Consider the following 68265-nt stretch of genomic DNA (forward strand, 5'->3'; position numbering starts at 1 on the left):
TTGAAAGGGACTCAGTTGTGGCACATCTGTTTAGGAAGTCTATGGTTTGTCTTGAATTACTTGTCAACGAGGGCTTATTTAGAAAGTTAATTGTTTTTGGGTCACACAATACTTCCTGGAACAAGGGATGACTAACAGTGGCGGAACTAGAAAGTCGGAGCCCCCTTCCCATTACCCCTGTTTTTAATTTCCTGTTTTCTGTCGTTTTTTTTTAAATACATTGAAGCATGTCACAGTGGTTACAAAAAAAGCAATGATGCATTAATTCAGTTTTTCTGCAGTGTTTTTAGTGCAGATTTTGAATTTATTCTAAAAAAACGTAGGAGAGAAACTTCATCCTCAGTCATGCGTATAAATTAACAATTTGATCCATCAAGCTTATTTCTAATTTTGCCCTCAGGTTATAACAAAGAGATAGCTTCATGGAGAGCGACGACATTGTCATTAGTAACACCTGTGCTTTCCGGGTAAAGACTGATGTGAATAATAAATATAAGCAGTTGCTCCAACATCTAAAGAGGACATATTCTGCTAATTTTCAGGTTTCATCTTTTCGCCCTCTGTCTGAAACCAGAGCCCAGTCTGCACTGATGGTTAGCTGGCCGGCATGGTTGTGATTGGTCAACCAGTTAGAGATAGCAAAGGGGCGGGCCTTTGCCTATCACGTACAATGTGTTGGAGTGCTAGCCAATAAAAGCGTGAGTGTTTCATAGTGATGTCACCATGTCAGGGAAGAATACAAAGGAGTCCAATGGAGGCGTTTCAGGCAGGTGGAGTGTGTTAGAGAAACTCCCTCTGGAGGGAAACATAATACAGAAAAGGGAAACCCCGGAAAGCATAATAGGGACTCTTTAAACGTATTTAAAATTAATGCCTTGTAAGAAAAAAAAATTCAAAACATTTTAGGAGCTTTCACTTACACTTTGTGACCTTTATCAGTTAATTGGGTAAACTTGGAATATCAATCGTGAACATCTCATATCTTTGGTTATACATCTGCTGATGACGGCCATAAAATGTAACAAACAGCTCAACGGGAATTTTTCATGAGCTTTCAGTTCAATCTCATCAACTCCTTCATCAGCACATTTCCAGTGAGAGAACATCGCACTAACATTTTCTTTGTCAAATCTCAAGGTCAATATTGAACCTTCACCTCATTTGAAGCCCTATTTACTCCATTTGAACAATGTCAATGCAAAGTGAACTCTGAGTGTAATGATGAGGTTGTTTTTTTATAATAGGCCTCTGTGATTAATCTAAATCCTAAAAGTCCGACTCAGTTAGTTCCCCTTTTTTCTGTGTCCGTCTGATATTAAATAAATGAAGTCAGCACATCTCAATGTCAAAGGAAACAACCTGTATTTCTGTTAGCTTTATTTATGTGTGACACAAAATGGCAGATGGTAATAAGATGGAGTTAGTGGTTGATTACAATTAAATGTCAGATATAATGAAATAGGGGGGCAGACTATAGATAGTAGTCAGGGACCATCCTTCTTTTAATCTAATTTAATTTTCCTGAAGTGGACAGTAATGTAATGATGTGGCCGGAGAGCGTTTTAACTCTGCACATCACACACATGAAACATCCAGTGACACTGACCATATGGAGCCTATTAAAGCTTAAAATGAAAAACTAAAGCATAACTAAAAACTAAATATAGTACTACATGTTTACATATGCTATAGTATGATTTCACTTCACGTTGTATTTATTTGACTCGGGAACTGGAGCTACGCACAGAAAGGTAAAAACATTTCATAAAATAAAATATGCTATTTGAACCAAGTAAGTAGATCTCACTGTCACATAGATATTTGTTACACTTGCTTGACTTTCCATCACATAAAACTGCAAGTTGCACCATCATGTTTCTGTCCAAACATTGCCATTAATTTATAATGAATTTGATTGTCAAAGAAATGGGCAGAGCAAATATCGATTTCCAATAGTACCAAAAATTATTTAAAATTCAAGAGATGAAAATCCACGTAAGGGAGGTATAAAGTCAAATGGGTGAGAAAAGTAATAGCCAAAATAACTACTTGACACCATCTATTGGACATTTTATTCAACTTATTCTACCTTCTTTTTATTTTATTTTAATTTTTCTAATTAAAACACCTCTTGTAATAATTTTAACAAATCACTTTTAATGGATTTATTACACTCATTCTGGATTTAAAATAATTCCCTTATTGGATTATAACCCCCTGGTGTTTTAAGCTCTACCTGCAGTCATGTACTGTATACATTTTGCTACTTTTTATTCCCGCTTTTGCACTAATTCACACCTGAAAGATAGTAACTGCTCTCTATGGTTCCTCACTTCCTGTCTACTTGAGCTATGACCATTTTGGGAACTCTTGATGTCGTGGATCTAAGTTATAAATCAAGGCTTGTTTTATTTCTGCCTAAATCATAATGAATATGTTTATCTTGTCTATGAGTAATATATTATTAAAGTGACATATTTATGATGTTTGACACATTAAATATGCTTCTCAGTCCTGCTTCACATTAAACAGTGACTTGGTATTTGTTAAATTCATAGCGGTGCAGTACAGCCTGTCTCAGTGGACTGTGCCCACACCACCTGTCATTAGCAAACAGAGGCTGGCGTGGGTTGTTTTCCAGTCAATAGACTGACACACTGGTGCCTTTCTAAGCTTCTGAGTAAGTCGATTAGTCTAGACTTTGAAGTCTTTGAGGAGTACAGAAGTGCACACCTGCGAGCAGAGGTGCACTTCTCACTCTCGGACTTACACAAAGATGCTGAACAGCACTCGAGGTCGTGGTGAGGCCAGATAAAGTGAAACTGAGGATCTTATATCTATCTGCCATAATACAATACTACAATAGCTACTATACGCATTATGTGATAAGGGGATTATCCGGTGCATTAATTAGGAAAAATCTGACTGAAGGATATGCTGAGAATTAACTTGTGTCCTACAGAAGATTTCCACAATACCTACTGAACTGACTGAGCATGGCTTTGACATCATCAGTGTCAGGGGAGTGAATCCCCCTGTGGCCTTTATTGATGAAAATGTATGCACCCATCACACTCTAGTGCTTTATGGATGACAGTATCCTCGTTATGCTAACCTGCAGTACAGACAGTGTAAACCTCCCTTTGGCAAGTGTTGGGTAAACATAGAGTACTGCATGCTTAAATATGCTGTAGTGTGTGTTTATGTAACATGAAATCAATTGTTAAAGTCAATATTTCTAAAACAAATACCCACATTTATATGGCTTTAGTTATTTTATGAAATCACATTTACAACAAAGCCTTATATAATCCTTGGAGATTTAAAACAGCTCTTTTTGTGGTTGCCAGTTAGTTACTTCTGGGTAACTGGACGCAGAAACCCTTTAGGGCATTAAAGGAACCTACATTCATCCAGCGCTCACATGCCAACAAATTCTCCCATGCAGTATCTGCCGGTGAGTGGAGTCTACACAAGTCAGGGTTTGAAACAGAATATGCTTTAAGGGATTAGTATAGTCAAGGAAAAATATCATGTTATGTGTTATAAGCAAGTCTGTGGCATTTGGGAAACATTTCTTCTTGGGGGGAATTTAGCGAGAGAGGTTTGTTTATCAAATGGTATCACTTTCGTTTAATAAATACTTAAATAAAACTGTGCAATTTGGTACTAATGAACTGGAAATAGAGACTATCCTGTGAGACTTCAGATAGTTAAATTGAGTTTACACAGATAAATTAATAAGCAGGTTTTTTTAACAGTGGATTTCCCTTTGCCACTTGGGGGAAGCAGTAAAAAGTTAAAAACACAACGTTGATATATCAATATATTTCTGGTTATACTAATCTGGCCAATAACATTCTGGTGCACTGTGTTCACCAGTGTTAATTCTCTGCAGCGATTAAAGCCACTTAATTTACAGAAAATATACGTAAACAGCAAACTCAATATGCAAGAAAAGTCCACACAGAATGACCTCAGTTTTCTGGCAATAATAGTTAATAACAACAAGTAGAATTTAAGCCACAATCAATATCACTTTTGGATCACAGTAAAACCTGCATTTATTTAGATGTTGTACTTGGAGTGTGAGTAATGACATACAAGTTGTTTCTAGGAGGAAGTAGTTTAGATTGTATAATGGTGCCACCCTGAATATATGGATGGATTGATAATTCAGTTTTAACACACAGGAAACGTCACCATCGAGTCTTTGCTGCACGCTGGCACGCTTCCTGTTCGTAGCCTCTTAAATCAGTCAACACTCAACTAATAACACCACTAATGGAATCATCAGAGCAGCAGCAAACCTACCAGCAGTGCACTCTGTCACCTCCCATTGACTAGGACGCCATTCAGAAATCTCTGCTGATAAATCAGACTCCACGCATCGTCATTATCAGGCATGTAAGACACAGCAGTCATTAGTGGATGGAGAAACTGCAATGGACACACACTCTCACGATTACAGAAACACACCAAGCCTACTCTCTATCTTTCACACACACATTACAGGAGAATGGGAGAGTGGGAACCAGTAGTAGTGTGTCAGTGGGGAAGCGTTGAGACAGCAGTGGGTCAGTGTTTGTGCTGCAGTCTGAAGCCCGCTGCACACCATGCACACTCCACTGCAGCACTTTGATTTCACATTGGCATCCCCCCCTCTGCATCTCCAGCATAATGGCTCGGAGCAGCCTGCCCCATCATTACCCTTCTCACATGAGAAACCACTGCTGACATCTTCTATTGCACACCGCACACTCGCACACACCGACTCACACAAGCACGTCCACACCGAGCATCCATGGGGGCTAATAACACACCAAAGTCCTTTTTTTGCAGCGAGTAAATAGGACAGACAGGGCTGCCCTTCTTTCCTGTGTCCTTACACTCTCTTGTCCACTTTATTCTGCACAGCAAAATCAAAGCTGGTTTGTAGGACTCCAAGCTTGGTTGCTCCCAGAGGAGACAAACCTGGACGAAAGCCCTAAGTACCACTACCGCTGTAACACGGTGATTTATTACTTTTGCACCAAACAAAGAGAAGTTCACAGAGAAAGTCCTCTTCACATGAATGCACTGCACCAAGAAGAACAAGAGGAATGAAACGTGCACGCACGCACACACACAGTCACACCTCGGTGCTGTCGCAGTGCTTTCTCTCTATGTGCTGTGAGGTGAGTCATCAGCACAGAGAAGCATAACCTCACAGCTCCAGCTAATCTCTTCTCTCCTCCTCCTCCTCCTCCTCCTCAACCTGCCAGCATCTCATTTTCTCCACTTATGGATGAAGGCACGGTGACTTACATCATAGCTGTAGCCTCACATATACATATAAGGCCACAGATCCGAACACATGGCCAACACATCCTGGAGAATCACACTCACACGCTCTCTGCAGGGATATACCCTGCAGCTAAGACATTGCCAGCAATCCAATCAATATTCCTGCGTTATCATGCATTTTATGCACTGAAATCAGCATTTTAATTCCAGAGGTCAGACTGAGACCGCGTTTGATGTTTTATATGCTGATTTTTTAAAGTTCCATGGTAACATTATTGCAGTCTTTGTCCCTTAAAACTGATTCTTGCAGCTTCACATCAGTTCCGGCGCTGCTCCTTTACAGCTATACACAGGTCCTTTGTGCCCTTTAAAACAGAAGCCCTGTGAGATGTGATTAAATGCTGCATGTTTGCTCTCAGTCAGCAGGATACTGACCAGAGGCGGACAAGAAAAGCCAAACTAATAAACACAGTGTCTCTTTGAACCCACAGAGCTGACAATCAATCGGCTCTTCTGCTGTGGATCAGAGAAAGTGTGCGGATCAGAAAGGTAAAAAAACAAAAACACACGGCTTCAAGGGGGGATACAGTTAATCAGGGGGAAGATATTCCCAGGTTCTCATTTATAACAAACACGGCTGCAGACATGCTTCACTCTGTCACAGGGGGACACATGCTGGCACACAAATTGGAAGCTAAGCGTCCACGACTTGAGGCAGTTTCTGTCCTACTTCTTCTAAGAGTGAATAAACAAAAGATTATGCCGTTTTTTGTCTAAATATGCATGCTGCCAACCTTGCCAGAAACTGCATCTGACTGTAAGAAGATGACACATACAGGCTGCATTAATACATACAAAACAAACAAAACATTATCCGTAAGTTTGACCTTTCCTAACACCAACAGATGTTAGCATACAGCGGTATATTTAAAAGTCTTAACATACGTTTAGATAAAATAACTCTGACATTCAATTTTAAGAGGACTTACATTGCCATGTTAGCGTTCTGCATCTCGTGTTGAGGCACTGTGACTATTCTGGCTGTGTGTGCTGCTATGCTGTGTTGTGTGTGTTGGTCTGTTTCTGTCAGCCTGTTTCTGTGTGTGTTAGTGCCCAGGGCCAGACCACTGGGATAGCTGTCTCTATGCTGACTTCGCTGTCATATATTAAAGAGGCCTTCTTAACGGTCTAGGGAGCATATCAGCTTCTCTGTCCCGTCACTTCAGGCATCACATCCAAGCAAGCACTTTACCTCTCACACACACACACACATGCACACACACACAAACACACACACACACACACACACACACACACACACACACACACACACACACACACACACACACACACACACACACACACACACACACACACACACACACACACACACACACACACACACACACACACACACACACACCCCTCCCCCTGCTGTTTGCTCGGCCAAGGGTACTCTCCAGGGGTCCACACAAACACATCAGAACGACACCAACACTCAGTCAAGATACAATCTCAGGAGCTGACACACAGTGACAAAAGCAGCCTCGCAGGACTCTGCACCACAGTACCAGTCACTCTCATATACAAAGGAATAGCTCAGCAGATGTCATTTGATGATCCTCTTTTCTGTCTGTTCATTTATATATGCAGTTAAGTATCACCATTTTTAGACAAGAATAAAATGCTGCAATTGAGTCGAGTTCTGCCAAATTTGTCAAATTGCAGATGGCCTGAAACATTTAAGGATAAACCACATAAGGTGTTAGGACACCTCAAGCGGTTTGAATCCTCTCAGTGCTTATTGGCATGAATAGTTCATACCGTTTCTTCCAACACATCTTTTCATCTCTTAATTTCTTTATGCATTAATAATGACAACACACAAGATCAGCATTTCTGTAAATGTGTGAGCAGCTAACTGGCAAACTTGCAAAACCAATGACGTAAGGTTAAGAAAAGTAAGAAAAGCAAGAAACAGTTTGACAGCAATATCAACAACATTAGCATGCACAAGACGTGCAGAAATCATGCAGCAAAGCATTGATGCATTGATACGACAAACCATCCATCATTCAGGACATGCAGCTTGTGACAACATCATAAAGCAACAGAACACAAATGATTGACCACACTGCACACATTAGCCATTCAAAGCATTAAGATATACATTCAGTCAAAATCGTCCATAGGAGCTCAGATGTGCTGAGAAGGGGGACTGCAAAGGCCAAAGCAATCATACTCCTTAATTAAAGCATTCAGTGACCCTCAAGCCACGCATGGTTTCATGCAGCCTTTCTTATCGTTTATTAAAGTCATTCCTTTAATTGGAGGACTGCAGGGGAAACATAGATAGCTCAATTCATAAGAAAAACAACACTTAGTATCACAGGGCTGATTTCAACAACTCGTAAAAAACATTAGGTGATCAAGAACACATTAAAGCATGTGAGGCTTTTATTCAGGGAAATGTAAAATGTCTCTCACCTGGGTTTGAACACAGCGTTGATGTACATGGGAGGGGAGAATAGAGGTGGCTCCGCTGAACCGTTAGGGGGCACAGGGAGGCCCCCATTCCTACCCTGTCCTGGGTCCCCCTCTGTACAGACAGATTCATATATTAATCACTTTAAATTGCCATTCTAATTTACACTTCTTCCCCTGAGACTGCTTGAGTAAGTAGAAGGATTCACAGGTTTGTAAGTAGAATATTAGCCACAGATAACACTGAGAGGGATTTTCTGTAGAGCACTCAGTTTTTATGTAAATGTAAGTGAAGCATATTGATTTTGAATAGTGCAGCACAGACAGGTCTGCGCACTACAGCCACGTTGAGGCCATGTTGTCAGCGGCTGGTTAGGAACGCTGGCGGCTCAGTAATCCCCTCAGCCATAGATTTAAGAAGCTATTTTTGCTGGCTCTTAGTCTGTGGCGCGGATTTACAGCAAAGTCGTTGTGTTACCTTAATATTGTTTATATTTAATCAATTTCTCACATAATATTAAATGCAGCAAAAGATAAGTGAAAATACTGGTAAAAATAAGAGGAAGGCTGGCTAGAAATTGATAAGCTGTAAATGTGTGTTGTTCTGATGCATGCTGAAAGATTTTTCCAGAGAAAACAACAGCACAACAACACACACAGCCCTCCCTCTATGAGCCTTATTTTGTTTGTGTTGGCCATTAGTTGATTATCAATGCATGTACCTTTTTCATCCAGCAGGAAGGAGGTTAGCAGGTGGGGACACACTTCCTCCAGAACAGAGCAGAATGAGCAGAATGCAGAAGGCCCCTTTGAAGACAGATGGTCCAAAAATATCTCCGTCCTTTTCCTCCTGGACTCGTGTCCCAGTATTTCCTTGTATTCCCCAAGTGAGAACACCTTGTCATACACCAGGTGGGGAAGTACTGTTCTGACATCTAGCTCGCTCAGGATCTTTTGTCGATGCTTCTTGAGAATCTTAGCCGCCCATCTCTTCTTCTTCTTCCTGGTGCATGGCCTCCTGCCAGGCCTCTGGTACTGCCTCTTCTGCTTCTTCACAAACCATCTTTTGGTGCCGCTGCCAAACATCTTCGACTTCAGGAGATCCAACAAAACTTCATCCACGGCTCCGTCAACACACTTCCCAAAGGAGGGGAGGTGCATATTTTATGCTAGTGAAGCGACCATGCCACATATTTCCTGGAGCCCGCCTTTGTTGTTGTCCGAGACTCCGAGTCGTTTATCGGAGGCAGGAAGAGACAATCTGGACAGTGGCTGATTTCTAGCTGGGTACTTAGTGACGCTAAGAAGATTACCAGACTCCTAAGTACACCAATGCAAACGGCTCACCACTGCAGACAACATATTTTACATCATTTTTGAGCTACTTAAGTTGCCATTTAATCACCATATGCCACCTTTAATTACAATATTTCCTGTTAAATCCTTGGAGATAATGTAGAGAAAAAACATGTGACAGGCCTTACAGTTATTTTTGGGTAATGCTGACTTCCCTTAAAATCATCCGGTAGTCACACAATAAGGTTTTTGAGGTTCAAACCCACTCCCTATCCTGAAACTAAGTGTGAATGTAACAGAGTTATAGAAATACTAAACCCCCAAAACGACCATTGTATATCAAATACTCACCCCATGTTACCTTTGAATCTTTAAGCATATCTTCACTTTGAATAAAGAAGAAATTGTTAACATTTTGATAAATTGCACTAAATAGGGGCTGCAATTACCAACAGCAAAACTAAATTAGGTCAGTTTACACACTCAGTGAAATCATGCTGTATGGTCCAATTGTCATGCATCTATAACCTTACTATTCTTTTTGCATGATCAGTAGACGGAAAAATTGTGCCTGCAGGCTATACCCGACTCGATTCATCTAGACTTTTCTTTGTTTTTTAATTCTTCACTCATTGTGGATGCATGCCCGAAAAACTGCCTTCATCACAAATTCAAGGTAACACAGGGCCAGTAATTGAATTGAAGGGTCAAGTATTTCTTTAACCTCCAGCGGCTCCACTGGCCAGCTCTCCAACAACTCACAGTTCTGGGTATTGCTGTGAGTGTGACACCTGATTAAAGCAAGATTAAAGTATTTTGTCATGAGCATTGACCCGTTAAATTGAGATGTCAGGCTTGCATTGAGGAGAAGCATTAACATATCATAAAATGGAGCAAGGGCATTTAAAGGGGAGCTTAATGCAATGAACTGAAAAAATTAAGTAATGCGGCAAAACCCAGCATGACCTTGAATCACATTTTATCCAGCTTCTGTATAAAATGATGGAGGATGGTCTACTCTCTTTACCAGGAGAGGGTGCCATTTGATCGGTGAGCATCATATGCAGTAAATCATAGGGTGACAGTTTTTATGTGCATTAACTGACCAGTACAAACATTTGGCTTCAGAGCCGCAGACCCGTGTTATCATATTATACACTGTAACAAATGCCATAACATGTCATGCCAATAAAGCTAATTTAAAATCAGACTTTTAAGAGCAGCTCAGTAACTGCTTTAGGATTTATGGCTTTGGATTGTACAATGTGCCTTATGTCATGTAGGTCTTTTATTAAAACAATCTAAACAATAAAAAATAAAGACATTTGGCTATAATAACATGGTCAGGCAGTAGCCTACATCACAAGATAAACTAGTCCCACTATAAGCTGACAAGTCTAGTTCAACAGAGTAGCAATAAATGCTGTCTATGCGGCCCCTGGATTTTCTGGATTCAGGTAATTGCATGCTTCTTAAATGTAGGTAAATTAAGGATTCATTTTTTAAACAACCTAGTTTGTTTAAAAGGTTGAGAGGGCTGAAGAAGAAACCACATACAGTATATGCATGTATCACTGCAGCTTTTAAATTGTTCAAAGATAGAGTACAGTAAATAGTTAGTTAGTTGCATATAACGTTTGTGACAATCAAGCTTGTAGCGTAGGTGGTTACGTTTGTCTCCTTTACGTTTGTGTAGAGAGCTTCAGTAATGTCGATGCATTTTTACGCTAGGTTACGTATAAGGCTTGGGCATTTTAACTTTTCAGCACAGGAAATATAGAGTGGTGCAGGAACGAGTCCTAAAACCTTCAGAGAATTTCAGGAACAGTAAGTGCTTCCAAGGTGTGGTGTTCCTCTTCTGGCTCGGGGGAGAGAAGCCAATACAGTCCTGAGAACCTGCGCCTGAGTCTGTCCCTCAGCCAGTCACGATCTTCGGAGGTGGGCCCTCTTGTCAGCGGGTTAAATTACTTATTGGTTGGAGGAAACGACTCCTCCACTGAATGCGTACTGTCAGCTGCCTATGGCTTCTTCCACTGACAGGTGGTGTCACCGTGTCAGTGCAGCTGAAATTGTGGATGGCAAAGATGGCTAATGCAGCCGCATGACTGCATTTCCATTCTCCACGTGGGCATTGACATTTTGTGGAGAGAATGACCTCTTCTCCTGTAGAGGCAGATACCTGTGTGGTGGTGAGTTTGTTTTATTATTTAAAATATATTTACATTTTATTGCCTTCCCAATTATCCCTTTAATTGTTTATCCTGTATGTTTATTTCATGTATATTTCTTTTCGGCCTAAGTGTTTTCTGGTGTGTAATATTTGTAATAAAGATTTCATGTGACTAATAGGCCTATGAATAAATGAACTCTAGGTTAATGGTACTCTTCCCTCTCTTGCTATCACTACTCACCGACACTTGATAAACCTTGTCTCTCATGCCAGCCCTGACAACACCGGTAAGCACACCTTTATCGAGGCTGCACTGCTGTACGTGTCCTGACTTGTAGTGGTTCTCTCCTCTATCTACACTCTTTTTGTCCTCTTTGTAAAACAATATCAGACCGGTAATTGAAACTGCCAAGACTTCTAGTTCAATTCAGTGTGGCTAAAAGGAAAAGCGTTGTTAAAATATGCAAGCGCGCAAAATTCAAATACAAGTTGAAACGATCTTAAAGGTCCCATGTCATGCTTTTCCGGTTATTATCCGTCCCCTTGTGTGTTATGAAGGTTTTTATGCATGTAAACAGTCTGCAAAGTCACAAACCCTCTAAGTACACCCTGTAGCGAGTAACACTAACACAGAAAATACCTGTCTATGTTGCCCCAGAACACCTCGTTGGAGATTTCTCTTTTTCCATTGTTTTCTTCCTGGGTACAGTGACGTGGCCATACCCAAATGGTTAATAATGTTACCCATTGGTCCAAATGGACCAATCCGTGGAGCCGTTACGTTCGCGGAGCCGTTAGGTTAAAACCGTGGATTGGTCCACACACACACACACACACACTCTCTTTTCTCAGCTGCAGCTCCGCCGATTTCTCTTCCCTGAGACGGCGGGACGCGGCGAGGCTGTGAGTCGGTGTGTGAGCACACATACAAACTCCCATCCAGGCTGCGGGTGTGTGTGTGTGTGTGTGTGTGTGTGCGCGCACGTGCTCGGACTGGGTTTCGCTGTGTCTCGCTGTCTCGCAGACCCCACGCAGCAACCAGGAAACCACACCAGTAAGCCAGCTCACACTGTCCGCTCCAGCAGCGAGCCTCGCAACGTCCCGCTAACACGGCACCCAGACCCCACGCAGCATTCTCATCTGTTTGTCATTACTGGTGTCATTTTCTGGTTGCTAACGCCATTGTAACACATACACACTGATGTTCAGCTGTAACGGTGGTGAACTCATCAGAACTGAGTGGGCGAGCTGACCAATCAGAGCACAGTGGGCTCACAGGGAGGGGTGGCAGGAGCTCCAACAAGTTTAGGACAGAGTGAATACACATACAGAAATGTCAGACTTGATCTGACCAATAAAGTATTATCGTATCGTCGTATATGCTGTATGAGAAACGAATGTGATTTTGGAAAATTGCACAATATAAATCTATTTTAGTAGACGTCAACAATGAAAAATGATGGACAAAAGCTTCAAATGATGAATAATAGTTATTCATAACTTAATGTGTCACCGAAGGGAAAATCCTTCCCCCTTAACTTCTACAAAATATATTTCTTTACTTTATTCTGGTGGACAAGTTGTCTGGGTTATCACCATTATTATCACTCAACCAAAACAATCGAATTTAGGAGTTCGAGTTTATTCAAGCATACATTTAGTCCAAAAGTTAAAAAGCACCAGAAGGAGCCAGAAACAGGATTTAGGGGGCTTCTACTGCACACAACCCTGCAGGTCCTTACATAATCTAATGTCCTAGATTTGACATTAAAAGCTGCTGTTATATTCATGAGCTGAGTGGGGCAGTCACAATGTTTTTGGGTTGTACATTGTTCATTTATTTATTCAAGATATTTCAAACAAAAGCACAAGTAATCAACAAAATCAATGGTACATTATGATGAAAAACAGATTACTAAAGACCAGCTAACTCTAATTTTTAAAACAAATAGTGAATAAAATCACACATGAGAGATGCATGATGATTTAACATGTGATTACAATTCTGTATGCTATGTTGAATGATAGAAATGATTGTAACCATAATATTCAGGATAGAAAAATAAAGATGTAAATGTATCAGCCGGGAACAAGTATCTTTACCTTTGTGACATTACATACAATCAAAGACTTCCTACATTAGCTCTGTGATTCATTATCTGCTACAGTAATTCGTATAATCCAGCATAAAGCGGATCGTTTTTCTTTCCATAACAGTCTTTTCCTGTGCTGAGAAAAGTTAGAAGTTCTCATAGTGATGAATAAAATGCGCCTGATCCCTCTTGTTCATCTGCTGGCAAGCTTTCTCCACATTCTTGGTCAGTCCTGGTGGTCCGCAGCTGAACACACCAATTTTGCCCACCTACGGAAAAATTATACAAATTGAAACAGGCTTGTGTTTCAGACAAACATTAGGGAGTTGAATATGCATGAAGCACAGACCTCTGGATGAACTTCCTGCAGTGAGCTGAGAAAGGAGACCAGGGGAGGCCGTCCGAAGTGTGTGACGGAGCGCAGGCCGGTGAAGAGGCTGCGGTTCCACACCTTCTGAAAGTGGCGCTCACACACATACTGTCCACACATTACAAAATAAGTGATCCTTAGTGGATTTCATTCATATTTAACTTTAAACAAACTGTTTAGGGAAATATCCTTAGAGCTTTCTTTCCGAGAGTTAAATGAGAAAATCAATGCCACTCTGTTTGCTAAATATGAAACAGCAAGCAGCCAGTTAGTTTAGCTACTTACACAGCTTTGTTGAATACTCAATCCTGATTAGTCTATTAGGACATTCGACCATCTGTTATATCTGAATTGCTGACCACTGCTATGGAAGCAGTTCTGAGCTTTAAAATAGGTTATAATAACTTTAAGATCATTAAAATCATGGATTACATTTGGGTTAAAAAGTGGTAATTGTTGGATTTTGGATCCAGCTGTTGCTCCTGGTTCCAGTCAGTATGCTAAACTTAGCTAAATGCCTGTTGTCTGTGTCTATATATACATTTTCGTTTAAATATAAGAGGAGTACTTTCTCATCCAGCTCACAGCAAGAAAACACGGGAGCACATTTCCCAACACTTTTGAATATTATTATATAATATAAAACATATACTGTATTTCAACATTGAAGTTATTATTTGTTAAATATTTTGCTGTATTTTAGTAATTTTTCTATTTTCTACACAAGTGGACTGCAGATCTTACCAGCATGGTGGTGCGGAGGTCAAACTTTTCGGCCACCTGAGTGATGTAAGTGTGGACAGAGACCAGCTCCTGCGTGTCCATCTCCTCCACCTCCCTGATGATGTCTGACACCCACTCAAACTGACGCTGTGTGCGTGTCACCCAGATGAAGTACACCTTCAAAGAATCAACGCATGTTAGTGACAGAAAAGAGAGGAAGAGATCGTTTAGGGAGTGAGCTTCATGCACAAATAAAAAAGCTGCAGGGAGGGATAAAAAAACTAAAACGTAATGGTAGGTTTTTTTTCATTATAACTAGCACCTTTTTACACAGAATCTTGGACTTCATGGAGGACTTGAACACGAGGTCTTTAAGGATGGAGGTGAATGGTGTGATTCCAATTCCTCCTCCCACCAGAACAGACACCTCAAAGTCAATCCACTCCTGATGGCCCTCGCCAAACGGGCCATCCAGGTACAGCTGAGCATGAAATAAAATAGGAATATCAGTGTCATGAAAAGACAAAGAATGATGAATTAGATTGTTTACACAAATAAAACAATACTTGAACCTGCCTTTGGATAGGCGCCAAGCTCGACCAGGCTCTCCTCCGTGTAGAGGTCTCGGAGCTGGCTGGTCCACGGCCCTACCGCTCGGATGTGCAGACTCAGGGTCTCTTCATGCGGGGCTGACGTGAGTGTGAATGGATGGTACTCATCTGTGCCTAACTTCAGGCACGCAATACGAACCCACTGGCCTGAACGGTACACAAAGCCCTGTGGTCGCTTAAACTCCAGATGTGTCACACCTGCAGGTAGGACAGCCGAGGGACAGGTACATTTAAACGCAAACAAACTATGTGATTTCAGTCCAGCGGATGGAATAGTGCTTTTTAGTTAGCGAAGACAGAGAATAATTAAGCTATTTTTAAGGTTTTTGAGAACTATTACCTGAAGGCAGCAGCTCAGCTCTCAGCACAGGGATCTCCACATTTTTTCTGCTCAAACTGATCAGTTTATCCAGCAGGAAGAGCAGTGCTGGTGGAATTAAGTAGATGTAGAAACGGGGCTCTTGGATCAAGGCAAAACTGCCATGAATAACTGTCTGTTGACAAAGCAAGCATCACATTGTTCTTAAAAACTGCCCCTCAGCATGAAAGCCACCTGAAGTGCATTTTGGGTATTTTAAGGTCATAAAAGTACTTACTAGCATGTACACGACAACGTAAAGGTAATGTGTGATCCAGAATGCACGAAAGCTGATGCGACGGAAATAGCGTGAGGCAAAAACATACATAAATGCAAAAGTAAAAAGAAGCAGGACACCAGTCGTTCCTAGGAAAAGGACAAAGAAGAGCAAATAAACTGAATTATAGCACAACAATAAAAGCCTCCATTTGCATCTTAGTTAAACGGGATTGTCCCACTGTCAATAGTTTTAAAAGGTCAACTAAAAGAATGGTTGAGAAACAAACAGACGTGCAATCACCGCTAAATGCACTTTAATACAGGGGTATCTCCTCTTGCACTTTATGTATCTCTTTATATAATCTTCTCCTTGCACTTTATATGTCGTTGCTGCTATAAATTGTAATGCCATGTGGTATACTTGTGTGTGCTGCTCTTGCTCTTTTGCACTTTTTTGCATATCATGTATTTGTTTTTGCTATGTGTATAATTGTCATGTTCTTAAATGTTTTATATGAGGGACTGCAGATGGAAATTAGCTCCAAGCTAAAATCTGGCATATTTACACTATTTGCCTTTCCTTGTTTTAAAGGTTCATTAATGTGCATTGTCCCTGCAAAATAAACGATTACATTTTTTTTTTTTTTAAATAAACAAGTCTTATCATACCTGGAACAGTTTGAAAGAACCACCATGACCACTTCATAGGAAGTTCAGACCTGAAATGAAAACACATATAAGTCTGTGAACATAACTTTCCACAAAGTGTTCTGCTAAAATCAGAAGGATTATTCAAACATTACCCGTTGTTATTAAAGACTTTGGGGAAAAGACAAGACAGGATGCCAAGGTCGCTGATGGAGAAGATCCAGATGTTGACCAAATGGCCCAAAGTATGAATAGCTACAGTTAGAATAGAAAAAGGCGAGGTCACATTAATCAAATTTAAAAAAGTGAAGACACCAGAACTTAATCTTCCACAATTCTCTGCTATCATTTCCTTGCAGTCTCCCAACCTGAAAGGACGATGGCAGTCATGGCCATGAAGCGATGGAAATCAATGGCTGCGTCGAATGGGATGTATCGGTTGAGGAAAGTCTCTCGGCATAGCGTGATGAGGTTGCGACACACAGTGAGCAGCATGTAGGGAAACAGGAAGGAGATGGCTGCAGCCGAGCCACGGGCGATCACGATGCCCACCATTGAAGTCTCTGGGATACCTGTGGCCTCAGACTGCAAAGCGTAGTCTGAACAACAAGGTTTTTAAAGTGTTCAGAAAAGGCACACTGACAAAAGAAAGGGTATGAAGCTGAAGGAAATAATTAAAACTTTAACAAAGTGAGGAAGCTTTACGATTTCTACTCACAGTAACACCTTTCAAGAGCCACGCCAGCTGTGATGCCGTACACAACGATGAAGCAGACGATATGACGGCGGTAATTCTCAATGAAGCGCTTGAAGTGCTGGATGTTTTGCTGAATTGGGTTCCTTATGTACTGCTCGCGCTTGGGCTTCACGTAGACATTTGGAGTGCTGACACCTAACCTGAAAATATCAAAATCCATGAGATTATTATTGAGTGGATATACTGTTCTGTCTATTATTGTGCAGTTCAGAGGAAGTCGGTGTGATACTTTAAAAAAAAAAAAGTAAACCTTGGTTTTTCAAACAACCACAGTTACCTCAATACATAAATATTAGAGAATAAAATAAGCAAAAGGTACTCAGGAAAACTTTTTTTTTAAACTATAGATATAGTTTTCAAAAATCTAAAAAGAACAAACTTTTTCCGTCTGCGTAGCTCCGATCCATCTGTCTTGTAGTTGCTGTAAACAAGAAATGGACGAGCTAGTAAGTTGGGACACAATGGACACAAGGGATATAAATGAAATGAGTGAGTTACAAAGCTCCAGTGGATCTTTGTTTTTATCCACATTGACAAGCAACAGATTTGTGATCTGGATGAGTGATCGTAGTCTGTTTGCTGACCTGTTTCCTGGACAGATGAAGGACACTCTCTGGTCTCGACTCATCCGCTTCTTCCCCTGTTTCTCCATCCCTGCACACACATTCATTTCATCAGACAAGGTCAGAGGAATGAGGACGAACAAAAGAGTTTTTACACCAAACTTTTCTGACCTTTGACATTGAGCTGGGCAAACTGCAGCTCCTTCTCGTGGTCTCGCAGGAGGAAATGGAAATCCTGCCATGAGATTTTCTCTTTGTTATTAAAGCCTGCGGCCTGCATCATGGACTTAATGCCGTCCTCCGCCTGACTCTTTGACAGAGCACCGTTGGAGATATCGATGAAAGACCTGCAGCACACCAAAAGGGCTAAGATGAACCAACAGATAGAAAAAAAACAATCAAAGCAGACAGAAGGGAACATCGATCAAACCTGAGCATCCGGGCAAATTCTTCTTTTGATAAGAAACCAGTTCCACCAATGTCGTTCATGGAGAACATCAGTTTGGATTTTTCCTCAGAGGATCCTGGTTAAATACAAACATCAATGACATAATGTAAGTTGACTGGTTTTTGACCTTTTTTTTATTAAATATCCGAAGTGCCAGTCATGTAGTCCATTCTCTATCCTAGATGTCTAAATCTACATAACATTAGTCTCGAAAACCTTGAAGGAAAGTGATCTTTTAAAAAAAAATCAGATTTATTAATTTATCTACGTCATTCATTAATTTCCAAATGTGTTCTGCAGCTTGATTTGTATTTGCAGCTGGACAGTCATAGTAGGTATCCCTTAACATTATTTTAAGTTTCATTAAAAGATTTTAGACACTATGGTCTAAATGCTGTCTTTTTCCTTTTTGCAAGAATTTTGAAACATTACATTTTTATGTTTAAAACTATATTTTCTGCACAAATTCAAGGATATTTGCCGAAAAATATTCATTGCACATTTATTAATACGTTTCTTTTTTTTTTACAAGCGGTGATAAAAACCACTCCTCAAAAATAATTCACTCCATGTACTGAGAATCTAAATCTTCAAACTGCAGATTGACATGTTATGCAGTGCTTGGACGACAGCATACCTAAACCTAAAACAGCTAAAGCATTTTGGGTTTATGCATTTTACCTTTCATAAAGATAACCATCACATCCAGAAACTCTTGGAAGGAGAGGTAACCATTTCCATCTTTATCTGCGAGTGTGAACATGGAGTCTATAAATAAAGAGTCAGACTTGAGGCCCAGTGCATCTGCAAACTCAGACGCTGTTAGCTCGCACTCGAGGACCTCTCTGGCTTTCTTGCGTGAAACGCCGCTCATGTCGCCGGCGTCACACTTCTCTATTTCCAAGACCTGTGCACAGGAGGGACAGATCATTACACGTAACCAAAGTGTCATCAGTAATATCATCGACGTTGACTAATGACTGAGGTTACAGGATGTCCATCACACATGAGGTCACCATCAAGACCAACAGATAGTTCTTTTGGGTAGAGGTCAGACCTACTTTGACCTCAAACAGGGATTAACAACATTTTGTGGTTGAGCTGTAAACTGCTGCCGTTGAGGATGATGTAAACATCCAGAGGCTGTAGTTACCTTGGAGAAAGCGTGTCGAATGAAAGTTTCCACAATCTGAGCCCTCTGCTCTTTGGTTAAAGCCTCTTTCAGCAGTTCCCTCTCTCTCATCTCCTTCACTCTAATCTCCTGGCCAATGTCTGTCACCCCCGGGCGCAGATGCTTGACAAATGCTGCACGTTTGCTCTCGTCATCAAAAAACAGCACCTGGATGTGCAGACAGCAAAGGAAAAACAGGACTGGAGTCAGATAAAGGTGATTTAGATCGGGTACATCTGCAGAATCGTGCTTGCATCAACGGTTGGATAAGGTGAAAACAAGAGCAAAAGCAACTTACTGTAACTGCAAAAGAGGGAAAACTGGATTTGCTTAAAGTGCAGAAAATCTTAAATGTGAACACATTATTTGGATGTTTATGCTTACAACAGCAGCAACAAAAAACACTTTTGTAGTACAGTTTGAATCAGACTGCAGCTGTTTTAGATCAAAAACCTGAACGTGACCCCCCGCCTGTCCTCACCAGGTCGTACTCTTTGGACACTTTGAGCAGCAGAGCTTTATGGTTCCTGTCGTTGGAGAGAAGCACGTCTAGGCAGTCCTGGTTGCCCAGATTGAGGCAGCGCTGAGCGTACCCAGATCTGTCAAAGACCTGCAGCTTCCTCCTCTCATCCACCGCCACGCTGACAGGATGCAGAGGTTTTTTATGGCCCTGCCACTCATGGGCTGGAGAGCAAATTCAGAATGAGACGAGGTGAAAGGCAGGGCTCTGGATGATGATGATGAGCACAGGATTTAAAATAACAGAAACTACCAGATTGGTTTCACTGTCATCTGTCAAGAGTTTTATTTGTCTGGTTTAATAAGTTGGGTTTTGTAGCTGACGGAATATAAATCATGAACGGTCATTACCACTTCAATTCATTCATCAGCTCAGTTTTACCATTGTGTTGATACTTATATGACATCATAATGGCTGCTGAAGGGCGGTGAAGCAGTAATTCAAAGCTGATGATAGGCAGTTGTGTAAAACTGGCATCGAGTCCGTCTTTAAAACCTGACTTATAGATATTATGTTTTTAACAATCAACACTATTAAAAGGATCCGATTTATTTCGTACCAGCAATTCCCACAGATGGCTCTTCTGTTCGGTCACCATCCTTTCTTATTCTCTGGAACTTCCTGTACCTGTACTTTCGGAGATACGCTACCATACAGGCCACCAGGAAACTAACTGTGGAAGTAAAAAAGGATCAACAAAACTGCTGAGGAGTGAAATCTGAATTATGCTGAGTGAAAACAGATGGATTTGGGAGTGTGATACTGACCAACAGGAAAGAGGAACAGAACAATGATGAATATCACGAAGCCAGCTTTACTTCCATCCAAGTAATTCAATCTAGTCGCATTGGTGCAGGGATGGACAATGGAAGCATTCAGCTGTGTGGGCTGAGGACAAGGGTCACCTAAAGCAACAGAGAGCTGTTTCCTTTTATCCATGCTTTCAATGTTTGTTAATGAATCAAATATAAAACATGTTTTTACCATTCTTCCAGAAGAACACATTATTTTGTATATCAGTGGCTTCTGCACTTGTGACTGCGATAAGAACATCATGAAAGTTCACATTGCGGATCTTCTGGATCTCCTCCTCTGTGAACAAACTGGAAATCAACTGTATTAAGAGCATATGAGATAAATCACACATTACCATAGGATCAGATACAATGACAGTTATTTATTTATTGAAAGACCTTCAGAAAGGAGCATACCCATTCTGTTTGTTCTCAAACCAGAAGCGGTCTCCGTTTCTGATGCGTTCAAACTGGTCTAGGATTATGGAAGAGAAAACTGGACCCGGAGCACCGACAGCCTCCAGCAGTCCTCCGGGGAAGAGCTCCAGTTTTGAGATATCTCTGTTGTACAGCTCTGCAATATCCCGGAGCAGCTGTTGGACACAATTACACACTTTGAACCACAAGATCACTGCCAAACTTTTTTCATGTGCTTTCAACATACAGTACTTTGTTGTAAGATTTTAACCTGTGGGTTGCTCCGGTTGAGTTCCGGATTTATGTCTTCAAATGTTTTGACAGGAGGCAGATCCAGAGCTTTTCTGATCTCAGTGTAACTACGCAGGCCGAAGTCTCTCCCTCTTTGGACCGTCATGGCCACCAGATCTGTCCGCGAGAACCTCAAGGGCCCGTACATGAAGTCTGTCAGGGCGCAAATCAGATCAGATGAATGGACTACCTTATATGTGTACTGTATATGAATGATTTGTAGTGTGATTTTATTGTGCATTTCTATGTTATATTTAAGATTTTCTGACTATTGTGGTTCTTTTAATTTCTGCACCAAAGCAAAAAGGCAAATTCCTTTAATGTGAAAAACGACTTGGTAATAACCTTGTTACTGATCCTTCCCACATGCAGTGAATAATCATAAATAAACACCTCTAAGGTCCTCCACAACAGTATTGTCTTCCCTCTCTGCGATCTGGGAAGCCATGCCCATGACGAGGTCGTCCACATCCTGGCTCGTATTCACATTGTTACTCTAGAAACATATGACGAAGCATTAATAAGTTATAATACACCGCTTAATACCTTAAATTAAATGCAGATAAATTACATACTTGACGTTTCCAAAAGCTGTTACATAGACGCATTGCTGGTGATAAGCTGCCATCCATGTTGACTGTCTTCCGAAAATGGCAGGTTCTGTTTCTGAAGGACAAAGGAGACGTTTTATTTCTTATTAGTTATTTATACTGTATTTCAGATAGGGCAAGACACTGCTTACAGCAACATATGGACAATATTACACTTCATTAAAGCCCACTATACAAAGTGTTCTTTGGTTTTACAGCCTCCAGGATAATAAATACTAATACCTCATGTAAACACCAGGTGGGGCCATAGTGATGCCAAATCGCATGGCAGCTGCCTGAAACTCAGGAGAAATCCCCGGATCAACAAACCTCTGGTAGCCTGTGCACAGATAGATCAGAGCATAACACCATACAATATAAGAAAACATTATAATTTATAATCTATCTTGGAAATAATCCTCCTGCATGATAACTGTGATACATTTATTGGAGCAAAGAACTGGAAACACAAGGAGGACACTGGAGAGCTTCAAATGGATGGAAGACACTGAAGATGTATTGGAAGATACTGCCAGAGAATTGAGACATTTGCTGAGACACAGTGGTGACACAGCCTCTGCTCAAACTAACTCTGAAGTTATCTTCCCTGATACCTAACCACTCCTAAGAGCATAATTAACATTATACTACAAGACGCTCACAAAATGTCCTGTTATTGACTGAAGAAGAGATTGTTTTATGGTCATGTCTAAGACACAGCTGTTGGTGAAACCCATGCACAAAATAAGGGCCTGCCTTATCATAAACAGTGCTGTTTGCCTGTGATCAGAAAGAGAGGAGTGACATGAGACGTTAAGGCTCAAATAATCAAAACTAAGGGCCAAATAAATAAATTCCCTATCAATAACAACCCACACCATAATCAAAATGGTCAACGTTAACAAAATAGGTATAGATATAAAATGAAGAGTGATTAAGGTGCTGGTCTTATCAGCCCTTTGTCCTTTTAACTTTCTTCAGCAGCGGCTGCTTATTCAGCAGAAGAAGGGGACTGAGGGTGATGCTTTGCTGACGAAGCACATATTTGTCAAACACCAACAACGATAGCTCACCTCACCAAGGCTTGTGGTTATCGGTGCATTACCTGTTCCCCTCCACTTGTACGCACACGCACTCTGGCTGACTCTTACCTGGATAAGGAGGAAGATTTTTGTCTCCAAGATATGCAGGCAGCCATTCGTAGAGAGCAATATTCTGTGTGGAAGAATAAGAGGGGAAAAAGTGATTGCAGCATTTGAAACCACACTAAAACCCAACATGATTGCATTACATTTGATGATTATATATCCATCCTTTTTTGTGATATAGTTTATTCTTATATTTTAAACTCTTATTTTAATGTTGATATGAAGAAAATATTATCTGATAGCAAATAGTAGAGTTTAATTTTCAATATAAGACGAGAAGCTACGTGTTGAGGACAGTTTTTGCAGTGGACAGACTCAACTAATCAAACAAGAAAGAGATGATGCATTCGCAATTAAATAAATCCATAACATTAAGACCACCTGGCGTACATGCATCCTGACTCTCTCCAAACTGCAAATTAAATCTGCAGCTGAGCAGCGAGAGGATTACATAGAGACTTTTCCTTCTACCTGAAAGCTGGCCACAACGGTCTTCCTGGCGTTTTGAAAGAGCTTTTCGTCTGACCACGCTGGGTGTTCCTCATGCAGTTTGGAGGCTACATAATTGTGGTAGCGAAACCAGATAATCCCCTCTGCTGCCGTGAACATGTTCTCATTGGCCCAGGCATTTCCCAACTCTGGACACAGAAGATGGCACACATTATAGGGAATTCTGCTTTTCCATCATATGAATTCACATCACTGCAGCTACAACCTAAGAAACACACACTAGGTTGTATATGTGACATGTTTTTATACAGAGTGGTGTAGAAACTGGAAAGTGCAGTGTGACAATCTGATTGCATTGATTGATGAGGATATCTGAACACTAATGTAATGATAAATGATCGGTTTGTTTTGAAGGAAGCGGCAGCAGAGCGGTGACAACAGCAGATGATCCTCCGCCTCTCCCCCACATAATTACGACAGACTTTTAACAACACTAGCAACAAAACACTTGTGTCATGACAACTGCACTGCTTCTCAATGCTATACAGAGAGGGATTTACTGTGGTGAGCCTCACAAGCCATTAACACAATAATTAAAGAGTCATAACTTACGTCAGGCAGGGCCTCTCTGGACTAAGCCTCACAGGCTGCAACACTGATCAAAGCAGACGTGGCGCAAATTATATTTGCAAGAACGTCTTGTAGCTTGGTTTCTGCTGCAGTATCGATTAGGTGCTACTATTACCACATACACTGAAAAACAATATTTCACAAACCAGATTGTTTTAAAGCTGTAGTTCAGCCAAACACACACACAAACCTATTTGATCTCATATTTAGGGAAGTTTATGTAGGTTTTAGAGTAGAGTAATTTGCTTAGATTTGGAGATCTATTGCACTTTTTAACCTGTATGCAAGTGTCACAATAAACTTATTTTAAGTTAAAATACTCTTTTAATGAGGAGATAATTTCTACAGGCAGAGCTGTGGTCTATTGTGAAATTAGAAAAATACATTGCTGTTGAGTTTGGGCCTTAAAGGCCATAAATTAAATACCACTTAGCTCCCCAGTTTTGGTATTGAGCTCCAGCCAACATTCCTGCTTCAATAAATCACACTTAACTATAAGGTTGGAGGTACTGCACTCCAGGTACAGAGGAAATTATATTTGACCGTGCTCTTGAGTAAATCAATGACAAACAGTCAGTGAAGTGCACTTTTCTGCAACTAATAGCAGCGCTGATGTATTTATAAGATGCCCTCGATATTGACCCCACTTTCTGCTGACTCACTGATTCAATAATATTACTTGTTTACTAATGGTGTTATGTTTCCGGTCAGTTCTGAAGTTTCTCACCATAAAGGCCTTTTGGTCCATGGTCTCCTGTAGAGGGGTCAGCGGCGCTCCACATGAGACTTGGTTCTTTTGCCTGATATGGCATGTTCCCCTCAGTGCCTGAAGTCAGGAGCCCTCCAGAGAAGCTTCTCAGGGAGTCGGACCAGGAGCTGGAGGGGCCGTAGATGGAGCTGCCATCTATCCATGCTGTCACCAAGTTCACCTGCACGGCACGTGTTGCATTTGTTTGATCATATTTGTGTGCTCTATTGGACATTATAGTGTTCAGGTTTATCAGTTGTATGTGGAGACAGCATTATGGGGATACCATTAACAAACCTTCCGTGTTATATTGATACCTGTGTGCGAGGGTTACTGGGACTCTGGCCGGACTCTTTGTCCCACAATCCTCTCTGGAAGGGCAGCAGGACCTTCCCGGTGTCAGTGGGGTCAAATACAGGATCCCCCTTTGGGACTGGGATGTTCATAAACTCAGGCGGACATCCAGGTGTTCTCGAGTCAAAAATGTCAAACGAAACATGATAACCTAAAAAGTACAAAAAATAACAATTAAAAGCCAAAAAATTACGAAAAAATGTACATGGTTGGTACCTGAATGCCATGAACAAATAAATTATGTCATATTAATGGTTTAATATCAGCAAATATCTAATTTAATTTAGAATATGCTTCTCTAAAATATAATACCTTAAAATCGTGGGCAACACTTTCGGTAAGATTTAAGTTGAAAATAGCATGTCGCCATTTTGGTGCATTCTCATTCTCACAAGTTTTACTTGTTGCCTCAATATTGTATTCAGTCATGTGTCTCTGACTGCATTTCTCGAAGGTGCACTTCAATGCAACAACATGCATGATATATATTTACCGAAGAACAGGGAGAGCACGGTCTGGTTGCGTGCTGAGGGCCGACCGGAAGGCCCCTCGGTCAACAGGCTGCTCAGTCTGCGGGGGTTTGGCAGCAGAGGCTCGTGGACAGGTTGATAGACTCCGTCCCAGTATTCCGCGGGCACGAGGCGCACAAGGTGAGAGCCTGCACGAGCACACACACAGTTAAGTGACCCAGGTGTTCTGGCAGCCTGCACGCTACTGTTACTGCTGCTGCTGCAAACTTGTAAAACTCTGTAACTCACCGACAGCTCCGCGTTTAGGATTCCCTAAACTGTTGTACCAGCCGTCAAAACGAGGAACCTCCCAGGTGTTTTCACAGCATGAATCTGTTCAAGACATGTCGAGTTTAAAAACTATTTTTCGAGATTAACTGAGCTGTTTTATGTGACCCTGAGTATGAAGCACAACTGCTGTCTACTTACGTTCACTGAGTATGAGCACCAAGCCAACCGCTGCGCAGACACTCAAAACCCATTTACGCAAATCCATTGATGCGAGAGATGCTGCTGAGCTCAGTCTGCAGCCAAGAGGAGTGAAGAACTTCTGAAGAGTGAAGACAAGGTGAAGGTAAATTACAATTTTCTTTCAAATTACTATTACATTTCCTTTTAAATATACTTTGTTGGTTTAGCATATATTTAAAAGGCAGGACATTTAATTTTACAACCTTTTGTCACACCAAAACTTAACAAAACTTTGATTATGTTCCTGTTAGCCTTACCTGTAAACTGACATCCAAAGATAATGACTTGTTTCTTGTATCACTCTGTGCTTGTTAGGAGAAGATGAAATAGTTGAGTCTTACCCAGTGCAGGGGCTATAATGTAGTCGCAAAAAGGAGCACAGGGGAGGGATGGTGCAATAGTAAAGCCTTCATGTGTTGCATAGATTTTCACAAACTGCATGTGACCTGTATTGCCTAAATGGGAATGGTCATATGTTTGGATCACACCTCTTCTCTCCAGCTTGTCAATACATCCTCCCCCTCACAAAGGACACAAAGGGGGGCCGACACTATAAAAGAAGTGTATGTTTCCTCAACGTTCACACTCTTCTGCGGTCCTCATCTTTCAACCTTTGGGTAAGAAAGACCTTTTGTATTTTTTTCTGTGTGTCTTTGATTGGTTTTGTTTGTCACATTGGTTCAAATGAATCCATTACAAATAAGAAAACAGGTGGATGTATACAATTGCACAGCTTTGTGCATTACACTGATTAATCTATTTGCAATAAAGATATGCAGTACCAGGGAATATAGATGAAATTACATGAGTCAGACATTACTCAAGAGTCCGACGTTTTACTCAATTAAGTGGCGTGTTGCATTATTCTCCCATCCTTACTGTAAGAAATAAGAGCAGCTATCTCTGTATCTGGAGGAAACTGAGAACCCTTCCACTAACACTGTCTTCTCTGTTAAACTCTCTAGTCTCAGCTGAAGCGCTAAGATGACTCTCTTCGATGACATTTACCCATTCTACCCTCTACAAAGATCCTCCTTCCTCTTCAGTGGCCGTTTGATCACAACAATTCTAGTCTTTCTTTTGCTAGCAGCCAGTCTTCTTATCATTTTGCCAGGGATACGAGGGAAGTCGGTGAGTTTCAAGCATCAGATCAACTTTTACTCACTGCAAACATCTCAGAATGATTGTCTCCTTTTTAATTCAATGTACATGAAATAGTTTTGAACTACTTTCCAATCAGAGGCTGTTCTGGATGATTCGAATAGTTACCAGCTTGTTCATAGGTGCAGTGTTAGTGGGTGAGTTTTGTATTCTTATCACTGTCGTTGAATAAATCACACAGATTTTCCTTTCCGTGCGAACATCCCTCACCTTTGTGTCTTTTCTCTGCAGCGCTCAACTTCACCGACGACTGGGCTGAGGCAAGAATGACCACTAATACCACCTATAAGTCTTTCAGCGACGCAGTGGTTAATGCTGACATCGGCTTGCATATTGGGCTGTACGGTATCAACGTGACACTAAAGGGTGAGTCAGTGTGGCTGCTGTTGTGCAGAAATGTGTATTATACACTCATACACTGATTGCTTACCCTAGCAACTTTGATGCTTTTATCTGGTTAAATAAAGTTTTTTTAAAAATCCAGATGTTCACTCAACAGACTGATAATATATTCCTGTTATAAAACATATAAACTACAACACCCTTTTGTGGGAAATGTGTGATTTAGTTGTCATAAATGTACTCCGGTTTTCTCTCTCAGGGAATCCCATTGTACAGTTCAATGAGACCATAGACTACAATGAGATGTTCAGCTGGCATGACACTATTGAAGAAGAGTATGAGGAAGCTCTGGAGAAAGGTTTACCCAACCCCATCCTGTACATCGCTGAGAAATTCACCATAAGCAACCCATGTGGACTCATCTTTCAGTACAGATACTCTGGCCGATACGCCTCGGCAACCCTCTGGTAACATTAAATAACTGCATACATTTAGGAGTTTTAAAGTACTGTCAGTTCAAGCAGATGGTAGTAAAAATAGTTGAATCAAAACATCTGCACACTTTCACAGGACGGCTTTCTGCTGCTGGATTCTCGCCAATATCCTCTTCTCAATGCCGGTCATTCTGTACGCCGGGTACATGATGATGGCTACCGCTGCCTTCATCTTCTTCGCCATGGCTTCTTTCTCCACTATCATGAACGCACCTCAGTGTGTTTTCTCCATAGGATCCGATTCATTTGAAGCACAGTACAGCCATTCATTCTGGCTGGCTCTGGCTACAGGTGAAGATAATAGGCGTAACATTTATTTAATCTGTTTGTATTTTTTAAACTGTAAATTGTCAAACAGCTGTGATGATCTCTACTAATGGAAATGTTTTTCAGGTTTGCTGTGCACCATCATCGGTGTTCTGGTGACGATGTTGCACTTTCTCATACCAGAGAAGATGAAAGAGGCTTTCAGTGTTGGTGTCGACAGTTATGAAGATGAGGATGTTTCTTATGGGGAGGGCTACCTTAATGCAGTTTTTCTTGATGGAGTGACAATTTCACCTCTGTCATCAAAAGTCAGAGAGGTAAGGTGGCAATAATTAGAGCTTAATACCTCCTTTTGACAGCTTCTATGAATTTGCTGTGAGACTTGACTTTGATATACATTTAATGATGCAGAATACATATTCAACTCTGCGCCATCTTGAAATATAATGCATCACTGCTATTATAGCCACCATGGCAACTAAATCCTGCACAGTGTTGCACTTTTATGTTCATGTATAACATTTAAGAAAGGTATTTCCTTCTCTGCTTAACTGTGACTGAGATGATTTTGTTTCTGTGTTTTAGGAACATATATGACGCTGTCCTGGTTTCCCTTAGGGAGCTTTTCCAGCCAATACTTGAAGATATTTCTTTCTGAATGTGTTACAGATTAAGTGTCTTATTTCTCATCTGTTTTAATTATCTTTGTGAGCCTGTGAAGTGTTATACATCATTGAACTGTACATAGTTGTATTTGTGAAGTCTAATGTCATGTTGCAATAGTTGTAGGAACAGTATATGAAGTTGTATGGGATCCATGCAGTATGTATATAAACTGATCAATAAGGAATCTGTCATTGTTCAACTTCCTTTCGTTCATTTCAAATGAAAGATGAGACAAATCATTAATTTGACGACTTTCTTCAGAATTCATGAAATGCTTGCACATAGCCATGGCAACAATATATGGCTTACTTTGAGCATACTTCCTGTGGGTTGAAGTATCTTTATTTCACAGCTTCTAAGATCCAAATAAATGTGAAAAGATGAGAAGTAGAATAAGTAGCAAACTGCCTCGTGAAGAATAATAATCTCTTAAAGGGGCCCTATGATGCTAATTTTCAGGTTTATTTTGTTTATAGTGCCTCAACTGTGACATGTCTCCATGCTTTAATGTTGAAAAAGCTCTTTATTTTTCTCATACTGCTTGTGCCGCAGCACCTCTTTTCACCCTCTGTCTGAAACCAGCGCCCAGTCTGCTCTGATTGGTTAGCAGGCCGGCTCTGTTGTGATTGGTCGACCGCCTATAGATGTCCCGCCCCTTAATCACGAACAATGTGTTTTAGCAAATAGAAGCGTGAGTGTAACATAGTGATGTCATTATGTTACGTAAGTATCGAGTCCAATGGAGGTGTTTCAGGCATCTGGGGGGGGGGGGAGTGGGAGAGAAACTCATTCTGGAGGGAACTTCGAGATTTTAGCCCATTTACATGCACATAAACCTATATAACAAACTACAGGAAAGGGGAAACCCTGAAAAGCATAATAGGGAACCTCAAACCATGCAAATGTAATGTATGTCTTGTGTGTTTGTAAGTTTACTGCAACACCTCAATAAAATAAAAAACAACAACAAACATTCATCAGTGAGATTGTATTCTTAGTGTTATAACATTACATTCATTCAGAAATGTATATTTTGATACATTCTTGTACTGTTTGCTCTGGTAAAGATAATGATCACCGATTCTGTAAGTCTTTGAAAAGTAGTTGTGTCTTTGGCCTTCAGCATCACCATAATACACAAAGCTTTTGTACAGCATATTATTATCCTTTTTTAATACTTATTTTTATAGATTATCATGTCAGATTGAGAAAGAATCCCTGGTCAGTAATTCTTCATAATAACATGCATATACTGTAGGAGTAATATGGCCTTTCCAACCAAGTCCTGGAGCAGTCCAAAGTATTTACAGTATAAGTACATTTTGAAACTCCATACACATTATAAAAATGACTAAATAAAAAATAAATGTACTAATTTATCTCTTCATAAGAAAATAATCGTGACCTTAAAGCTACTTCTCTTCAACACCAGAAACTTACGTACAGTACTACAGACAGAGTATTCACATTGTAAGGCCATTATGACAATGTAATTCAAGATAAAACCTGAAAATGAGAACCGGATGTTCTTTACAGCTTTGCAACAAGAGGCCGGGAAAATAAAATGATAGAAAAATAAAATCTCCCCGTCCCACTGAGCCACCTGTCCATCATCTGCCCTTCGCCTCCACCCAGCCAGACATGCAGAGCTACAGTGGGCTGATCCATGCACGTTCTCTAAATGTAGAGGGGCGTCTCCTGTCCCGTCAGCAGTCTGAACATCACGGCAGGCATCGTCTTCATGTTGATCTGGCAGAGACGAGAGGAGGGGGGGCAATTACACTGTCAACTTAAGGGTCCGTTTATAGAGTCATAATCACTTGAATCCTGGCCTAATTGACTTCCTTCTGTGACACCAGAAACTCAGAGGAGACCTTGAATCAATTACTGACAAAGAATATGCTTCTATGGCTTTAATGGAGACATATACTGTGATGAATAGGGGCAAATAAACTCACAATAACATCACACGATGTTCACATCTTCGTAAATGTGTAAGTAATGGATCTGACCAAGAATGGTTAATTAATCAGAATCAGAATACCTTTATTAGTCCCACAGAGCCTAAAGAAAACTGACCTAATAATACACTTTGTATATTTTAATAAACTGTTCACAAAAATAATCCGATTGTTTTGCTCTGGCTTTAATCTTAACATTTAAGGCATCCTTATTCACTCTCTCGCTGAGAATTAGGTGATGATATTGCTCATCTTTTACACCTGTATTATATGAAGCTACTGCTAGCCTTCAGTTAGCTTAGCCAGAAAGACTAGAAACAAGGTCAACAGCTAGCATTGCTCTTTCCAAAGATGACATAATACACTTACCTGCACCTTAACAAGTTGTGTCAAGTCTTTTAATCTGTTCAAATACCCAATGGTAGAAATTAAACATCAGGGTTTTACAAAGGCTTTTGTGGTTGACCATTCCCTGGCTTAGTAACCGTGAGCCTTGTCGTCACCTTGAGGTTTTGTTTCACACTTAAATGTGTTGTTAACAAACAAGATGTGACATGATAATACATTAGCTTCAGTTTTGTTTGTAAGTGGATTTATGTGTTACATGTGTTACAGAGCCAGGCTAGCTTGTCCCCCTATTTTCAGCCTTTATGCTAAGCCAAGCAGCCAGGTATCGATCTTCCTATCTCACTCTCAGCAAGAACAACAAATAAGCAGATTTCCCAAAACAGTTTTTTTAATCAAAGCATCCAACTAAGGGTAGATGAGAATATTAACTTTAATTTGTACATTTGAGCTAAAAAACAAGATGGATTTGTGTCCTAAAATGTATAGTGTAGAAGGCCTGAAATTAAATAATGCTTAATTTTGTACCACTCATCTGCTGCTACACTTTTCAGCCAACAATTTAGCCCAAACCAAATGTAAAGATTTATTTGATTGATTAAATGCAAGCAGTAGTAATTTATGTAACCACAACTCTGTGCCTTGAACTAATCTCTAATCTGAAGGCATAACTTGGAAAGGCCTTTATGTTACAGAGACTTGTGTGGGGCAGTAATCAGTGAAAATTGCCATCTTGTCGCATGATGTCTTCTTACCTCACCCACTGAGACAGACAGGGTTTGAACAATCTTCTCGTGTGCCATGGCAACAACACTCTGACCATTTATCTCAATGATCCTGTGTCCAACACGAACACCGCCTCGCTCAGCTATGCCACCTCGCATCAGACTGCAGATCTGAGGGTTGAAAAAAGGCATAGTTTACAGCAGACACCACACTCTTTTAAACTCAGTGGTTTTCTTCAGAAGCTGCCAAAGCCTTAACCTAAAGTGCCATGCTTCATACCAACAAAGGCTTACTCACAATGCCATTCTGCACACTGAAACCAAGCTGGAACTTGAGATCAGGTCTCTTGATGAGGACAGTGGTGACAGGAGGGCAGCTCACAATACTCAGCTTTACCTTCACCTGGTTCTTCAGACCCTGAAGAATAAAAACCGATTTTAGGATTCCAAAAGCAAAATGAATTAATCCTACTGACGGGTAATACCTGTAGCTATATTCCTTATTCCTTTAGCAGTGTTTAAATCCACATTAAAAACATGTAATATGTAGTTTATTTTTAAGTTGATCCTTTCTACCTGGTGCTGCTCAAATAATAATACTAAATAGTCTGCAACAAATCATCAGAATCAGAATACCTTTATTAGTCCCACGGAGGAGACATTTGCGTAGTTACAGCAGGAAAAAGAGCCACAGAGAGCTTAATGTTACATATGTTAAATATGTGACATGCATATAAAAAAAAGTACTAAGTTATGATATAATTAAAAATATATATAATAAAAAATAAAAAGTTACATCATTTAAATAAATGCACTATTCGCTCCAGTTTAAGTAGTATTTGCAAACAACTAGGACATTGTTTAGTGATATTTCGTTAGAAGACTAAAGGAAGATGGGAATATGTTAAATCCCTAATGAGTTACCTTGATGATGCCCTGACAGGTTGCCAGTGGCAGACCCACCAGACTTGTGTCATTGATGGACATAATCTGGTCCCCAACACTGAGTTTTCCGGAGCGAGCTGCAGGGCCGCTGTTCAGCATGCTGGCCAGAATGACGGTGGGCAGGATGGAGCCCCACCCAGACTCCACAATCACCACACCAAGACTCTCCCCTTTCTGCTTCTCCACATTCAGCTGGAACCAAGAAAAAGCATTTTCAATCATTTTTAAGCACATTTTGAATGTCACATGCCAGGGTTTAGAAGTACAGTGAATGATGTGGAGGGAAATCCATCTGTCCTCATCCACAAATCACCTGAAGCCATAATGAAAAAACTTCAAACCTCTTTACAGTTGTCTGAGTTTGAGAAATGGACGAGGTCATCGTGGTACATTTCCTGGGAGTTGATGATGTCACTGTATTGTTTCTGGCTCAAGTCGGTCGGATTGATGCCGTTGGCTCGCAGGAACTCTCTGTAGGCCACGCTAAAGGCCTGACCGATGGACTGTGCAATGAGCTGAGCCTGTGGGAAGGGGAGAGTTTGGGGAAACTACTCAGCAGAAAGGCTATCCCAGTTTGCAACAGTAAGGAGGTGGGAAAGATGACAGTGTTATAGACACCTCGGAACAAGGTTGTATGTCATCCTTATTGTTGTTCTGTTTTTTTTATGTTACATGTGTAACTAATGTCCTGCAGGTCACCCTTGAAGAAGAGATCTTTTGATCTCAAGGGGCTTTCACCTGGTTAAATAAAGGCTACAAACAAACAAACACCTAATATAAAACTAAGGCATATACTCAAAACTCAAAATGTAATTTCAGTTTAGCAGCAAATACTCACATCTTCAGACTCAAAGACATAGCAGATCATCCTGTACTGACTCTTCCCTTCGCCAGCAGAGTCAGGAGACTCTGAGAAATCCTCTGATGAGGCCTGAGACAGGCGCCTCCGAGCCATCAGAACCACAATACTGCCAATGTCTGCGATATAGGAAATGGTCCGCAAGGCACTGTCCATCATTGTATCCTGCGTGGAACAACAATAATGGCAATCACTACTCAGTTATATAGATTTAACACACAAGGGAACACAAAAGAGTTACTAACCTGTGTGTCAGCATTCAGCACTTTGACAGCTTTGGTGGAGATAAACAGGTCCACTTCTGTCATCATTTGAGAGTCTTCATCTTGGCTCTTTGAAATAAATGTATGTTGTTTTAATCAGACGTTTAATATTTGTTGTACCTGTATATTACAATGCAAACTCTTAGCTTATTTTATAGACACTAACATGGCCGTTGAGAAAAAAACCTATGCAACAGCACCACCGTGTGGTAAGGAAAGGACCATGCTGCATGGTTTTCCCTTTACAAATAAATCAGCTGGCAATAACAGGTACATTATATATACACATAAAACTCCCACACAAATACAAAGTAAAATGCCTTTTTGGAGCACAACCCCCTTGCATTGCTAAACAGCTACCTTGTTGTTTTACTCAGAGGCATCAATATTGATTCTTAAACCTGCAAACACTGATAGCAGTTGGAATCAAGTTAGCTCGATGGCTAAAGATTAAAAGGCAACGTCTTGTGTTTTTTCCCATCATTTTCGAATCAATTCGCCCTGAACACAAAGACCAGATGAAAGAAGAATGCATGCAGCAACCTCTTTAGCAAGTTAAATATGTATAAACTAAATCAATGGATATTAATGAGTGTCTCTGAAGAGACGGATTACCTTGATGCGACTGACAGCTTCATGGGCCTGGGACATGCGGACAGACTTGGATGGGTTTTTATCAGACAACACCTGAGTGCAGCCAAGGTAGTTAGCAGCAAAAATGATCCCATCAATAAGATCCTCTGGCTCACAGGGACCTGGGACTATGCAGAAAACAAACGGCTGTCAGTGGAAACATTTGAATGTTCTGGAAAGATTTATGAAATATAAGAATATTATGAGATAATCACCATCTTCAAAGCTTGGGAAAGAAGCAGCTTCCTGTGTGTTCTTAAAAATAAGCATGTCAATATTAGTCTTTAATTGTACAGCATTGGTATGACTATTAATACCTGAGATACATATCAGTTAATCATAGTAAATATTGTATAAAAGCATATCAAATAGTCATTAATACAAGAAAAATAAGACAATAAATGTTCCAGTGCAGTCACATAAATAAATAGTGATTTGATTGAATAAGTGGCATTCAGAAAAAAGTATTCTTATAGTGGGAATATCAAAGATTGATGTTTTGGATATGGAGAAAAGGCAGATTAATTCCCTTAAACTACATAAATGAAAAGAATGTAGATGTCATCAATGAAACATAGTCTTCTGTTTTGTAAAAAGTCTTCACCTTGGGTGTGTTGCTGTCCTCTGCAGGGAGGGGCTCTGGACTCGGAAGCCTCCTCGGCTGCTCTGGCACATCCTCAGGTATCACAGCCGTGCTCGGCTTCTCCCCCTGTTGTATTCAAACATCTGCTATAACTTTGGCATGTCTTGTTTAAATGTTTCTTATTGTCCTGTGTAAATGATAAGCCCATGGGGAAAGATACTTTTCATAGCAAAGCATGTACTTAACATCTCACTGCAGCCACTCTAGGACACAGTGAAGGTAGATTGTGCAGGAACAAACACAAGCCCCAAGGGATGGGATCTGAAAAAGACCTGCCCTATTTGCATTTGGTTACCTGCTGCGGTTTCTCTGGCCGTCTCTGCCTGTCCTCAGGAGGCTCCCTCTGTGGTTCTGGTGTTTGATGAGCAGCCAAGGATGCTTTGATAACCCTGGGTTCACCCTCCTGGCTGTCGGCAGAAGAGAGACTGGCTCTGGGAACGGGAGGAGTCTCTCTGCGAGGCGGGGCCTTCTGGGTGTCGGCAGGAGGCTGAGCATGTGCTTGACGAGGTGGCGGGGGAGGATGAGGCCTACTGGAACCGGACCGAGCTTTGGTCCTCACCACAGCTTTGTTGCCGTCCTTTGACAAAGTCTTTGGACGCTGTTCACTGCTGTTGGTCATGCATCCTTTGATCCCAGAAACAATGGGCTCCGTGTCCTCTCCTGCTACCCTCCTCCCTCGTCCTTTACCCTGCCTCTCCCTCTCCTTTGAACCCATGTGAGACGCTTCACACTTCTTACTAGCTACAGGGATATTACGGTTTCTGGCCACTCGAGTGTCATCATCTCTCTTCCTTTCATCACCTCCCTTTCTAACTCTTCCATTCTCCTTGTCCTGATAAAGGCTGGTCTTTCTTTGAACTATGGTCTCTTCCTCCTCTAAATCCTCTATAAATTTGGCTCCGTCCAACACCTCCTCTATCTCATCTCCGTCATTGAAGAAAAACCTGTTCTCCTGGCACGTTTTCACCTCCCTCTCTGCTTCAGCCACAGCAGTAGGAGCACAATGCGACCTAAATCCATGGCCCGTCTTGTGGGGTTTAGTGTCTGATTGTGATCCCTCATATATTTCTGTGCCATGTCCAGGCCTGGGAGCAAACTGGTCAACAGCACTGCTGCTGTCATTAATATTATCGCCTACTGCATGCTTTATATAGCCAGCATCCTCAGGAGAGTACTGTTTGTAGAACCTTGCGTCCACAACACCCTCTCTGTTTAAATGCCGTACCTCATCGTAGTCCTGCTCCACATCAGAGCCCACGTTGTCGTACTCGGAGCAGGTGTCCTCCATGTCCTCAGGACTAGGGTCACAACTCAAGTCAAATTGGCTTGCAGGGACAGGAATCAGCTGGTCTTTGATTTCATCCTTCAAGGTGCACAATGATTTCTCAGACGTCTCCTTTACCAAAGCTCGCTGCTCTTCTTGTCTCTGTTCAGTGACTCCTGGACCGGAGCACGGTGGAGGGCTGGGGGCCAATACTTTGGTGATGGTTCCTGGCCTTTTTCCATGAACCATAACTGGCCTTTAAGCACACTATACCTTCAACCCTGTGAACGATAATAAATAACCATAATTAAACCTCTGAGATAGATTATGCTACTTTTACACTTCACACCGTGAACAACATATTTTTCACATAGAAACAGAAACATTGAACAAATGTTACGTTTTAAAAGATAATGTACAACTTTACCGCCTGTTAAATGTCTTTACTGAAACCAATGTACTGTAGAAAATAACTGCCACATGTTATTCCTATCTCTGTTATAAATACACATATTATTAAGGCATTCATATTTAAAATGTCAGCAAAACTACTTTTTCTCTCGCTTACCATCGAAAATCATAATACACACTAACAACACATTTTTGGAGCATATCTCAAGCAATCAAACTATATCGGATAACATATGATCACAGGTTAGTTTCCACAATAGCACACAAATTAGAAACATTATATTAGAGTAAATATATTTCTTTACACTCAATACTAACACAACCCCTACTCCAAGGTCAAACAGGCCACCTAGTATCAAGTTATCTATCTATCTATCTATTACTTCATTACCATCTAACACCAACATTCACCATCTGAATCCTTTTGTCTATGAATGCTAAGGTTGTTTGTAACCTCTCATCTTGCTTTGTTGAATCTGCTCTAATTGTGCCTTGATGCCCTGCAGAACAGGAGATATGCAACACAACCATTGAACAGCAGCATGTGATGTTTTTATGATGTCAAATAATTGCTTAATAAGTTGCTTTTTCAATTAAAGTGATATTCTCCCTTACAAACTTATCTCTGATACACTATTATCATTTTAGTCTATGTACCAGATTCAAAATCCAAGTCAACTTTTTATTTGATGATTAATCGATTGACAGAAAAATAATCTGCACATGTTTTAATTACCACTTCAAAAATGCCCAAAGAAAATAAAAATACATTACAATAATAGTTTGCTGCAACCCTACAGTGTGTGGCTTTACACCAACAAAATATATTATAAATATGATTCATCAATTTAAAATAACATACAGAAAATACGTTCATAATTTAGGCCTTATGCATTCCCTGGATCCATTACTCTATTTTAATCTTTTATGCAAAAGAAGAGCAACATAAAATGCTTAATTCTGTTCTCAGTCTAATGTTTAAGGCGTTAACACTTAATAGTGGCCTTCTGACAGTAGCTCTCACACTGAACACAGTGGGCTGATATCCGCCCAGTCTCAACATGTCAACACCCTCATCAAAACATGAATCGTGAAGGCTTGAGGCTTAAATGGGAGAGAAAAAACAGTACGATAAGCTTTTTGAATATTATTTATGTTTATCACACTAAACACAATAAATCCTAATCGCTCACAGTGTTGATCTCATGACAATGCAACTGAAATTATGCTGTTATGAATACAAAAACCTAATCCCCCCAGATCACCTCCCATATAGGCTATTACACGCGGACCTAATCATGACCTCTCCATGGTGCTGAAGTGCTTATTAAAACAATAAGGGTCATTATGGTCGCGATTTCACGCAGCTCGCCCTGCCCTTCACATATTTGTAGGTATCTAATAAAGCCCTTATGATTAACTTTTGCCGCAGCTGCAGGAGTGGATGTTGTGGTGGCTCCGGTTTCCCCACAAGTGGACGCCGCATTCCCATCTGCTTAAACATCGATAAGATAATAAGATGGTTTTCCTGCGCATATAGCACGCAGTGATGGATGTGACTCCCTGCAAACACACTCTGCTTTATGCATCATCTGCAAGCAAATATTATCCTTCTGCTGTAATGAACATCGACCTTGATTTGAAGCATCTAGACTGCATCATCCAGTTTATGGGCTGACGTTGTACCAAAGGACCACATCCAGCAGCATTGTCTTCGGCTCTCTTATCGCAAGACGAAGAGGCCTATGTGCATCACAAATACATGTTTCCCCATCCAAACACAGACAATGCTATGTGGCACTTACCAACATCAGTCCTGTCGGCCGCACCTCCTTGTAAAATGCCCGTGTGCTGATCACATCAGATTGCTCTCCGGAATGGTGATTTTTGAATAAAAGCCGCACAGCAGCCCAGGAACCTGTGTAGAAAAACACACCCCCATCATCATGTGCTCACTGCTCGGTCCCCAAACTAATTACACTGTGATAGGCATAATGACCACAAACACAAAGCACATTTTCTCCTCCGTGAGACAAACATACACCTAAATAACTTACCGGTATCGTGTATGTATATATTTAACTTTAAAGTTCTGTTTTTTTATTTCCTATTTGGGGATTTTTCTATTTAATGTTTATCTCGGCTTATTTTGTAGCTACTCCTTTTCATTTACACATTGTGTGAAATGCCTTGTTTACATGCTGCTGTATCGAACACAAATCCCAAATTGGGATCATTAAAGTATATCTTATCTTATTATCTTATCAAAAAGTTAAAAACCCTTCCAACTCTTAATTTCCCTAAACATTAACAGTAAATTAATGGAGAAATGTACGATGTAAAAAAGAACTTTCTATTTTTTGCATTATAGTAACACTGGCTTTATTTAAAAACACTCATCAATTAATAATAATAATAAAATGGCCTTTACCTTGTTAGCGTTTAGGTGGTTGAGAAGTATCGATGTAGTTGGGATCGATTGGTACCTCCTTATCAGGCAATCTGCGCTCCGCTGGTTAAGCCTGGGAAGCGGGATTGTTATGATCGTGCACCGCTCTTCTTTTCTACCGGTATGTTAGCTTCTGTTTTCAATTGACAGTCTTTTTATATTAGTGTTTTAGCGTTTTTCTAATGCATATTTGAACCACCAAAGCTACATGTATATACTCGTTTAAAATAAAGTGTTTTTATAAGTCGAGTTAGCCAAACAGAGCCATTAGCAGTATCTGTCGAGCCTATCCGTATCATAGTATGCAACAAAGAAAAGCTTCTAAAAAAGCCTTTTATTGAGCAGCACTTCCACCTGCATCATGACGGAAAGAGCCAGAAAAGTAACACCGAGAGGAAGTTTGTCATTGTCTAAGAATAAGAAGAAAGGCAATGTCAAAGCTGGGATTTCTGCCAGTCCTGCCACCGCCACACCTCCCATCAGCTCCTTCTTCAGCAGCCAGCCCCCCCCTAAACTGGCCTGTCCCCTGTGTGGCCAGCTGATACCAAGATTCAAGATCAATGAGCACATTGATTTGCAATGTCAGAACTTTGAGAGAGGTGACAGCAGTGCAGCCTCATCAAGTAATACTGTCCTGCCAAGCAAGCAGCTGTCCCCCATAAGGAATCCCCCAAAGTCCCTAAAGCTGGATCCAAAGAATGAAGAAGAAATCAAAGGCACCAAGACCAGCCCTTATTTCAAGAAGAATGATTCTCAGCAGGCACCACTGGAATTGAGAAGTAAAAGTGTGGTGAGGACCATTGACCTGGGAAGTCTCTCCTCCAAGTTATCTATGAAAGGACATAAGTCACCTAAGAGGACAAAGACAGGAGATACACGGGCACCAATGGATCCTGAAAAGGCGATATGTTCATCTCCTGAGACCCTCAGAAGCTCACAGAAAGAAAATATTCAGACTTTAGAAGCCGAACAAGATGGTGTGACAGTCATTGACCTCACAGACACTAGTAATGACTCTCCAACAGCAGTGGAAGATATTTCATGTTCAGACAAAGGACGTAATCCTGAGCGCAAAGCTCCTAAATCAGAGAAAGTGGTTTTTCTAAAGCTGCTCTCTTCTTCCTCTAAAGAGTCTAAACTATCAAAGAGAAAAAAGGGAACACCTTCCACTGGCAGCTTGTCAGGACTAAGAAAGAAAGCAAAATATGAGGGGAGCAGCGTTGAGCCAGAGGAGGTGTTTTCTAGTGACATTAAAGCAGCGATGACTGATACAGATCAGACTAAAACTGAGGGACCTTCTACCACTACTTGTGGCCCCCTTCTGACTTCAGAGGAAACGAATGATGCAGCGATCAAAAGTGACACACAGTCAGAGTCTATTACTGAGAGCATCCCGAGTGACCAGGCTGTGGATCCCCAACAGCTTCCCTACTACCTCCGTAACTTCCTGACCGTACTACAGGCTGTGCTGGAGAATGAGGACGACAGGTCATTGTTCAATCAGGATGACATGTCACTCATCCATGCATTCAAGAAACTCTCAGGTAATGCCGATATAAAACTTGAATTATCTGTAGATTATGAATTGTTACACAAGGACAAAATAGTAAAACATTTACATACTAGTTTGTCCAAAGGGATGTCTTTAAATGTCTTGTTTAAACGTCCGAACATCAAAAGTATCTAGTGTTATATGTGTATAAGTGTTTGCTGTAAAACAGAAAAGCAGGACATATTTGTATTTTAGAGACTGAAAACTACCTTTTCAACCATTTTGCAAGACATTTTATTAAATGATTTAGTTTGCGATCGACTATCTGAGTAGTAGGCAGATTTTTGCAGCTCTACCTTCTGTTATTGTTATTTATTTGAAGAGAGGCCTCATCACTCACATGTATTTCCCCCTCTCAAGCCATGGGGCAGAAGCTGTATGTGAGACTCTTTCAGAGGAAACTGAAGTGGCTCCAAGTGAATAAACTGGATTATGAAGAGATATGCAGTGATCTGGGACCTGTGGCTCAGGAGCTGGTTCAAGCTGGTTTTCTACAGTCAGGTAAATGATGTCTAATACTATCTTTTTTATTTATGGAGCCTCTTTAGAAGAGAACACCTCTTGAATGACTTGGAACTTGTATATTGACAGTATGATGTTGTTAATGAAGGATTTTGATTTTGTTATATCGTTACAGTTTTAGCTAAGTTGTATAGTACCATTTTGCCATATAATGTTTGTAACATTCTTTTGAAAATAGCTATATGAATAAAGTATTTTTAAGAACATACTGTTTGTTATCCTGCTGTAACACCACATCGAAAACATCTTCTAGTTTTATCTCGTTAATGCTCATCTCTGCTGTTTTTGAAAATCATAGAGCGTGAACTTCAGGACTTGCGGGAGACTCTGGATCTCCTGCCCGCTCCTGATCTCAAATCTCTGGCGAAGACTTTCCATCTGGGCAATTCTGGGACTCAGAAACAGCAGCTGGTGGACGGACTTCTCCGTTTGAGCCGGCAAAAGTCCCTCTTCTCTGTGTCCGCTGCTCAGAACAACATTGGGGCTGTCATCCTCAAAAGGTGAGATGATCAAACACATTGTGTGCATTGACAGTTCTAGTGTTGCAGTAATGATCTCACCCTTGTTTCCTCTTACCTCTTTGAAAGGGCAAAGCAGCTTGCAAGTTCCTGTGTGCGCCTGTGTCGCGGTGCTCGGGCCGTCTTCTCTCGGATCCTTCTCCTCTTCTCTTTGACGGACACCCTGGAGGAGGAGGAGACGGCGGCTGGTGGGCAGAGCCAGCTGTTCACCATCCTGCTGGTTAACTCAGGACGCCTGGCCTTCCCAGACTACACCGTGCAGCGTTCAGCCAAGGTGTTCCAGGACAGAGAGGATCTCATCAGGTGCGGGGCTGCACAAAGAGCTCAAATGTAGTATCATGTATTGTATATACAGAATACATATTAGGGCTGGAACGGTATACCCAATCGTTCCCAGTTTTATGGTGTGCAATAACTGCAGTACAGTGGAAAAACTCCATATGCATAAGGCTAGATTTATTTTTATTTATTTTGAGTAGACAGCAGTGCAAGGCACACAACTTTTTCCGGAAGACAACAATTCACAAAAGGCTATAAACGTGAAAGGCTTATCCTCCAAAATATACAAATTAAAACATTTGCATTAGGAGTGTTTTCATATGTGTCACATTGGCTAAATGTTAACATTAACAAACTAAAGTATTCAGTGTTTGACTATATTTACTGTGCAGTTCGGTAGTAATACAGGAACCATTACAGTCCTAATTAATACTCATGATTCCATCAATCCCACTAGATACGAAGCCTCCATGCGGACCCTGCAGGAGGTAGTGTCAGCCATGCAGGGGGGTCAATGGGAGGAGGCCATGGAGCTCTATACTGCGGCTAAAAGTGTCTGGAAGGAGCTGAGGACAAACCATGACCTCAGGTGACATACATCTTTTAAATTGCTTCTGTCTTAAACCAAGATATAAATTCCCTGGATATCGTTTAATGCTAATATTACCACTGTGTTCGATTGGATAGTCACGAGGAGGAGCTGCCTGTGTTCCTGCGCAGCTTCACTACAGGATGGGCTTACACTCGGGTCTTAACCAGAGGGGTGGAGATCTCGCAAAGGCTACGTTGCTATGAGGTTTTCCGACCCTGTCCACTCGCATTTAGATCAAATAAAAGTACTTTAAAAGGGAAAAGTGTGTATTCAGGGGTTACATTTCTAATGGTTCTTCTTCTGGTTTGCAGGAAGCAGTAGAGGAGCTGCAGTCCTTACTGTCGCAATCTGTTTACTGTCCTGACAGCCGAGGCCGATGGTGGGACAGACTGGCACTCAACCTTCACCAGCACCTTAAAAAACCTGAGCAAGTGAGCACCGTTACTCTCGGTTCCATTTAATCATCGATCTCTTTGTGTGAGTGCTCAACAATAGCTATGGTGTTTTTATTTGTTTGACAGAGTTCTTTTCCCATTGCTCTCAGGCTATCTGTGCTATCAGAGATGGGATGTCAGACCCTCTGGTGCGTACTGGACACAAACTGTCTCTTCATCAGAGAGCTGTCAGGATGAAAGAGTCTGCCAGCCTGAAGAAGCTTCGCCTGCAAATGAATGACATGCCCACTATCCAAGTTGAAGATGTCACTCATGTGAGTCTAGCACAGCTCAAGACCCAATACTTACAATAATGGAATAAGAATGGCCACAAAATCAACATTTATATAGATTACCAGGGACTACAGATGAAAAATAGCCTCTTGGCTAACTCAATGTTAATTAATGTGCACTGTCCCTGTTAAATAAATGAATCAATCAAATGATATAATAATAATACATGTCATTTATATAGCGCTTTTCCTGGTGCTCAAAGCGCTTTACAAGCAAGTAAAGAAGATATATATATAGAATGATAAAGAACAATCACAGTTTAGAACATACAGTATACAGTATGAAATGTACGTATTTGATTACAAAAGTACATCACTGGAGTAATCTAATGTAATGTTATGTTTCTAACCACCTCATAAGATACTTTCACTTTGAGCACTGAATAATATGAGTACAGAGAGCAGTAAGGCAACCACTATGTCAGCTAGAGTGGGGAGTGCGGTCAAGTATAAAGAGAACATCACAGCAATAATGAAATTCGCTGAGCTGAAATGTTGTTACATTTCTTACCACCTCAAGCCTAACAAACATGTTCTCATTTCTTTTCCTCTCCTCTTTCTCAACTCACAGTCTCTTACCCTCTCTCTTCAGCACTCAGCCTTAAACCACCAGATTAAGCAGCTCTGAATAATTTCTTCTGATTCATTTTTTTTTAATTGTTCTCTTTAAATGCCTACGAGGTGACAGGATATTGTCTTTAAAGATACACACACTCATGGAATTACTGGCATCTATCAAGCCTTGAACCTGGGTTAGGGTCACACACACATTAGCTACTGACTCTTCCTCTGTCAATGTTTAATAAACGTAGCACAAGTCGAGGGCGGAATATCAATTTGCCAAGATAACCTAATGTTACATCATCGTTGGTTGTATATAAAATAATGAATGTATGAAATACTGTTTGTACCTTTGTCTGCAGGTGACCATCCGGGGACAGCTATTCCCCCACGAGGGGGGCATGGGGAAATCTAGGTTTCTTTTACCAGAAATTGGAGATGGGGGAGAGAGTGCTGATGCCACTATTATATGCTCTGTGGAAGACCTGTCTTTAGCACATTACCATCAACAAGGCTTTGACCAAGGTAAACAGTTTTACTGAACCTATTTAGCACAATTCTGTATTCTTTATTGTTATTTATGTATTATTCATGTAACAGGGATCCATGGCGAGGGCTCTACATTCTCAACATTGTTTGGCCTTCTGCTATGGGACATCATTTTTATGGAGGGTATTCCAGATGTTTTTAGGAATCCATACCAGGTAAAGTAAACCCTATGAATACAGTATTTGTGAGATTTCAATTAAATTCCAATTAAACTAATCTGCCTTTCTTCTCACAGACATGCCCGCTGGACCTTTACACTGACTGTTTCTATGAGAACAGAAAAGAGGCGATAGATTGTCGTGTGCAGTTACTCAGCGAGGCTTCTGTGGAGACTCTGCATGACATGTTGGCGGAGGTGTGGACCTCCCATGAGGGCAAAGTGTGTTCACTGGTCAACTGGGAGCGCTTCTCATCCCTGCAACAGGCACAGGTATTTATTTGTCCAGCTGGTAAATATACACATAGTGGCCACTTGAAAAATAAAATTCAAAACAAGGCAACTACTCAGCCACAAACTCTAAACATGTTTAGATTGATTATTATTATTATTATTATTATTGGCACTGTCAGCGCTGTATTAGTTTTACTTTAAAGGGGACCTATCATGCAAAAGGCACTTTTGTACGTCTTTTATACATGAATATGTGTTCCCGGTGTGTCAGGGAACTCACCAACTGTCAGAAAACACAACCCTCTCTCTTTTCCTCCGTACCCAAATCTCTAAAAACGGGGCTGCAACGGATCTGATTATCATTTGAATTTTTCTGACGTCCGCCTATATGTGCAACTCTCCACCTATCAGGGGAATGAGAGACCACTCGAAAGCGCTGGAGACGCTGTAGTACATATGCCAGGCCTGTAAGTGGCGCTGTAGTCTGCCACAAAAGCAGAATCAGCCCTTGCAAAAACAGGGCTGGAAAAGAGCAAATAGAGCGAAATGAGGCATGGCTAAAATGCATCATCTGTTTGGTAGTTTGAAATAAAAACTTCACAGACACGTTTTATATAGGTATGGCTCTACAATGTATGTTTCAAATATAGCATGATAGGTCCACTTTAATGTTTATTATTGAGGTCATAGATTTCAGTGGTGTTCAAATAGACTTCATATTATTGAAAGGTGTTTCTAATGTTTTGACAGCCCCATTTACAAACATGAGTTGGCAATTAATATTGGAAACACATCATTTTTCTACTCTACATATCACAATATACATTATACAGTTGTTACAGATGGACAGGCCCATGTAAAGATTCAAAGTGGCCTTGATATGCTATGACAGGTTAAGTTAAAACAGATTTTGTCTACCTTTGCATGTCACTGTAGTTTCTAACGCCACTTTTTCTATCGCAGTCCCTTGTGTCATGCATGAGAGGAGCCTTCTTAGGAGGGGTAATAAAACGAATGTCGAAGGACTACAGACACTGCCGTGGAGGTTTGCCTGATCTAGTGGTGTGGAACACCTCAAACAACACCTACAAGGTGAGACCACACGCCATATGATTGATTTCTGAATTTGATATTGTTCTTTGTGTGTGGATTTCGACACTCTGTGGTACCTGATTCCTTTACATCGATTGTACTGCAGCATGCAATGGACTTTTTCAATGTGGGCTGTCTTGTTGTTGTAGCTGGTGGAGGTGAAGGGGCCAAGTGACCGGCTGTCCCAGAAGCAGCAGATCTGGCTGGATGAGCTTCAGAAGCTGGGGGCAGATGTGGAGGTGTGCCACGTGACGGCGACAGGAGCCAGAGGAGCTCGTCTGGAATAAACAGACAGAAACTGAATGAAAAGCTGCTAATTAATCAGATTGTGGTCAACATGGAAACATCAGCAGACAAGACTCTGGGAGAAAATATCTGGGTACTTTTTCTGATTCATGATCATCTAGAAAACTCACTTCATCTTCAACATGTCACAGATGTAATCCTATTTCTGTAAAGGAAGTGTGCCTTGCAATATGTGGAGTTAACCTGAGGGAAACCACTGCATCAGCGGGAAGAGAATGAAGATCACAAGATGAAGATCATCACTGAGAAACAGAAATAGATTGCCTACAGATAATTAGAGTTGATGTATGACATGAAACGAATCCAAGGTTCACACACCAAACAATGTTTTTTTATTTACTTCGGTTGCCAAGCAACAAAAACTCACAATTTGTTGGAAGCTTAAAGAATTGTAAGACAGCTCTACGAGATTGTATGCAAGTAATGTAAGAACAAGGCTGCCATTAATGTATTAATCATATGGTTTATAAATGTCAGAAAAATGTGAACATGTTCTTAGAGCCTGAGATGCTTTCTCAACATTGCTTGTTTGGTCTCATCAATATCAATAAAACATACACTATTAAGAAAAAGTTAACTAAGAATACAAAATAACTAAACTTTACAAAAACATATGGAGAATAATTTAATATCACTGTCACTTAACTGAATCCTATATTAAGTGACAGTGGTATGGTTGAAATGAGAGTAGTGAATAATAGAAGTCAGCATTGCTTTGTTTATAGTGAAAATCATGAATGAAACATTATTCCCCCCAAGGCAAATTTGCTTTACACAAAGAGCATAAAGGAATGTCAAAAGCACATCAACAACCATACATGACAACACATTAAGCAAGGAAAACATAAGCATCATTAAAAAGTAATCAGCATATATTTGGTCAAGACACTTATTGTGAACAGCCTTTTGTCATAATATGAGCTAAGATAAAATAAGATTGGGAAGAATACAAATTAGACAGAGGTATTTGTTAAGACTTAATTTTTTAACTTTTGGGTTCAAAAGGCAGACATTTCTTTGTTTTGCATATGGAAAACGTGTATACAATTTTCTTTCATATTAGGAAATGTAATGGGGATGAACAATTTCCTACAGATGTTTTTCTTCGCACGGGATGGTGCACCTTTGCCCCGAGGGCAGTAGCTGGATTTAAGGGATATTTCGCTGTTTTGTCCGCCACTAACGGTGGAAGGAGATCTATATACAGTGCACACATTACATTACAGCCAGGCATATTTAATGCTGTGCCTGGGCGTGCTGTAATGTATGCAGGCCTGGATCATGGATGCATTTGGGGGAAGGGATGTCAAGCTGCCGTGCGTCTGACGTCATGACGCAGGAGCAAGGAGGCGATGAGAGGAAGGTGCAATAAACACACAGGGCGTCTGCGCCTATCTAAGTAGGACAATAAAGTGAAAACGGTATCAATGTTCTAACAATGGATTTGTCAGACATGCTTGTTCTTAAAGTTTTCCTGTTCGTGTATTTACTAAACCACACCCAAGGTGAGTGAGGCGTTTTGAGAGAAAAAGCGTTTCAAGTTGTGTTAAATCCATGAAGCTAAGAGGAGGACTGGTGTTAGCTCACAGAGGACCAGCAGGGCCTGCTTGTTATGAACAGGACTGCACCCTTTTTGCCGTATTACTTCAAGCTAACAAATCATATATAGCGTAAAAGCTGACTTGGATTCGTGCTGTCGATTGAAATAAACCGGTATTGATTGGTTATTTCTGTGTGTTGTCACCTTTTTTATTGTCAGCTTTGTGTCGGTTTTGTTGTTATCGTGCGGATAGCGCCGACAGCCATTGTTATGAGAAGATGGAGATGCCGACCGGGTACGGACCGTTAGCTTTGTGCTAGCTAACACTATAGCTGCTATCATCACGATTAATGGGAGGAATAAGACATGTAGCTCCTGTCATTATGTTACCTGCACAATGGCAGGGTTTACCATTTTAGATGGCTGACAAGTTTTCGGGATTGCTGGCATCGTTTTTCTTTCTTTCCCTGCTGTCAATGCTTATGCTACTGTCGCTATTCTCTATTTTACCTCAACGCTACTGTGTAGATCTTTCATATTGAAACATGTGTATGATTTGTGCACGAAAATCTACGTAAAATGCTCCATTGAATTGTGATGTACCTGACGTTATTGCATCCTGCACCTGCTGTATATCCCGCTGCTGTGCTTTTAAATCGTTTACCTGCAAAATAATGGGCTACATATGATTATCATCTTCTTATACAATGTTCATTCAGTTCATTAGGGTCCATGTTTCTATTTGGCAATCAGTATACTTTTTATATTAATCTAAATTCCTTGCCAAACTATCAAAAACAGCAGTAACAACTTTTTTAAAATTTTTATTATAGGACTTCCTTTTTATTCAATGCTTATAATTTTATTTTCTAGTCCTTGAGAGGTAAATATATTTGAGAATAGGCTTGGCCTTCACTTCTAATTTTCACCTCAATTAAACATTTAATGTTAGCAACTAAATATTTCATACTTCACATGAAAAGAGAAACCAGCTGAAGCCTGGGTTACTTACCCCTGTTTTCCTCAATAGTTGAAACACTGAATCCTATAATTTAGGCTCTTTAGAAAGGCATAATTACCTACCAGACAGTACTAATTATACTGTATTTACTGAACATACTTTCTCTATGTTAAGGGGCAAGGATGTGATCTCTTACAGTCTCAATATGCTAAAAAGAAAACGTACTTTCAATAGGAATTAAATGGCCTTAACAAAATTACTACCTTTGCTCGAAATGGAGTTTGTCAGATTGCTTTTGAGTGTGAAGCATGTGGTGAACGTGTGGGAATTTCTTTCCTTGGAGCCTGCCTCCCACTCCGCTGGTGGCTAAATAATGATGCTGTGATGCTGGGGGCTGTTGTTAAGCACTGCTTCAATACAGCATTTAAATTACTGAAATATAAATAACTCAATTTAAACATGCAGACCATACTGATTGGCTGTCGGTTTACATCATCTTAATCCTGCGTGTAAAACATCCGCCTGATCTTCTATATTTAAGGCGCCTAAAGGATCCTAATATATACCCTGCCTCAGTTACCTAGTCTAAAACCTAGCTGTTATACTGTAATGTTGCCTTTAAGATTCAAATGAAAGTGTGAAATGTTTGAAACATGTTGAATTAACACACATAACTAACATTGGCATCTAATAATAGTCGATGTAACACTGTGGTATCAAGGCTGTTACAGGCTTATGGAATTGGATGTACGTTTTTTTTTTGTTCCTCATCATTTGCTTGTTAACACATTTTCTCTGGCAAACACATGTGTTTTTGTTCATTTTCATACATACACAACCCAAAGGACTTGAAAAGATTGGAAGAGAAATCCTAGGATTGCTGTCTTGTAAACAGATTAGATTTGATCTGAATTTTCTGACATTTAATAAGGCCTGTGTTTTCGTTTTTTAATGCTAAATATGAGGTCCTCCTTTTCTTCCCCAACAGGACACTATAGAAATCCCCTGAACAAGTACATCCGTCACTATGAAGGTCTCACCTACGAAACAGAGCTGGTGCACAGCAATCATCAGAAGGCCAAGAGGGCGTTCTCTCCTGAAGACAAGTTCCTTCATTTAGATTTCCACGCCCATGGAAGGTTGGTACATTTTCCAGTTATAAAACTAAAGGGAAATTCTGTCTGGATCTCTGTCTGTCTTTATGTCTCCTCTTTATTCACCTGTCTGTCTGTACATCTGCATCTACAGTATCCCTATTCCTACCTTCTTCATGATTACAGATGGATGTAAGCTGTAGCAGAGGTTTGCAGTGTGATTGACAGTTGTTTACATTTAATCCTGTTTTATTGAATCTCAGACCTGGTCAGGGGCATCACATTTGCTCCATGGTGAGGAAGGGTCGGCCTTGCTTCTGCCTGTGTCGTTTCTATGTGCTCTTTAAAGCTTAATTTATGTATCTCTTTCCAGGATATTACCTAACATTGGTTTTAAATAATCCAGCTTCTAAAAATTGTGAAGATTGCCTGTTGTGAATTTATAATTTCTAAGCTTGGTAATGTTGGTTGAACAAAAAATCTATTTGCCTAACAATTAATTGAATAATTTATAAGATTAACCAGTAGAATAATAAATGATAATAATAAAATAATTGTAAGTTGCATCCCTGGTGTGGGTTTGTTCTGATTTCCTGTCACATTTCCCTCCCTTTTGTATTGTATAATAAAGTGATTACAGAACAAGTTCAGGGTCACACCAAAAGAGAAAAAACAAAGTAAGACAAGGCTGAACAACAAAAACAAAGGGGACGAGATTTTCCACAGTCTGAATACATGCAGGTCAGGTGAAGTAGAAACTGTTAATGTGTTGGTGTGCATGTTAGCCCTGTAATGGCTCTGGTGTTCCTGTTCACTTGCTACCTGGGTGGGGAAGCCCTTTAAGGTATAGAATAGGGCTGCACGATATATCGTGTCGTAACGATAATCGCGATATTTAGGACGTGCGATATTAAGCAGGCAAATGAGCTCAAACACGTCATGTTACAATTATTTTGCTGCTTGCTACAAAAGGAAAACTCGCGCGGCTCTCATGTCAGGGGTACTTGAGTGAGTGACATGCAGGCTCTGCATGCACAGCAAACCACCAATCACAATCAAATCTCTAAAGCAAACGGACCCGGTGATTAAAGGTAAAAACACTGAATAAAGTTAAGTTGTTTCATGTGTTTCTCCAGTTCGGGCGCTGCCTCAACCCGAGCAGGCTCAGGCTTGTTTGCTTCTGATAACTTAATAGTTCCCAGACATCCATGACTAAAATTCCATCCGGTTAAATGTAGTCAGAAAAAATACCAATTGTATAGCATTAAAGTTCAAGAAAGGATGGTTTGCGGACAAAAAAAACTCTTTCCTTCAATTCCTGTATTTTTTCATATCGCAATATATATCTCAGGGGGGAAGAAATCGCAATGTCAGTTTTTTCCAATATCGGTCAGCCCTAGTATAGAAGATGGATTGATGAACACATGTAGTTTTTATTATGGTTCTTCCTCCAGCATTTTGCAGAGGTGTTATTGTTTGATGGAAAGTGTCCACACTTCATGACAAAGTCAAGACCATCTGGCTGGGCTTGGCAGAGGCTGCTTCTCGTCCTGCCTGTAGCACGGCCTGCTGTTCCCAAACCGATGCTGCTTAATAGGGACAACAACAACGCAAAGCGCCGCGCAAGCAAACGCACAGAAGGAAGTGTCTGTTCCTTTGAAAAGCAGAAATGTGCCGGCTTCTTTTTCTTTTGAATTCATGACAAAGCTGGAGACACAACTCCTATTTGATTTGCAGCACCCGATCCCCCTTCCCTTTACTGGTACAGTGTATAAACATGTTCTAAGATGTGTATATATAACCTACTTTTTCTTTCGTGATTAAGTCATACCAGAAAACAATGGTGGTGCAATGGATTCATTCAGATCACCAGATGTATTTGTAATTAAGTCCAGTTTGACTCTAAATTGTACAAAAACCCTGCTTTCTTGCAGATACTTTGCCGTTAAAAGTCTGACCTACAGAACCGTAACCTTTACAGTATACTAAGAACCAAAAAGAGCACTGTTAGGTGTTACAGGAAATCCTAGCTTTGCTGTAACACCTTTTTGTTTCTCTGCCATATGTTTGATCAACAAAAAACAGCATTGTTTCAAGATGTCCCATTTCCCCCTCTCTTACAAGATCAGACTGCAGTTTCCCTTCTGCAACAGAAAGCACCTCAGATGTTTTTCTCTGGCAAACCATGCCCTCCCTTTCACCCTTTTTCCCCCTTTAATTTGCATTTTCCTTCTCCTCAAAGCCCGGGTGGATATTACTACCTCCCAAAGAGAGGCCACATTTAGATCCACACCCAAATACAAAGGCTCTCACTGTGTGACATGAATGAAACGCTTTAAAGAAACAAACTTCTTCCAAAATAAATAACGCTGTTGTTCAACGTTGTTACCTCCTTCATTACATTCATTTGCTTTTTTTTCTATTCCCTAAAGTTTAATTTATTTTTGATTTCAGGCATTTCAATTTACGGATGAAAAGGGATTCCACCTTGTTTTCTCAAGATTTGAAGGTAGACGTTTCAGGAGATGAGGTTCCATTTGATACCTCTCATATCTACAGCGGAGAGATCTACGGTGAGATCTTCTTTTCTTTAATATACTTGTTTTAATATAAGCTACAGTGACCTCTGACACCTTCACCTCTGTCATTTGGATTCCCAGGGGAGAAAGGCACCCTGACTCATGGCTCCATTGTGGATGGTAAGTTTGACGGCTTCATTCGGAGCTACCAAGGCACCTACTACGTGGAGCCTGCTGAGCGATACCTGGAGGACAAAGACGTTCCCTTCCACTCCGTCATCTACCACGAAGACGACATACGTGAGTCCCCTGCAGCCACACAAATACTGGCAGGATGTAATCATCGTGTATGTGTAATTGGATGCACGCATATGTAAATGTGTGATCGGGAAGTGCAAGGTTAGGGCAGCTGAGAGGATGGAGGCAGACTGGTGTGATCGCCCCCCAGGGAGCAGAGAAACCCGCGGTGCTCATTAGCGGAGTAACACGATCCTTCTCTCAGGCTCATTTTAGCACTCTTACCAAATGTTGGTACTTATAGTGAGCACTAGGCATACTTCATTTCACTGGCATCCCCTCATTTCACATCATCTGTGTACATATAGTATTTAGCTGAGGGGCAAATTAAACAGAAATGTGAGAGGGATCGCTAATAAGAGCGACAAAGAAAGAAACGGCTCACTTAGCAAAGCTAGGCTCAAGTGGCGTGTAAGCACATCCATTAGCTGATCATGAATAGCAGCAGAAATAGAGAGACTCAGGGGGTTAAGCAGCTAACATTGTCTTCTATAATCCTAACTGTGTTGTGTCTGCCTCTCTCTCTCTCTCTCTCTCTCTCTCTCAGACTACCCGCACAAGTACGGCCCAGAGGGAGGCTGCGCTGATAGCTCCGTGTTTGAAAAGATGAAGAAGTACCAAGCCTCGGCCGTTCGTGAGCCACCCAAGGTGAACTTCACCACACTCCACAGTAAAGCCCAACAGACTCTATTAAAGGGATATGAATATCTTCGTCAGGGTCAGAGATAACTATGAATACTCTCTTTGAGTCTCTGTGAGCACTGTGGATATATTGACTTGTGAGAATAGCTTTTGTACTTTCTGTTTAAATATGGACCTTATGCAGAAATCATTATGAACACACTGCAGCTAAAATCACAGCCTAAAAATACCAGATATTATTTATTCATCTCATGTTTAGATGGAATATACCGGTATATATGTTTTATTTAACTGCCCATTTCCTACTCTCCATCTCCTTTCACCAGGAGCTCCACACGGAGGCGGGCTCTAATGACCCAGTGCTGCTGAGGAAGAAGAGGATGGCTCAGATTGAGAAAAACACCTGCCAGCTGTTCATTCAGACCGACCACCTCTTCTTCAAGTACTACAAGACCCGGGAGGCTGTCATCGCTCAGGTCAATCACTGTCACTCACTTTACACATGCTACTTATCCATATATCTGATACCATAACTGTGCTCCATAAGAGAGGCTAATGGTGGGAAGGGTTAGTTTTTAAAGATACAATAAAAATGTAAAAACATGATGTTATGATTATTTTTGCACCAAGCACAGACATTTTAAAGGGAGCTGTTGGTAAAAAAGGAGACATTGTAGGTGATGTTAATTTGTAATGTCTTACTCTTTCAGATCTCCAGTCACGTCAAAGCTATCGATGCTATCTATCAGGGAACAGACTTCATGGGCATTCGCAACATCAGCTTCATGGTGAAAAGGATCAGGGTAAGTCTCAGGCTGATTTTAAGTTTTGATTTCATTTTTAAGCCCCTTTCTCCCTCTGACCTCATCACTATCATCCTATTCTGCAGATCAACACCACCAGTGATGAGAGGGACCGGTCCAACCCGTTCCGCTTCGCTAACATTGGCGTGGAGAAGTTCCTGGAGCTCAACTCGGAGCAGAACCACGACGACTACTGCCTGGCTTATGTCTTCACCGACAGAGACTTTGATGACGGGGTGTTGGGTCTGGCCTGGGTCGGAGCCCCTTCAGGTACTAAAAGACAGTCCTCTATGAATAATTGTCTTATTCTTAATAATGCAACATCATTATAATATTCCTTATGGTTGACTATGGGATTATTCTAAAAAGGAAACAGAGATTTACTCAGTCATTTAATTGTGTTTTATCCGAATGGCATATTGCAGCAACACCCACCATGGAAAGTGTCAGTGGTATTTGGGATTGCAAATGCTGATTGATTCCGACTGCTATGAGAACCAAGCAGCTTCAAATACCAACTCCGACAATATGCAGATGTGATGATTCCCAAAGGTTTCATAACGGCCCCTTGCCATTTATCCATTGCACTCTGTAACTCAGATGTTTTCTGTGCTACATTCTTAATTTGAAGTTCTAACAGAGAAATATTGCACTGTTGAAATCTTTAATTTACTTTTGGAGGGTGTGTGTCTTCTGGTGGCAATGAAAAACTATTTCAATTGAATATTTTCTAACAAATCACTGTCATTATGTTGAGAAGTAAGGCATTAAATCATCCGGATTAAAAAATGGTCATGACATTAATCAGATTCTCCCTCTCTAATGAGATAATGTGATTCATGTTTTGTTGCTCTGGTTTTTAAGAAGCCTTGCTCCAACTTGTGCTTTTCTTTCCCAGGGAGCTCGGGAGGCATCTGTGAGAAAAGCAAGCTGTACTCTGATGGGAAAAAGAAGTCTCTGAACACTGGTATAATCACTGTACAGAACTATGCCTCCCACGTACCTCCAAAAGTCTCCCATATCACTTTTGCACATGAAGTAGGACACAACTTTGGCTCCCCGGTGAGTGACTTAGATGTGCCACTCTATGCCTGATGGAAATTAATTCATTAGTCTCGCAAACTTTTTTCCCTTCTGCTTCTTACCCGTTTTTTTTCTCTCGCATTCACAGCATGACTCTGGATCTGAGTGCACTCCAGGAGAATCCAAGAGCCAAGACAAGAAGGAGAAGGGCAATTATATTATGTATGCAAGAGCCACGTCGGGAGACAAGCTCAACAATAATAAGTTCTCCATCTGCAGCGTGCGCAACATCAGCCAGGTGCTGGAGAAGAAGAGGGGAAACTGTTTTGTCGGTACGTTTGACTGTTTTAGTTCTGATCTTGTTTTCCTGTACTAATGTGTTGGACATTTTAAACCCAGTGCCCCATTTTCTGATTTCGTTCAGACAATTATCTGGCACCAACATATCGGCTGGTAACAGCTTTGAAAAGCAACCTTGGCGTTAGTCCAGGACTATTTTTACCCACAGTTGTTGGCATGTTGTGGAATTTTTTGCTTTAGGATATTTGTGTGTCACACTTAATCTAAACTGTCAAATCAGAAGAATAGAATACGTATAATATTTACTGTATATAGCTTTTAAAAGCTTAGCTTATTTTGCACCTGATGTTTTGAAGCCTCCATCTTGGCGGATGTGACTTGAAAAATATTAGCTTGTGGTGAACGCCTCAACCTTTGACACCTGTTCTGTGTTATGTTGTTGCCTTTCCTCAAACAAACAAAAAAAGCTCTGTTTGAGTTTATTGTTGCATTCAAGCGTCTGTTTCTATTTGAAGAGTTATATTTGTTGCAGCAACACATTGTCCTCGGAACAATGTTTGTTTGGCTTTGTAATGAGACAGTTCTCAAACACTTTTATCCTTCAGTGCAAGAAGTCAAACCACGAGACATGTTCCAGTCTTCGGGGACCAGCCTCAATGTTTGTTTTCCTTCCCCAAACAGAGTCTGGTCAGCCCATCTGTGGTAACGGCCTGGTGGAGCCCGGGGAGGAGTGTGACTGTGGCTACAGCGACCAGTGCAGGGACCAGTGTTGCTATGACGCCAACCAGCCTGACAACAAGAAGTGCAAGCTAAAGCCCAACAAAGTCTGCAGGTAGGATTTCGCTTTTGACCATTTTGAAGTTTCATAAGGAAAATCTGGCATCTCCTTTGTGATCATCGTTCACCAAACTCTCCTCTTTCCCACAGTCCCAGTCAGGGTCCCTGTTGTACCCGAGAGTGCTCCTACAAGGGTCGTAATGAGAAGTGTCGAGAGGAGTCGGAGTGCGCTCACCAGGGCATGTGTAACGGGGTCGGCCCTCAGTGCCCCACATCTGAGCCCAAGGCCAACTTCACGGCCTGCCACGGAGAGACCCAAGTCTGCCTCAACGGGGTGAGTGGCTGCAGACTTCACACCTGGGAGAACCGGTTGTTATACCAACTTTATTTCCTTACCAGTCAGCGTCTGATCTGGCCTGTCCTCATGCTCCTCCCCCGCAGGGCTGCTCCGGATCCATCTGTGAGAAGTACGGGCTGGAGGCCTGCACCTGTGCCAGCCTCGATGGCAAGGACGAGACGGAGCTCTGTCACGTGTGCTGCATGGAGAAGAGTGAGTCATTTACCCTTTTGGCCTTTTTGAATATAATGTGCTGTCCTTTTCATTTCAATTGAGTTGACTGTCTGTGATTCATCCCCACAGTGAATCCCAACACGTGCAGCAGCACAGGATCAGAGCGCTTGTCTCGGTTCTTTAATAAGAAAGTGACCACGCTGCCAGCCGGCTCCCCCTGCAACGACTTCAAAGGCTACTGCGACGTGTTCATGAAGTGCCGTCTGGTCGATGCAGACGGCCCGCTGGCCCGGCTGAAGAAGGCCATCTTCAACCCAGAGCTCTATGAAAACATTGCTGAGTGGATTGTGGTGCGTATCAACGTCTTTGATTCTGATTGGACGGTTGGAGGGGTGGTTTTTGTTTGACTCTGCTTGATTTGTGCTTGATTGTCTTCTCCAGGCCCATTGGTGGGCGGTGCTGCTGATGGGCATCGCCCTCATCATGCTCATGGCCGGATTCATCAAGATCTGCAGTGTGCACACTCCGAGCAGTAACCCCAAACTTCCTCCTCCCAAACCTCTTCCAGGTGAGTCCACAGATTTACAGAGAGTTCGTTAAACCAGAGGAAATTAAACATTTTATTTATAAAAGTTTTGTACATGGTGTGTATTTAACATCTGTTTATAGTCATTGGAGAACAGTTAACCTGTATGTAGCACCTGCAATTCCACGGGACTGATGTTCATTTACAGTTGTGGGGTTGTTGTACTGAAGGTGTTTTTGATATTGTGTCCATCCCTTGAAAATAAAACGTATTTGTAATTGCACCTGTTTAGTCTTATGCATTGTTAAAAAAGAAAGTATGAAAAACAGGCAGTGTAACTGTTAGACACTAAAGGATCAAATTGTCAATAAATATGATTGTCGCAGGGAAATAAGATCAAATGCTTTGACTCACAAATACAAGAAAGGATAACAATGGTCAGAGAGTTTTGGAAACTCTTTCCTGAGAGCAATTGTAGGTTTCGCCACTCAGCGTTTTAACTTGATCTTTTAAATAAGGCCAAAATTAAACTCTCAAGATTGATTCTGACATGTTTGCTCAGGATAAAAGGCAGCACTATAATCAGAACAATCGGCCCCCTACATGAAAGTGAACAGTCAGTTTGAGTGGTTTATTTCACATTTTTCACTCAGTTCTTTCATTTTCTCTCACGGAATCTTTTTCCTCATGCAACACACACATTTGAGTTTTTGTATGAAAGGCTTTAAAATGACAGGCCTCGAGTCTCAGGAGTTTAGAAACATCTTCTTTATTGCCATACTAGCGAACGTGAGAAAATTACCCAACTGTGGGTTTGGGCTGTCAAAGGAAAGACGTAGAAGGTCATTAAAAAGAAAATGGCGTCAAACCGTACAATTTAGAGCTTCAGCAAACATTAGAGCTTACTCCCGTCTCATCATCTGACATGCCTCCAAAATGATTAGCGTACATTCTGACACAGACAGCGAGGCAGTTTCACTTGACTCATCTCTCACAGTGTGACATGCAACGAACTCCCACGATGGTTGTTACTGCCGTGCAGGCATCAGGAGCAGAGTGTCAGTAGGAGCAATTTTAGCTCGGAGTAAACGCACAAAAACTCCTTTTGCAACCAGCAGATTGTGCGGAAAACGGAGATCATACTGGCCTCTCCATATGCTCTACCTGCTCTTATCAAAAATCTAAATCATTCATCCCCTCTGCACTCAAACTTTTAAATTCTTGATATGTTTTTTTTAACTTGATTATTTATTTACTTATTTATTGTGATGCTATGAACTATTTATCGTGTAAATTGGAATGATCCACATCCAGGCCCCCGGGGGGTATCTGTGTGCTTTCTTCCCGCCTGTGCACATGACATAATCTGCTCATAACCAATTGCCCCTTGCAGGATTAATAAAGTGTTTGGTTGAATGATTGATAAAGTCTGTCTTCTAACGAGCTCACATTACTGCCTTTCCCCCCCCCCGACAGGCACTCTGAAGCGGCGGCGAGCGCAGCAGCAGGCTAACGCCCAGGTGCAGAACCAGTCCCAGCACCCGCACGGCCACCAGCATGGGGGGGGGCAGCGGCAGCCCCCCCGGCAGCCCCAGCGCCAGGCACAGCCGCAGAGGAACCACCGCCAGCCCAGAGAGAACTATCAGATGGGCCAGATGAGACGCTGAGAGGGCGTGAGTTACTCGAGAATTCCCCTAAGTCAGGCATTACTCTAGGACTCGCCCTCATTTGACGTCCACTCAAATTTATTCTATTAAGTTTTTCTCGTTCGAACGGAGAACACTTTGACACTGGTGTTGACTTCCCTTTAACACACTCATCACCGGCTGTTTTGGACGACGCAATGTGCCGCGGAAGGTGGACCAAAAATTCTGAGTGTAATTATCGAACAGTTTCCCTTATTACAACGCACTGTATGTTCATAATGTCCTGGTTAAAGTTTCAGTGTAAATTATTTACACAGACGTACGGGTGCGTAACTGTTTAAAGAAATCTGAACCGATAGACTTTCTTATTATCTTTACCTTTAAAACTAGAGTGTACAAAAAAAACTTGTATGTGTGGGGCCTCAGCAAAAAAGTTAAATAAAGCGTCGTGATGTTACATTTGATTCAAGACAATTGTACTTATGTGAGAGGTCGCAAAGATTCTGATTCGGTTGTCGTCGGGAGAGGGTGTAGGCAGAGTATAGAACTCGTCCATCTTAGCAGGAGGTCGAAGTCAATCACCAATAAAGTAATAAGTAGTTTTTGTAAGCATTTCTGTTATTTTCCACTAGGAGGAAAGACAGGGGTAGACTGAGAAAATGAAGTAAGCTGGAACAAGGTGTTGTCACTCGTTTTGTACTACAATAGCGTTCTGTTATGTTTTTTTTTTTTTATCTACTTTTTTTCCCTGCCGACTTTGTTTCTTCCGGACTTTTCACCCTATACCACTGGGTTTAACCTTTAGATAGTTTAGATTGCTTTCACTTTCTCTAGGGTTTTTTGGGACTACCGTGCTGACGGGTTCTCTTGAACTACCGCGGTTTAGGAGTTTGTCGTTGCAGGTTCCTTGAGAAGTGTTGGTAGTAAGGAAGTAAAAGCGACGAATTCTCAGGACTGCTCGTGATTGGCTTTCTTAATTTTCTTTTTCACTTTTTAAATGTGTAAATGTCATCTTCTTTACAAACAAAAGTTGAATACCTATTGTGATTTATACATGTCAAGTGGTAACGCCTTCCGCAGACGTGTGCTTCTCTGGCGCTCGGACACAGAAAACGGCAGAAACTGTACACATTTAGTGTTTTCACGGGCGTTTAGGGGTGGCTCACAGAGAGTAAGAACGGGGATCTTACCGTTTTTTTTTTATTCTTTTATTTTTTTATTTAGTGCCTTGGTTAAGTGGGTCGTCGGTGCCCGCACACAGTGAGTCTCTGACAGACGGTTATTTTGTTTTTTGTGCAGTGTCTTACGATGATTTCGAGTGTACGTAAGGAATTGAGGAACCGTGAGGAATTTGTCTTCCCGTTTTTTTTTTTCCACCTTTTCCTACGAAAACTACGCGTTGACGTAAACCTTTACCGGACCTAACCGGCTCAAGGTGAGGGAGTTCTTGGTTAGCCCTACGATCTATCAACACAAAGAGAAAAAGTGCACACAGACAAAAAACAGACATTATTACCTCCTATACTACTCTTGATTGTTTAGGACCAGTGCCGAAAAAGAAACCTACCTCACCTGGCGAAAAAACAAAGGGTGACATCCCGTGTCCCTTCCTCGGTTCGGTAACCCCCCCCCTCCCTTCTNAAACTAAACACAAGAACAGAGAAAACTTGAGAGAATAAACCATGACAACACTTGAAAGGCACATATCTCCGACAAGCTCAATGCTGAATTCACATACGGACTATCCCATTCCTGAGTTGGGAAGCTGTTATCAAGACTTTGGTTTGTTTATTGGCTGTAATGTAGAAACAACATATACACTACAAAGAAAATGTTGATTTGATATCCGAGTTGTTGTTTCAACCTAAGGAAGATTTTATCAGTGAGTTAAAGAGCATCTTGCAGGTTTTTATTTTTTCTACATTTATGCTTAAACGTGCTTGAAAAATACAATTAAAAAAGTGAATGCAGGATTTGATATGTTTTACGAGACATAAGTGCAGGAATTCAGAGGGAAAGGAGCAATTTTGAGCTCTGCTCTTAAAAACTGCTTTTTTTTAAGGTCATACGTCAAACGCGTCATATTACATCACACAGGGGACACATCTCCGCTCTCTGACCGCGGGTATAGTAGAGTTGCGTTGAGTAGAGCGGCTGTGTTTTAAGGAGCTGGTATTTTTCGTTAATCTTACATTGTATTTCACCATTTGTAATCATGGTGCAGTATGTGTTTGTGCAGGTTGCACAAATACCAGCCTGTCAGGACATCGAGTTCACAGTAAAAGGACCGGAGCTAGCGTTCGTTCCTGGGTGCGTTTTGCATCCACCTCCCTGCAGCACATACTCTCCACAGCTTTATCAGGAAACCGTATTACTTCTCTCTCTCCCCCCCCTTCGCTGCTCTCTCTCTCTCCCCTCCGGTACACGGCACCTAAGACATAGTGTGGAGTTGCATTAGGTAACGCTGTGGTGGCTGTACTGCTCCAGCCGTCTCCTTTGTGTTTGTTTGTTTCCTCCTGTCTATGTTGTTTGTGTGTGCGTGGTGGCTGTCACTCCTGGCTCCCGGCTCAACCTCCACTCACCTGCTGCAATCAGCTGTGCACCCTCCCCGACTACACACCTGCTTTCCATCAAGCCATTTACAACGACATATCAACGGAGGCTCCACAACCTTTCTCCGCCAGATCGTCAAGTATCAGCCGTATCTCGCGTCTCTCCTCCGGTACACAGCACCGTGTGTGGAGTGCATGTAGGTAACGCGAGATACGGTCTGATACTTGCGCATTAGTTTTCTGTTATGGCATCAGTATCAACGTCTGACCAGTAACGTTCTATATTATCAATGTACTTTAGTTATTAGCTGATATATTGTAGCTAACTTCTACAATGTTGTGATGTGAGTTAGCTAACATTCTGTATCTAACGCCTGGTCACTCCCAGATAGCTGCCAGTCTCCACTGGTTCTCTCACACATCAGCTCATTTCTCTTCGCGATGCCGTTAGTTCTTTAATCCTTGGCTGCTCCTGGTCTCTTGCGCCTAGCAGGCTCATATTATAAGTGTGGTCGTCATATGCATTGAATTATTATAGTTAACCTTATCTGTGCTTCTGTGTCGAAAACTACATTGGGATCCATCGTTTATAATACGTTACACCGGCGCTCTCCCCTTGGTCCCTTGGTCCCGTGTACGTCACACGCGGGAGGTCCACGTGGCCGAGGTTTTATGTGAGTGACCATTTCTTCAAGAGAAGCGGCGCCGAGATGTCCTGTAGTGTAGATTCGTAAAGTCTGAGTGGTATTCCTCATTTTCCTACACTTTATTACAGTTGTCTCTTAACCTGGAGTGTCTTTAACGTGATCCTATTGTAGGAGGCTGAATCAATTCATGAACGTAGGTCTAAATAGGATTCACTTAAAGAGGCAACTTCCAGTTAAAACACTGTGAATAATGTGGTGAGGAAATGATGATTACACTAGATTTTCAAAAAATTATAAGAACTATACACTTACCGTGACTCTGCTCGTTTTTGTAAGAAATTGTTCGGACTTAACATGAAAAAAGCCTCGGCACGTGACCTCCCGCGTGTGACGTGAACAATGGGGACACTGAAGTGGGACCACAGGGTAGAGGGGCGTCTGTACGTATTAATAACATGATCCCAATGCTAGTTTCGACACAGAAGCCACAGAATAAGTTGAAATATGAAGTATTCGAATGCATATATGACGGACCAACCTTAATCCTTATGGCCTGCTAGGCGTCCAAGGAGGACCAGAGCAGCCAAGGATTAGAAACTAACGCCAGGAAGAATTGGGCGTGTTGGTGGTGAGCGAGAACCAGTGGAGAGCTGGGCGCTATTTGGTGAGTGACCCGGCGTTGCTACCGAATGTTAGTAACGTCACTCACTAACATTGAATTGCTCATATATCCGGCTATTACTTAAATAGCATTGTAACTATAGTAACTTACTGCAGGACTGTTGATCTGATTCATACAGAAACTAGCGCAAGTATCAGCCGCTGATCTCGCGTTACCTAATGCAACTCCACACTACGGTGCTGTGGAACGGTGCTGTGTACCGGAGGAGAGACGCGAGATACGGCTGATACTTGACGATCTGGCGGAGAAAGGTTGTGGAGCCTCCGTTGATATGTCGTTGTAAATGGCTTGATGGAAAGCAGGTGTGTAGTCGGGGAGGGTGCACAGCTGATTGCAGCAGGTGAGTGGAGGTTGAGCCGGGAGCCAGGAGTGACAGCCACCACGCACACACAAACAACATAGACAGGAGGAAACAAACAAACACAAAGGAGACGGCTGGAGCAGTACAGCCACCACAGCGTTACCTAATGCAACTCCACACTATGTCTTAGGTGCCGTGTACCGGAGGGGAGAGAGAGAGAGCAGCGAAGGGGGGGGAGAGAGAGAAGTAATACGGTTTCCTGATAAAGCTGTGGAGAGTATGTGCTGCAGGGAGGTGGATGCAAAACGCACCCAGGAACGAACGCTAGCTCCGGTCCTTTTACTGTGAACTCGATGTCCTGACAGGCTGGTATTTGTGCAACCTGCACAAACACATACTGCACCATGATTACAAATGGTGAAATACAATGTAAGATTAACGAAAAATACCAGCTCCTTAAAACACAGCCGCTCTACTCAACGCAACTCTACTATACCCGCGGTCAGAGAGCGGAGATGTGTCCCCTGTGTGATGTAATATGACGCGTTTGACGTATGACCTTAAAAAAAAGCAGTTTTTAAGAGCAGAGCTCAAAATTGCTCCTTTCCCTCTGAATTCCTGCACTTATGTCTCGTAAAACATATCAAATCCTGCATTCACTTTTTTAATTGTATTTTTCAAGCACGTTTAAGCATAAATGTAGAAAAAATAAAAACCTGCAAGATGCTCTTTAACTCACTGATAAAATCTTCCTTAGGTTGAAACAACAACTCGGATATCAAATCAACATTTTCTTTGTAGTGTATATGTTGTTTCTACATTACAGCCAATAAACAAACCAAAGTCTTGATAACAGCTTCCCAACTCAGGAATGGGATAGTCCGTATGTGAATTCAGCATTGAGCTTGTCGGAGATATGTGCCTTTCAAGTGTTGTCATGGTTTATTCTCTCAAGTTTTCTCTGTTCTTGTGTTTAGTTTTCTTCTTTAAACATATTACAACTGTACATAACTGTACTTCCTCCCACCTACTCACCAGGTAGTTTCCTTCCCAGCCTCTCTGTAGCCCCAGGTCGGCCCTGTTTCCCTTCAGGGCCTCCAGACTGGCTACCTTAGCCCTCACCTGCAGAGTCTCTTCTGGAGAGAGGCCTTTGATCAGGGTCCATGCCCACCACCTGGAGGTAAACACATCCAAACACACAGAGAGAGAAGTAAGAGCAGAGAAATAACTGCAGCACTGGGCCTTGATATGTGGGTCAGCGGGGCGATGAGGCAGGACTGCAGCAGACCCCAGCTGTAGTCCAGTTATTGGCCTTTCACTCACACATACTGACAGGCAACATCATTCTCTAGGAAGGCTATTTTCTTACTGTGCCTTGCTTCAAATAAAAAAAGCAAACAAACAGACATTGAGATGAAAGGCAGTGATGCGTGTTTGATAGAGGAAGAAAATCAATGCCCAGTGTGAGCCCAAAGCAGAAGGAAACATGTGTAAGTTGCTTCAAACGGTCTCATCTGGATGGGAGAAAGCACTGGAGGCTATGCGCTCTCTCCTGCAGTTAGGGTCAAATCCAGTTTTTGTTGAGGCAATTCAAGAAAACGGTTTTCTTCAAAAGGAAGCAATATATATAGGGTTCATTATCGGCCTTTGTTTTGAAGAACATCATTCAGTATGGATGTATTTTTAAACATTTAACTACAGATTTACTTTGTGTTTAGGGTCAATTCTCTTGTATTGCAAACTGTTTACATGAGTTCTGTAAAAGATACAAATTACCAACAAATATAAGTAATAACCTTTTTTTAGAATCTTGAAAAGGCAGCAGATATACAGAATAGAGGAAGTAATCTTATGTAAGAAGTCTACCTGTTATAGATGCTCCTAAGGGCCTCTTCAAACTTGCGCAGGACTTTGGGGGGCGTTGGCCACTTCACGTGCCTGCCATGATCCTTCATGGATCGGACATTTTTGAAGCGGCGGTTGACCTCGCGGATGTACGACTTCACCTTGTAGCGTCGGTACGCCCGCAGGATGACGAGGGCCGCTCTCATTCGCCGGTACCGCATCCTGGCTATGGTGCCCCTCCACACCTGGAGACACAGATTAACATCATGACAATCTATTTAACTACAACTTCAAAAAGATTGTGCATTAAAAATTAAATGTGGTAATGGAGCCTTTACCTCATGCGTCTTCTCCTTCCACTGTTTGAATTATTTATGAACGGAAACTGCTCTGCTAAGAGTTGTGTGTACATTTGCATGAAAAAATCTGTTTGACACAGCCATGTTTTTTGTTAACGTATGTCGTTGTGTACCTGCAATGCTTGGAGGTATTCTGACTGAAAGAAAATCAGCATATGAACTTAAATAAGAATACTTATGAATCACTTCTACACACAATTCCTTAAACTGACCTTAATGTGCCAAAGAAATAACCCCTTTAGTACTGGATGATCTTAACTAATACATATATTATGAGGGGACATTTAGAAGTGCTGAATCTAGAATATCCAACACTTGGTCTATTTAAAGCTCTTCTGCTCCGGTGGTGAAAAGCTCATCATAAAAAAGTACGACCTGTGCATTCAAATCTAAACATAGATTATGCTGTTAAAGCTAATATATTAATGTGCGTTTCAAGCCGTCATACTGCCAGTTTCTTAACTTAGAAATGTACATTTCACATACATAATTAGAACTTATTGTTCCTACATGTTTTTTTGTAATTCACTGTTTGAATAAACATGGGTTCAGACGTAAACAAGGGCTAAAATAAGGACCCCCAAGCCTGGCTGAAACTAAACATAGGTTGAGAGGCTATCAGACCCTTTAAAACATGAATAATAGATGCAAGTGGGTCCCCAGGGAACCATAACTCCTGATTCCCCCTCACTACAGTCACCACCATATGCTCCCCTATTGCTGTATGTTCTCTCTCTTTCTTACACACACATTCCCACAACTCCTCCACTATGTTTACATTTGTTTTCCTACATGGAACCTAAATACTCCTCAATAATCAGTGTTTGAGCATCACAGGCCCAAATTAAAGCCAGTACTGCAAAATAGGCTCACTCCCAAATATAATAGAAGTGTAATACAAAGTAATGATGGAGATCATGAATATGTAATCCTTCAAAGTGTGGGGGTGGCCCAAGGCACAGAAAAGGATTTCCTGCATTTGCATAATAAAACTGTGGAGGAGGCGGGTTCACCTGATGAGACTGCCGCTGTAATAATTGGCAAAGAAGGAGATAAGTCATTCACTGCTGGGATATGGAAGCAGCATTTGTATTCATATCCTTTAAGATGATGCAACCATTTCAGCCGCACACGTGTCGCAAGTTTCACTATGGCATTCTGTTATAACTTGAAGCGTCACTTTTTAACTAAAGAAATTTGATATGGAGTACACTGGAGACATAACTGAATACTTCCCAGAGAACTGATTCGACAGCATTTATTCTGAACTTGAAAGAGGACAGCCGAATCACACTGAGATCACAGCAAGAAGGCCAGTCAGCCATTTCATCTTCTTGCCAGGCTTGTCACCGTGTTACTCAGATAAAGACAGTTTAATCTGGATTCTTTTTAAACCCTAATCTTTTTTGAATCATGTTCTAAGACCATTTATCTAAGACATCCCTTTTCGGCATTTTTTATAAATCATTTTTTATTATTTTAGATATTTCTAGTGTTATTTTCAACTTTATTGGAAGAAAATGTTGTATAAGAATAAGTATTTTACAAGAGTAGAATTAGATGATCTGCATTAAGCACAGACTTAAACATCCCATCAGGCCAACTGTGTTTGCACAAGCTGATTTTTCATTTAAAGCTAAAAGCGCTGGAATATGCTTTGAGACGTTAAACCTAAACGGTCACAGAAAAGTATTGCCAACATTATTTTGACAGTGATTTAAGTGTTTTATTGGAAATGAATTGTATTTTTAAAGTTGACAAATGTGCTGGTATTTATACAGTATTTTGATCCATGTTTTGAACCGTGTTAAAAATTGTGTAAAGGAAAATAAAGTTTTTAAAGCATGTGCCTTTACAGTGACTGCAGATTAGACTGCGAGAAATGAGCCAATAGCTACATCTGGTATAAATCATCTCTACTCTTTTGAGAATAATATTTTTCCGCATCATTTTTAAGAAGAGACCTTAACCCTTACTGTAGATGCATAAGTGGTTCTTTTTGGACCTGGTGAGGTGGTTTTCTTGAAGTATCTTTGTAATTCCTTTTTTTTTCATTTCATATCTCAGCTATTCCTCAAAAAACATGTTTTGGATATCATGCCATTCAAATTTTAAATTTTAAAATGTTTTAGTGTTTGTATTACTACCCCAAGCTTCCATAAGTGGGTAAAAAATGACCACACAGACTACATCACAAGTGACACCTCTCAGGAAGATTATTTGACACAGCAAGATCTGAAACCTGTCTGTATATGTATAATAATAATAATAATAATAATACATTATATTTGTAAAAGGATTTTCAAGGACTCAAAATCGCTTTACAATATAAGGNTCCATCCAAAGAAAAAGCCTGACCAGGTTGTTAGTCGTCATCATATCCTCCATTTACAGACAAAAACAGACACACGTGAAAAAGAGAACACAACTATCTAGCAACTCGATTGGTTCTTTGAGGAGTGGACTCGGCCATCAGCCATTTCCAATGCAGTGCGATCAAGCATCCTTTTCCACCTTTTTTTTTTTTGCCTTCTGTTTAAGGAGTGCCAAGGAGTTAAGGAATCATGTGTAGCTTTAGTACATTCTGTGACGTGTTTTTTGTTT

General features: G+C 41.1%; 5 protein-coding genes across 7 annotated transcripts; 3 read left to right on the forward strand and 2 right to left on the reverse strand.

Annotated features, from left to right (window-relative positions):
• Positions 1-13070: 13070 nt before the first annotated feature.
• On the reverse strand, positions 13071-26211 carry duox (dual oxidase). 2 transcript variants are annotated; one of them, XM_010788041.1, is made up of 33 exons: positions 26078-26211; positions 25898-25981; positions 25633-25797; positions 25103-25290; positions 24765-24966; positions 23429-23595; positions 22961-23024; positions 22053-22149; positions 21795-21885; positions 21613-21715; positions 21200-21372; positions 20929-21104; positions 20702-20820; positions 20485-20622; positions 20277-20390; positions 19679-19881; positions 19180-19365; positions 18708-18933; positions 18009-18102; positions 17750-17925; positions 17600-17669; positions 17395-17436; positions 16977-17155; positions 16627-16857; positions 16414-16513; positions 16280-16329; positions 15630-15757; positions 15374-15527; positions 14999-15231; positions 14745-14903; positions 14444-14599; positions 13679-13807; positions 13071-13598 (listed from the first exon to the last, which is right to left on the reverse strand). In XM_010788041.1, exons 1-33 carry the CDS (start codon positions 26142-26144, stop codon positions 13476-13478), a joined length of 4587 nt encoding a protein of 1528 aa, XP_010786343.1. In that variant the 5' UTR covers positions 26145-26211; the 3' UTR covers positions 13071-13475. The 2 variants fall into 2 exon arrangements, with proteins under 2 accessions (XP_010786343.1, XP_010786344.1); XM_010788042.1 differs by lacking the exons at positions 24765-24966; positions 25103-25290; positions 25633-25797; positions 25898-25981; positions 26078-26211 and having other exon boundaries at positions 22053-22105; positions 23429-23585.
• Positions 25857-29233, forward strand: duox2 (dual oxidase 2). The gene is made up of 9 exons (XM_010788040.1): positions 25857-26222; positions 26621-26736; positions 27085-27250; positions 27360-27417; positions 27512-27646; positions 27882-28089; positions 28193-28407; positions 28510-28700; positions 28969-29233. Exons 3-9 carry the CDS (start codon positions 27104-27106, stop codon positions 28978-28980), a joined length of 966 nt encoding a protein of 321 aa, XP_010786342.1. The 5' UTR covers positions 25857-26222; positions 26621-26736; positions 27085-27103; the 3' UTR covers positions 28981-29233.
• Positions 29234-30030: 797 nt separating this feature from the next.
• On the reverse strand, positions 30031-39584 carry apba2a (amyloid beta (A4) precursor protein-binding, family A, member 2a). Of its 2 annotated transcripts, none has more exons than XM_010788039.1 (13): positions 39530-39584; positions 38904-39016; positions 35719-36968; positions 35385-35489; positions 34996-35035; positions 34763-34902; positions 34130-34216; positions 33864-34049; positions 33367-33546; positions 33005-33217; positions 32379-32498; positions 32111-32251; positions 30031-30798 (listed from the first exon to the last, which is right to left on the reverse strand). In XM_010788039.1, the coding sequence occupies exons 3-13, from the start codon at positions 36934-36936 to the stop codon at positions 30727-30729; spliced, it is 2502 nt and encodes an 833-aa protein (XP_010786341.1). In that variant the 5' UTR covers positions 36937-36968; positions 38904-39016; positions 39530-39584; the 3' UTR covers positions 30031-30726. The 2 variants fall into 2 exon arrangements, with proteins under 2 accessions (XP_010786341.1, XP_010786340.1); XM_010788038.1 differs by having other exon boundaries at positions 34763-34908.
• Positions 39585-39634: 50 nt separating this feature from the next.
• Positions 39635-47126, forward strand: fan1 (FANCD2 and FANCI associated nuclease 1). Its single transcript, XM_010788037.1, has 13 exons — positions 39635-41091; positions 41460-41600; positions 41920-42121; positions 42209-42442; positions 42876-43007; positions 43106-43214; positions 43322-43441; positions 43555-43719; positions 44661-44823; positions 44899-45002; positions 45083-45277; positions 46202-46330; positions 46480-47126. The coding sequence occupies exons 1-13, from the start codon at positions 39909-39911 to the stop codon at positions 46615-46617; spliced, it is 3015 nt and encodes a 1004-aa protein (XP_010786339.1). The 5' UTR covers positions 39635-39908; the 3' UTR covers positions 46618-47126.
• Positions 47127-47551: 425 nt separating this feature from the next.
• On the forward strand, positions 47552-59296 carry LOC104960084 (disintegrin and metalloproteinase domain-containing protein 10-like). Its single transcript, XM_010788035.1, has 16 exons — positions 47552-48141; positions 50126-50276; positions 52686-52804; positions 52892-53050; positions 53595-53695; positions 54016-54165; positions 54400-54492; positions 54579-54762; positions 55391-55554; positions 55664-55847; positions 56497-56647; positions 56743-56926; positions 57034-57142; positions 57233-57453; positions 57545-57671; positions 59106-59296. Exons 1-16 carry the CDS (start codon positions 48075-48077, stop codon positions 59294-59296), a joined length of 2355 nt encoding a protein of 784 aa, XP_010786337.1. The 5' UTR covers positions 47552-48074.
• Positions 59297-68265: the final 8969 nt, after the last annotated feature.

Source organism: Notothenia coriiceps, unplaced genomic scaffold (assembly GCF_000735185.1).
Source record: "Notothenia coriiceps isolate Sejong01 unplaced genomic scaffold, NC01 NC01_scaffold00031504, whole genome shotgun sequence".
NCBI classification, from domain to species: Eukaryota; Metazoa; Chordata; class Actinopteri; order Perciformes; family Nototheniidae; genus Notothenia; species Notothenia coriiceps.

Excerpts from the sequence above, each read along its gene's own strand:
- fan1 (XM_010788037.1), top strand. The coding sequence starts at position 39,909 with ATGACGGAAAGAGCCAGAAAAGTAACACCGAGAGGAAGTTTGTCATTG. Across the intron at positions 41,092-41,459 it reads TGCATTCAAGAAACTCTCAG|CCATGGGGCAGAAGCTGTAT; the intron begins GTAATGCCGATA and ends CCCCCTCTCAAG. Across the intron at positions 42,122-42,208 it reads GGGGCTGTCATCCTCAAAAG|GGCAAAGCAGCTTGCAAGTT; the intron begins GTGAGATGATCA and ends CCTCTTTGAAAG.
- LOC104960084 (XM_010788035.1), top strand. The coding sequence starts at position 48,075 with ATGGATTTGTCAGACATGCTTGTTCTTAAAGTTTTCCTGTTCGTGTAT. Across the intron at positions 54,493-54,578 it reads TCATGGTGAAAAGGATCAGG|ATCAACACCACCAGTGATGA; the intron begins GTAAGTCTCAGG and ends CCTATTCTGCAG. Across the intron at positions 56,648-56,742 it reads AAGCCCAACAAAGTCTGCAG|TCCCAGTCAGGGTCCCTGTT; the intron begins GTAGGATTTCGC and ends TCTTTCCCACAG.
- apba2a (XM_010788038.1), bottom strand. The coding sequence starts at position 36,936 with ATGGTTCATGGAAAAAGGCCAGGAACCATCACCAAAGTATTGGCCCCC. Across the intron at positions 35,036-35,384 it reads AGGACAGCAACACACCCAAG|AACACACAGGAAGCTGCTTC; the intron begins GTGAAGACTTTT and ends CTTATTTTTAAG. Across the intron at positions 32,252-32,378 it reads TCAGTGTGCAGAATGGCATT|ATCTGCAGTCTGATGCGAGG; the intron begins GTGAGTAAGCCT and ends TTCAACCCTCAG.
- duox2 (XM_010788040.1), top strand. The coding sequence starts at position 27,104 with ATGACTCTCTTCGATGACATTTACCCATTCTACCCTCTACAAAGATCC. Across the intron at positions 27,251-27,359 it reads CAGGGATACGAGGGAAGTCG|AGGCTGTTCTGGATGATTCG; the intron begins GTGAGTTTCAAG and ends CTTTCCAATCAG. Across the intron at positions 28,408-28,509 it reads CTGGCTGGCTCTGGCTACAG|GTTTGCTGTGCACCATCATC; the intron begins GTGAAGATAATA and ends AATGTTTTTCAG.
- duox (XM_010788041.1), bottom strand. The coding sequence starts at position 26,144 with ATGGATTTGCGTAAATGGGTTTTGAGTGTCTGCGCAGCGGTTGGCTTG. Across the intron at positions 15,758-16,279 it reads GTTCTTTCAAACTGTTCCAG|GAACGACTGGTGTCCTGCTT; the intron begins GTATGATAAGAC and ends TCCTTTTCCTAG. Across the intron at positions 13,599-13,678 it reads TGCAGGAAGTTCATCCAGAG|GTGGGCAAAATTGGTGTGTT; the intron begins GTCTGTGCTTCA and ends ATTTTTCCGTAG.